Here is a 72089-nt window from a genome sequence, read left to right as displayed (position 1 = left end):
CACTGTCCTGAAACGTTTTCGATAAACCTCTGGCGTGAGGTGGTATCGTGCAATGATGGCTTTCTTAATTGCCTCAAAGTCTGTTTCTTCCTCCTGGGGGAGACTCACAAACGCCTCCAGGGCCTTGCCTCTCAGCCCTGGTGTGAGGTATCTTGCCCACTGCTCACGGGGCACCCCATACTGCCGACAAGTCCTTTCAAACCCCTGTAGGAAAGTGTCTATGTCAGAATCCTTGTCCATAGCGGGGAACTTATCCAGGGGGATTCTGTGGACTCGCTCACCTTCGCGTTCTGCGGGTCCAGCAGACCGGTTCTGCTGCTGAAGTTTAGCCAGCTCCAGCTGGTGTTGCCGTTCAGCACTTTCCCTCTCGGCCTGGTGTCGCCGTTCAGCTCTTCCTTCCTCTGCCTGTCGGTGCAGTAGGATCAGCTTTAGGCGCAGTTCAGGATCAGCCGAGTTCAGTAGCTGTAGATCTGCTTCCAGAGATGGCGTCTCCCTGTTTGGTGGATCATCCAGGACATCGTCTCCACTTGCATTCCGTGGCGGGAGCGATTCCTCCTCTGGCGTGTCGTGAGCTGCATCCGCTGACGTTGAAGCACGGGCTTGCTCTGCCTCATCATGCTCCTCGAGGGCACGAACCAACTGCTCCTTAGTCTGGCCGCTCACCGTCTCGATGCCTTTGTGCTCACACAGGTGGAGTAGCATCTCTTTATTTTTCCTTGCATAGCTGGATGCTTTCTGAGCCATCGTGTTGCAAAAAAAAAAGAAAAAGAAAAAAGGGGGGAAGGGAAAGCAAATACCCAGTGTGTATCTTTGAACAAAAAAAAACGTATATAGATTCTGCACTTAGTAGACTTCTGTAGGCTAGTTGCTTCTAGCAAGCTTCCAGCCTTTAGTACTCAGAATAGCGAGCTAAACTGCGTACTAATGTACCAAACGATGCCACCACTGCCAGCCAATTATGTCAGGAACCGGCCCGCGGCACGCCTGCGTATACGGTTCCCGACTGCGGGTTTGACCAGATTGAGAGGGGAAGCAGCCTTAGTCAAGCTAAAACAAGGCTGGGACCCCTCAGAACACCTCTCACTGCCACCACTAGCGGTTCGCTAGACACTTCCACTCTGCTGTTGAGTCCTCAGCGCGCACTCCGTGTTTTCGTATTTGGGTCAGCTTTGCGCTTAGGCCAAATACGGGAACGCCACGCACCCACACACACACACAGTTGCAATCTTGCACTGTCGTGAAGCAAAGACCCACTAACCGTCGTTCCGAACGATACTGTTAGCCACTCTGCTGTCGCTACTCGCACTGGCGTTGTTCGTACGTTGGGTCAGCTGCGCGCTTAGGCCAACGTATGACAAACGCCCCCACACACAATGCAATTACAATTTCATACGGTAGTGTTGCTCAAGCGTACAATTAGGCATGAACTTATACACGGTTACACTTCAGTCTCTTCTAGGCTATGAGTGTTAGTTTAGTACGGCAGAAGTCAAACTTATTAAATAATAATTTAATATTCCAGAAAAACATAGAACAGTGCAGAACTTAATATATACAAAAAGATTACAAAAAACAAAGTAAAAATAGTTACAAAATTAAAGTTACAAAGATACAACACCAAGCAATTTGCTTACCAAAAATACAGGAATCCAGATAGAAGAACCTTGGACTTTTGTGGACGGACACAATTCTGGTTAGACCAGGAGTTCACTAGCTTGGGCCAGGAGACCGGCTGCCACTACCGTCAGAAGAGAACTGATTTGAGGTAGATGTCCCCTGGTTTTTATAATGAAATATTCGCCTCGAGGCTGTAAGCCTGTGTGGACGGGGGGAAGCTAGGTTTAATTACATCCTCAGTCATAATTGGATCTCCAGAGATCTAACATCCACCTGCGAAAAATGTACAATAGCCCACATACATGAAAAGCTTTCCCTAGTCCAAGTTACAGGTGACAACCCCATTGTTGACAGTACTTCCTAGCTGATCAAAGATAAGGAGGTTGCACCTCCACCAATAATTCAATTTCCACAGGTAGAAAATGGTATCAAAAGGACTTCACCCCTTCCATAATTTCCCGTAGGCTGTCTAATACATTTCAAACATTCAGGTGTCAGCTTCCCCCTGCCCCCAAGACTCTAGCAGGCTTGCCTTGTACAATGGGACAATGGCTGACACCAGACTCAAAAGCCATGCTGACCAGCCTATTCTTCCTCAATTGGCAGCTAATTAGCAGTAGACACAGTTTCCCCTGCTGGACAATGGGGCAGAGGTAATGGACATCTACATACCGAATTACATTAGACTTTAGTTTACTCTGGCCAGGTGACCAATTACACCCAAGCCCAATACACATCTGAGGTTTTACCCAGTAGACAGAAAAATGAAAATATTATCCTTACATCATAAGCACCCCAATATATTCCTGACACCCCCAGTATAGGTTAGGTAGCTGCCCCCCAGGATAGATTAGGTAGCTTTCCCCCAGGATAGGTTAGATTAGGTAGCTGCCCCCAGGATAGGTTAGATTAGGTAGCTGCCCCCAGGATAGGTTAGAGTAGGTAGCTGCCCCCTAGGATAGGTTAGAGTAGGTAGCTGCCCCCCATTATAGATTAGGTAGCTGCCCCCCAGGATAGGTTAGATTAGGTAGCTGCCCCCCAGGATAGGTTAGATTAGGTAGCTGCCCCCCCAGATAGGTTAGGTGGGTAGCTGCCCCCCAGGATAGGTTAGGTAGGTAGCTGCCCCCCCCCCAGGATAGGTTAGGTAGGTAGCTGCCCCCCCCCCCCCAGGACAGGTTAGGTAGGTAGCTGTCCCCCCAGGACAGGTTAGGTAGGTAGCTGCCCCCCCAGGATAGGTTAGGTAGGTAGCTGCCCCCCAGGATAAAGTAGGTAGCTGCCCCCCAGGATAGGTTAGATTAGGTAGCTGCCCCCCCAGGATAGGTAGGTAGCTGCCCCCCAGGATTAGGTAGGTAGGTAGGTAGGTAGGTAGGTCCCCCCCATAATGAAGGGGGGAGCCGCAACTGCGGGGAGAGCAGCCCGACCTCTCCCTCCCTTCCTCTCCCCGCCCCCCCCCCCCCCCCTTCAAATGCAGAGTGCGCGGCGCACGGAAGCGCTGTAGGCAGAACTCACCTCCGTCCCTGCGCCGCTGGTCTCCTCTCCTCCCGCTCTGTATAGATGTTGTTACACACTGCTTCCTGTTTAGCCGGAATCAGCGGCGCTTGGAACACAGGGACGGAGGTGAGTTTCAGCCTACAGCGCTTTCGTGCGCGTCACTCTGCATCTGAAGGGGGGGGGGGGGGGCGGGGAGAGGAAGGGAGGGAGAGGTCGGGCTGCTCTCCCCGCAGCTGCGGCTTCCCCCTTCCTAATAGCGTGCACGGCGCACGGGCCGCACTCAGTCCTGGCCGCACTACAAAAGACATGGCCCCCCCGGGCCCCTCCCCCGCCTCTTCAGGAGCCGGGCCCAGTCGCGCATGCGACCGCTGCGACCTCTATTGCTACGCCCCTGTTGGTGAGGTCCTTGGTCTCTACACCCTGGAACTAGTCTGATGTATAACAGAATGATAACACAAGTTCCCTAGTCTTGGGTGTGAGGTCCGTGGTCTCTACACCCTGGAACTAGTCTGAAGTATAACAGAATGATAACAATAGTAGTAATCTGGCTCAGTGTGAATTCCCAGGTCCTCCTGGTTCAAACACACTGTTGGATCTGACTAAGGTCTGAGTGCTTCCACGTAGTGTTCGCAACGGCAGACAACTTGTGAGTGGCCAGCAGTAACTATATATAGAGCAGAGCTCTCTGGCGCCACCCCTAAGTGATGAACCAATGGTTACCAGCTCTGAGGTCAGCTGACCGGCCTGGTCAGCTGATCCCTCCTTGGCCATCATAAAAATTCTGCCTCTCAGCGCGCGCGCGTATTCATGAACCTATGTGCACTAACAGACTCAGCCACACTAGATGCACGCTGCTGCGTGCAACCCGCCGTGCTGGACGCGGAACCAGCCGCCTTGCTGTCCATACATGCAGCGGCTTTTCCACGTTCTTTCAGATTATCAGAAGCACGCTTCCGCGTGCAAACCGCTGCGCCGGACGCGGAATCAGCCACCTTGCTATCAGCACACGCGGCGGCTTTTCCGCGTTCTCTCACAGAAACCCCCCCCCCCCCCCCCCCGAGGAGTGGACTCCAGAGTCCAGACAGTTCCCACCAGGCTTTCCAGGATGCAAATTATGGAATTTCATTCTTTAATTCCTCTGCGTGCATACGACAGTCTGGCACCCAAGTTCTCTCCTCTATGCCATACCCCTTTCAGTGAACCAAATACTGCACGGAGTTCTGCACAAGCCGTGAGTCCAGAATCTTCTCAATTTCATACATACAGGTTGGTCATCAATCAACACGGGGGGGGGGGGGGGCGGAATCCACGTGCACTGCTGGCTTGAGCAAAGACAAATGAAATGATCTCACACCTCGCATGCTGGTAGGGAGGTCAATGGCATAAGTGACATTATTGATTTTCTTGGTCACTGGAAAAGGACCCACAAATCTGGGACCTAACTTGGGGGACAGTTGCTTTAAGGCCAAATGTCGTGTGGACACCCAGACCAAGTCTCCTGGAAGAAACTCCCATTCTATGGAACGTTTCTTGTCAGCCTGTTTCTTCTGGTTCTGAAAAGCCTTCCTCAGATTTTGTTTAACCATTCCCCAAATCTGCTTCAAAGACCTCTGCCAATTCTCCAGGGCTGGAAACGGAGTAGAAGCCACTGGCAATGGGGTGAACTTAGGTAACCTTCCCGTCACCACCTGAAATGGGGAAAATCCTGAGGAAGAACTCTTCAGATTGTTGTGTGCAAATTCTGCAAACGGCAAGAATTTGACCCAGTCGGCCTGTGCATCGGCCACATAACACCTCAGAAACTGTTCCAGGGACTGATTGGTTCTTTCGGTCTGGCCATTGGTCTGTGGGTGGTAGCCTGATGAAAAAGAAAGCTCCATGTCTAACTGATGGCAGAATGCCCTCCAAAACGTGGAAACAAATTGCTCTCCCCGATCTGACACTATATTTTCCGGAATGCCATGTAGGCGGAAAATATACTGGATGAAGAGATCGGCCAATTCCTGGGCCGAGGGGAGTCCTTTCAGGGGGACAAAATGGGCCATCTTACTGAATCGATCGACTACCACCCAAATGACCGTCATGCCCTCAGACCTGGGGAGTTCGCCCACAAAAACCATGGACAAATGGGTCCATGGCTCACTCGGAACTGGTAAAGGCTGTAACGTTCCAACAGGTGCCTGACGGGAGGGTTTGCTTCTAGCACACACTGCACATTCTCTCACATACTCCTTGCAGTCTGTTGCCAATGACGGCCACGAAGCACATCTCGCAATGAGATCCTGAGTTCTGGTGGCCCCAGGATGCCCAGCATTTTTGTGAGAATGGAACAGCTGCAATATTTGTAGGCGAAAAGGCAATGGTACAAACATGACCCCCTCAGGCTTCCCCTCTGGTACATCTTGTTGGAACGGACCCAACGTGACCGTCCAGTCTTTCCAGGTCTCAGTGGCTGCCAGAACCATTTTCTGAGGGACAATGGTCTCTGGGTCTGAGGGCTGTGCTGTCTCGGGCTCAAAACACCTGGATAAGGCATCAGCCTTGATGTTCTTACTACCAGGGGTATACGTGATTACAAATCTGAATCTTGAGAAAAATAATGACCCCCGGGCCTGTCGGCGGCTAAGTCTCTTAGCGCCCTCAATGTACTCCAAATTTTTGTGGTCAGTGTAAACAGTAATGGTATGTTCTGCTCCTTCTAGCCAATGTCGCCATTCCTCAAAGGCCAATTTGATGGCTAGAAGTTCCCTATTGCCTATATCGTAGTTTTTCTCTGCGGGTGAAAACCTACGGGACAAATAGGCACAAGGATGCAGTTGTCCCTGTAAACCAGAACGCTGAGACAGCACAGCCCCTACCCCTACCTCTGAGGCATTTACCTGCACGATAAAGGGAAAGGTGACGTCAATATGTCTCAGTATGGGTGCAGAACAGAACAGTTTCTTCAGAGTGGAAAAAGCAGCATGGGCCTCAGGGGACCAGTGGTGAGTATCTGCCCCTTTCTTGGTGAGACTGGTGAGAGGCGAAATCACAGTGGAGTACCCCTTTATGAACCTCCTGTAGTAGTTGGCGAACCCCAGGAATCTCTGGAGAGCCTTCAGTCCCACAGGCTGAGGCCACTCCAAAACAGCTGAGACTTTTCCAGGGTCCATAGAGAGGCCAGAGGTCGAAATTATGTACCCCAGAAAGGCGACAGAGGTCACTTCGAAAGTGCACTTCTCAAATTTAGCGTACAGCATATTTTGTCTTATCTTTCGTAACACAAAATTAACATGTTTCCTGTGTTCTGAGAGGTTGGATGAAAAAATTAGTATGTCGTCTAAGTACACCAAGACGAATTTGCCCAATACCTCTCTGAAGACCTCGTTAATCAGCTCCTGGAAGACTGCGGGGCGTTACACAACCCGAAGGGCATCACCAGGTACTCGTAATGCCCATCGGGTGTGTTAAAGGCCGTCTTCCATTCATCACCGTCCCTGATACGCAGAAGGTTGTATGCACCCCTCAAATCCAGCTTCGAGAAAATCTTAGCATTGGTGACCTGAGTAAACAAATCGTCTATCAAGGGCAGAGGATAACGAATTTTTACTGTAATTTTATTTAAGCCCCGATAATCAATGCATGGGCGGAGGCCTCCATCCTTCTTTTTCACAAAAGAAAAACCCGCCCCTGCTGGGGACCGAGAAGGATGAATAAAGCCCTTAGCTAAATTTTCTCGGATGTATTCTTGCATGGCTTATTTCTCTGGCCCAGATAAATTATAGAGATGACCTCTAGGGGGCATACAACAAGGCCTGAGATCAATGGGACAATCAAAAGGACGGTGTGGAGGAAGTTTATCTGCCGATTTGGGGCAAAACACGTCCGCAAATTCTGAATACTGATCTGGCAATCCCTCCATGTGAATCTTGGTTTTACCTAAGGTTACCTTCGCTAGACAATGATGATAGCAATGGGTAGACCAGCTCGTTAGCTGACCTGTAGCCCAATTGATCTGAGGCGAGTGAAGTTGTAACCATGGCATACCAAGAATGATCGTGGAGGTTGTCATTCGCAAAACCAGAAACTTTAAATTCTCTTTATGTAACACCCCCACCGTGACCCCTAACTCTGGGGTCTGAGACAGAGGGGGGTTACTCTGCAGGGGGGAGTCATCCACTGCAGTGACCAGAATCTGTTGTTTCAACGGGGGAATTGGAATCCCCAATTTGTTAGCAAACTCGAAATCCATAAAGTTGGCTGCTGAGCCAGAATCAATGAAGTCCTCAGTGGTCTCAGCCCTATCTTTCCAAGCTACGGTACAAGGGAGAAGCAAACGTTTATCATCTAGAGGTAACGACTGCGCACCTAGGGTATTACCTCCGACTACACCTAGGCAGCATCGTTTCCCGACTTTTTGGGACAATTCTGCACTCTATGACCCCACTCTGCACAGTATAAACAAAGTTGCTCTGTCTCTCTGCGCCTTCGCTCCACCCGAGACAATCTTGACCGACCAATCTGCATTGGTTCTGGTGGAGGCGAAACGGGTGGAGAGGAAACAGATGGGGGTGCAGCGTAGGACACATATCTCACATTGTTCCTACCTCGAGTCTGTCTTTGGTAACGTAGGCGGTGATCAACCCTGACTGCTAATGAAATAGCCTCATCGATAGATTTCGGCTCAGGATGACCCAACATTAGCTCTGAGACAGCGTCTGACAGCCCTGACAAGTGCGAATGAGCCCCATCTAGCTGAAACTGCCCATTTTCTGAACTCAGCTGCGTACACTTCAACCGGATCCCTGCCCTGCCGTAAAGTCTTGAGCTTCTGCTCAGCGGTAGAGGCAATGTCCGGATCGTCATAAATTATAGCCATAACTTTAAAAAATGCCTCCACCGAGGCTAAAGCCTCATTCCCAGGCTGGAGATTATATGCCCAGGTCTAAGAATCTCCTGACAATAGAGTCTTAATAAACGTAATTCTTTGTGCTACGGTTCCTGAAGAATTAGGTCTCAACTCAAAGTACGATAACACTCGATTCCTAAAGTTCTGAAAGTCAGATCTGTGGCCAGAAAACCTTTTGGGCACAGGCATACGTAAGTCTGTCCCTGGAGGAGATGGCACTGTATCCACAGCCGTCTGTAGGACTTGCGCAGACCCAGACAAGGCATTGATCTGGGTCTGATGATTGTCCAGCACTTGGATGAAATTCTCCACCGAGGTGGTGAGTGCATTCAGACGGCTGTTGAGTGCGTCCATTTGGGTTCGGTCTGCTGTTCTGTAACGATCGGTGTCAGCACGCAGAGAGAATCTGATTATTGGTGATCTGCAGTATCACCAAGAATGCAGATATATACCTGATTATGGATGATCTGCACAATCACCAATAATACAGATATAGTACTAACCTCTGGACACCTGTATGTAATCGTGAGTGTTTTGGTGTAACAGTATGACTTTAAGTAATGCACCCAGGGCCGGATTTGTACTTTTCACCGCCCAAGGCCCGCTGTCACTGACCGCTCCCCCAGTGCAGTTTCTAGGCTAAAATGCACCCAGGGCGAGGGTGTAAAAATTGCGCCCCCCCCCCCGAAGCAAGGTATGGGTGCCCACAGTGTAGGTTAGCCAGGTCTAGTTGCACTCAGTATAGATTCCCCCAGAATAGGTACCCCAGTATAGGTAGCCAGCTATAGGTCCCCCCAGTATAAGTAGCCAGGCATAGGTGAGTCAGTATAGTTGCCTCCGGTATAGGTTAGCCAGGTAGGTGCCTCCAGTATAGGTAGCCAGTATAGTTGCCCACAGTATAGGTTAGATAGGCAGGCGTCCCCGGTATAAGTTAGATAGTTAGGTGCCCCCACTACAGGTTAGCTAGGTGGGTGCCTCTAATATAGGTAGCCAGAATAGTTGCCCCCCGCATAGGTTAGATAGGTAGATGCCCCCAGTATAGGTTAGTTAGGTAGGTGCCTCCAATATAGGTAGCCAGTATAGTTGTCACCTGTATAGACTAGCTAGGTAGGTAGGTGCCCCCAATACAGGTTAGATAAGTTAATGCTCCCACTATAGGTTAGATAGGAAGGTGCCCCCCAGTATAGGTTAGGAAGGTGCCCCCCAGTATAGGTTAGATAGGTAGCTGCCCCCCAGTATAGGTTAGATAGGTAGCTGCCCCCCAGTATAGGTTAGATAGGTAGGTGCCCCCCAGTATAGGTTAGATAGGTAGGTGCCCCCCAGTATAGGTTAGATAGGTAGCTGCCCCCCAGTAAAGGTTAGATTAGGTAGCTGCCCCCTCAGTATAGGTTAGATTAGGTAGCTGCCCCCTCAGTATAGGTTAGATTAGGTAGCTGCCACCCAGTATAGGTTAGATTAGGTAGGTGCCCCCCAGGATAGGTTAGATAGGTAGCTTCCCCCAGTATAGGTTAGATAGGTAGCTGCTCCCCAGTATAGGTTAGATAGGTAGCTGCCCCCCAGTATAGGTTAGATAGGTAGGTGCCCCCCAGTATAGGTTAGATAGGTAGGTGCCCCCCAGTATAGGTTAGATAAGGTAGCTGCCCCCTCAGTATAGGTTAGATTAGGTAGCTGCCACCCAGTATAGGTTAGATTAGGTAGGTGCCCCCCAGTATAGGTTAGATTAGGTAGGTGCCCCCCAGTATAGGTTAGATTAGGTAGGTGCCCCCCAGTATAGGTTAGATTAGGTAGCTGCCCCCCAGTATAGGTTAGATAGGTAGGTGCCCCCAGTATAGGTTAGATTAGGTAGGTGCCCCCCAGGATAGGTTAGATAGGTAGGTGCCCCCCAGGATATGTTAGATAGGTAGCTGCCCCAGTATAGGTTAGGTAGGTGCCCCCCATGATGGAGGAGGGAGCCGCAGCCGCGGGGAGGGCAGCCCGACCTCTCCCTCCCTCTCCCCGGGCCGCCCTCCATGCGATCCCCCCTCGGACGGAGTGCAGAGTAATGCGCAGGGAAGCGCTACAGAAGACTACTCACCTCGCTGGCTCCAAGCGCTGCTCTCTCGCCGCCAGTCTCATCTCTGCTTACACGCTGATACACACACACGCTGCTAAACAGGAAGCAGCGTGTGTGTGTATCAGCGTGTAGGCAGAGAGAGGAGACTGGCGGCGACAGAGCAGCGCTTGGAGCCAGCGAGGTGAGTAGTTTTCTGTAGCGCTTCCCTGCGCATTACTCTGCACTCCGTCCGAGGGGGGATCGCATGGAGGGCGGCCCAGGGAGAGGGAGGGAGAGGTCGGGCTGCCCTCCCCGCGGCTGCGGCTCCCCCCTCCATCACAGCGCCCCCCTCCCAGCAGCGCCCCGGGCGGCGGCACGCCCCGCACGGGGGTAGAAACGGCCATGCGCTCCCCAACTAACAACATCCTCACCAATTACCACCCCCTCAGCGCTGCATACACAGGAATCATCTCCCTCATGTGCCATTTATAGTCTGCCCGCATTCCTCCATAGAAACAGAATGCATTGCTTGCCTGAAGGCTAGTGAACCCTCTGTATGGCATTAGTCTCTGAAATGTTACCTCAGAGATTATTTTACAATCCCCGACAGGCGACGATTATTGCATGTTACGGAAAACCTCAGGACTATCCAGACATTGCACTATGGGATTATGTATATACAAATTATACTTACTATCTAAGGTTAAATTTATTTCTGAGAGCTAAAACCAAAGGGATACTGTGCAAGCTATTCCTTTGTTTTTTTTGAAATACTTGTTGTCACATCCCTGGATCCATGTTCCTGGGTGGTCAGGTAATTATTCAGCTTAATTTGTACCTTAGATGAGACAAAACAACCACAAGGATTTATACTTTTCTGGGGCTTCTTTTAGCCCCCTGTAGTCTGTTAGCTCACTTGCTGTCCTCCGGACTCCCTCTGTGTTGCCTCTGTCAGGCCAGTAAATTTGGCGACTCGACTGTGTCACGAGCCACAGTGCATTCACATTCTCGGTTGTGTGCACCATCTGATCGTGCTCCTGTTGCTGGGAGCATTCTGTGCATGGGCAGTTCACAAAGATGGTCATTGCATTCGCGCAGAACACTCCCGGTTATTTAATCGTGATGGGGGTGGGCACGGCTGGGATCGCACATGTGCCATGGCCCTCAACCTGGCTGGATTGCGGACTCCACCACAGGAGAATGGAAGGGACCGCATGGAGGGAACAAATGGACTAAAGGGGGCTGGAAGATGCCCCAGGTAAGCATTAACATTTGTAATAATTTTGTCTCAGCCAGGTATACTTTAAAAGGGGAAAGAGAGAGAAGGGAAGAGAAAGAGAGAGAGTGTTGTTTAGAGTGTGTGTGTTTTACACAACACACAAGTTTAATCAAAGCTTTATCTTAACTTTAAACACTTCAGCCCCAGCAGCAAGACAACTGCAAGACTTCTGATCTGTCTGTCCTGGTGTAAACATTGCATACCACTACTGAGCAACTGTACCTGGCCAGAGACAGACAGCCTGCTGAGTGCTAAGAGTTAATTAGCAGAAGGGAGACAGATATAGGGGCCGGAGGTGACAGAATACCTTACTGTGAATTGCAGGAGAACGGCTCTTATGGCTGAGTGGCTTCAATCAGTGCCCCGCACAAGCAGCTGACCAGAAGTTCGTAAAGAGGGTGGAGGGAGAGCTAAAGACACGCTGTTACCACAGGCTAAGCTGCAAGTACTGTGCTGCTGCAGCTTGCTATTGCCATAAGATATGCTGCGCTCTGTCTCTCTCTGCTTCATCTCTATTCCGGTTCCAAAGTCACAAGACTTCCTGTATTTAAACAGCCGCTGCCTAGCCTGCACACACGCACAGGTTTCACTGTGCGCAGCACAGCAGAGAGCTGTTAATTGAAGGGGGACATTTGTCATGTCATGTGCAGGGCCGGATTTCTGGCAAGGCCACATAGGCCATGGCCTAGGGCACCAGAAGTTTAGGGGTGGCTCAGTGAGTGGCAGTAAAGCTGTTCTATGCAGCCATCCCTATCTACAAGGACAGCGTTAACATTTGAACTCTCTGTCCTGTACTTGTGCTGTCCCTGCAAGACCTGTAAGCTCTATCCTGCAGGTACACATCAGCCTAACTCTCATGGTGACACAATGGTTCCATCATTAACGAGATGGCAAGCATACCACAAAAGTTCAAAACATAACATGTAATCTATACGCATATTACTAAAATAGCTATTGTCTGTGACACCAATGATGGAAAGTAAGGAGAATTCTCGTTGGGGCACACAGAGCTAACAACCATACAGATGATATAGTTGGCCTTGGGCAGTAAAAAGTATAAGTCCGGCCCTGGTCATGTGTGATTGTGTGGACAGCTCTCCTCCCGCAGCGCCCTTTGCATAACCCCGCCCTAGTCCCCAGCCTTGGATGCCTGCCCAGAAATCCGGCCCTGAATGCACCTGCAGAGCAGGTGATTTTAGGCAGTATGGGCAATACCGCTCTAGAGAGTACAGAAACCTCCCAGCAGCCTGAGACTCTCCAAGGAGTGGAGTCAGGTTGAAGGTGAGAAGGACCAGAGAGTGAGTGACACCTGAAGGTGGATGTCACTGACAGATCTGGAGACTATCTCTTAAAGGGAGAGATAGCTCTCGAGATCGGGCAAGCCAGGTCGGCAACACACGGACAGACAAAGTACAAAGACAGAAAGCTGATTCGGTATCCAAGACAGGCAGGGGTTGGCAACGGAATATCAGATATGCGTGGTACCGAATCAGAGAGCAGAGGAATAGTCAGGAAAGCAATAGGTCATAACAAATATCAAACAATGCCTAGTCTTGGGTGTGAGGTCCTTGGTCTCTACACCCTGGAACTAGTCTGATGTATAACAGAATGATAACACAAGTTCCCTAGTCTTGGGTGTGAGGTCCGTGGTCTCTACACCCTGGAACTAGTCTGAAGTATAACAGAATGATAACAATAGTAGTAATCTGGCTCAGTGTGAATTCCCAGGTCCTCCTGGTTCAAACACACTGTTGGATCTGACTAAGGTCTGAGTGCTTCCACGTAGTATTCGCAACGGCAGACAACTTGTGAGTGGCCAGCAGTAACTATATATAGAGCAGCGCTCTCTGGCGCCACCCCTAAGTGATGAACCAATGGTTACCAGCTCTGAGGTCAGCTGACGGGCCTGGTCAGCTGATCCCTCCTTGGCCATCATAAAAATTCTGCCTCTCAGCGCGCGTGGGCGTATTCCTGAACCTATGTGCACTAACAGACTCAGCCACACCAGATGCACGCTGCTGCGTGCAACCTGCCGCGCTGGACGCGGAACCAGCCACCTTGCTATCAGCACACGCGGCGACTTTTCCGGGTACTCTCACATTTCCCTTTGTTAAACTCTATAAAAAAGGATTTGGAAGGATGGGGAGGGAGGGGTTTTTCGTGGTTTGGACGTATAGACAATTAATGAATATCTTACCTAGATTAGTGTTTTATATGTCCATGCTTCCAGTTTGTGTGCCTGCAACTTTTTTCAGATCCCTTAAATCTATTCTTATTAGATTTGTTTGGCAGAATAAGATCTCGAGGTTGGCTTATGGGATTTTGACTCGTCCTAAAGAGAAGGGTGGGTTGGGACTTCCTGATCCAAAAGTGTATTATAGAGCTTGTGTATTGGTTAGACTTTTTGACTGGACATATGGGGGAGGTGTGAAATGTTGGGTTAATATTGAAAAGGAACTAGTAGGTATTGAATTGGCAAAAGCTTTCTGGCTTCCTGGAATTTATAGAGACTTACCAAAATGGACTCCTTTTTGGATAAAAAATGTGTTTAAGGTATGGGATCTAATTAATAAAAATTGTGGTTGGTTTGTGGGGGTGTCTCCATTGTTTCTTCTTGAGGGATTCTCCTTTTTTCCGCCGGGTAGGGAGAAGGGTTTTTTTTGGATTGTGGGGAGTTGAAGGTAAAGTAACTTTGGGGGACATTCTGATTAACAATAATTTAAAATCATTGGATTGGTTGCGTGAGGAATTCGGTCAGTTTCCATTTGACTTTTGGATACATAGACAGTTGGAGCATTTCTTGGTGGAGAAGAAGAGAATTTTTCGATCTAGTATGGATTTATCTGATTTTGAAAAACTTTTTGTGTTGGAGGCCTCTCCTATGCATCTGATATCATTCCTGTATAAAAATGTGTCCTTGTTGAGTGGTGGGGATTTCCCAGAGTATCTGAATAGGTGGGAGGAGGATTCTGGCATCTCTCTGAATAACAGGCAAAAAAGGAAAGTATGTATTTTGGCTCATGCTACTTCTGTCAGTTCTAGAATTAAGGAGGTTAGTTTTAAATTATTGACTAGATGGTATAGGGCGCCGGATAGGTTGGCTGTGTTATATATCCAGGTGTAAGTGATAGATGTTGAAGAGGTTGTGGGGCTAAGGGTACATTGATACATTTGGTGTAGGAGTGTCCAGTGCTCTAATTTCTGGGATGGAGTGTTAGGATGTATTGCGAGATTGTGTGAGGAATGTGGTGATTGGGATCCAGCAAAAATGTTGTTAAATGATACTTCAATCTCCATTAGTAGATATAAGAGATCAATAATTCCTCAACTACTGATAGCTGTTAAAAGCTTAAACCTGTCAAGTGGAAATGCCAGGATCCTCCTACTCTTAAAGATTGGATAGGTAGAGTCAATATGGTGAAGGATCTGGAGAACTAGATTGCTCTTCAGCAGGATAAAGTTGGAGTATTTAATGATAAATGGGAAAAATGGTTTATGTATCAAAACACAGTGGAATATGGGAGTATGGTGGAGATGTAGGGGAGAGGTCTCATGTTAGGTGAAGGATGATTTATATTGGAAGACGGGGATGTGGTGTATTTTGTAGGATGGATATCCTTTTTCTTGTATTATATTCTGGGTGGGATTTGTTGAGGAATATATTGTATAGATTGGGTCGATGAGGAGGAGAGGGAATGTTTGTTTTGTTTCTTTTTTGGGGGTTTACTTTATATGGAAAATTAAAGAAATGGGGGAAAAGATAGTATGATTGTATGGAATTTTGATGTTGCTTTCCTCCAATAAATTATATTAAAAAAACCCTAAAAAACAAGGTAACGATCACGAAGGGGGATGGGCACATGTACATGCCTTTTGTTTTGTTGTTGCAGCTGCAGTGCAGCCAGAAAAATTAGGCAGGCATGTACACGCACCAGAAAAATTATTATAGCGGCTGCTACTAGCAGCGGCCATAAAAATTCAGGAATCCGCCTGGAGTTAGGGATGGTCGGAATGCCAATTTCCGTTTCCGCGGTTGCCAATTACCGATTACGCTTTCCGCTACCAATTTACGCATTCCAATGCGGAATTTCGGCCGGAAATCACGGAAATTCCACCCGACTTTAACATCGATTTTCTCAAAAACTATAAGGTCTTTTTGAAAACTTTGCATCTTGTTTACAAGATTCTGTTTAATAAATCCTGAAAATTTGGTGTGTCTAGGACTTACGGGGGCTTTGCTATTAACCGCTAAAGTCGGCGGATTTTTACTGTAATGTAAAATGCAGAAAATAGGCAGATGCAGATTTTCTGCATTTTACATTACAGTAAAAATCCGCCGACTTTAGCGGTTAATAGCAAAGCCCCCTTAAGTCCTAGAACACTAAATTTTCAGGGTTCTTGTGAACAAGATGCAAAAAAAAAGTTTTCAAAAAGACCTTATAGTTTTTGAGAAAATCGATGTTAAAGGCGGGTGGAATTTCCGCGATTTCCGGCGGAAATTTCCGCGATTTCCCGCGGAAATCCACCTACCGCACTTGCATTACCGATTTACGCATTCCGATGCGGAAATGCAATTTCCAATCGGAATTTCGGAAATTGCATTTCCTGCGGAATCCGAATGAGCATCCCTACCTGGAGTCCTGGACCCTGTTGGTGGTGGCGGAGAAGGCAGTCAAGCGGCCTGCAGGCAGAGATGCTGTGTGGGGACCGACTTAGTCTTGGGACAGGCAGTCACACGGCGTGCAGGCAGAGATGCTGTGTGTGGGGACTGACTTAGTCTTTGGGCAGGCCTGACTGTGCTTTGCAGACCACGTGTTCAGATGGACCCTTGACCCAATGCTGTGTGCCAGAGATGACACCACTTGCCTTTCAACATCACGGTACAGTTTGGGTATCACCTTTTTTGAGAAATAATTGCGGCCTGGTATCTTCCACTGTGGTGTGTGGCTTTGCTTTTATGTGCTGCTTTTCTTCAGGTAGTCATCCCATTGTAGTTTGTGCTTTGTCATCATGTGCCTTCGTAAGGAAGTTGTCCCTACGCAGATCTTGGTCTTTCCACGGCTCAATTTTTGGTGGCAGAGAGTACAGATGGCATTGCTCTCATCTGAGGCAGACACACAAAAAAATGTCCACACCGCTGAGCCCTGGGGTGATGGCACTTTGGTGGTGGCGGCCTACTGAGTGTTAAGTGGGGTGCCAGAATCAGAGCATGAGGAGGAGGAAGATATGTCACGCTTCTGTGCGGAAGCTGAGGAAAATGAGTTTTGTTAAATAGTCAACTATGTCCTGACAATCTTGGGGGTTGATGGCACGCGCCTTCTGAACACTGTACTTTGGTCCAGGGCCGCATGAAATCACGACAGCACGACCTCGAACAGACCTGCCAGGTGGTCTGCCTCTGCCTGTTTTGCCCATATTGGGGGGATAAAGTGAAAAGTATGCACTGACTTGACTAATACAATGTGCAGTCACACAGGTGCAGTGAACAGGCATGTAGTGACTGGTATCAATACAATATGCAGCTGTCACACACACAGGTACCATGAACAGTTGCAGTGACTGGTGGTATATAACACTGCGTGCGCTCACATAGGTGGGTGCACTGAACAGGTAGGTATGCAGTGATTGGTATTACAAATGTGCAGCTGTCACACACACAGGTACCGTGAACAGGTGCAGTGACTGGTATATAACACTGCGTGCGCTCACGTAGGTAGGTGCACTGAACAGGTAGGTATGCAGTGATTGGTATTACATATGTGCAGCTGTCACACATACAGGTACCGTTAACAGGTGCAGTGACTGGTGCTAGATAACACTGCATGCGCTCACGTAGGTAGGTGCACTGAACAGGTAGGTATGCAGTTATTGGTATTACAAATGTGCAGCTGTCACACACACAGGTACCGTGAACAGGTGCAGTGACTGGTGGTATATGACAATGCATGCACTCACGTAGGTAGGTAGGTGCACTGAACAGGTAGGTATGCAGTGATTGGCATTACAAATGTGCAGCTGTCACACACACAGCTACCATGAACAGGTGCAGTGACTGGTGTTATATAACACTGCGTGCGCTCACGTAGGTAGATGCACTGAACAGGTAGGTATGCAGTGATTGGCATTACAAATGTGCAGATGTTTCACACACACAGGTAGTCACTGAATGTGCTGGGCCTGAAAGTGGCACAGTAGGAATTACCAAGGGGCCAAGGGCCAGCTGCGACTGACTGACAGGACTGTATATGCAACACAAGTGTCTGTGGGACACACACACAAAGAAAAAAATAGTTTGCAAGAACAACATTAGCTCTCAAAAGAGCTGTTGAGGGGTGCTTTTTAGCAATAAGCATCAGCAAGGAGCATGCTAACAAGCCTAACAAGAACCTAATTAAGCTTTCCCTATGTCTACAGCAGGTTCTCTCCCTTCTCTAATTACTGCAGCCACATGAGTGAGTGAAAAGGCTGACGCTGCCTGCCTTTTACAAGGAGGGTTGGGGGGCTCCAGGAGGGAGTATAGCCTGTTTGGCTAAGATTTACACCAATCACAAGGTAAGATTTACACCAAACACAAGGTAAGATTTACACCAATCACAAGGTAAGATTTACACCAATCACAAGGTAAGATTTACACCAATCACAAGGTAAGATTTTCACCAATCACAAGGTAAGATTTACGCCAATCACAAGGCAAGATTTACGCCAATCACAAGGCAAGATTTACGCCGATCACAAGGCAAGATTTACGCCGATCACAAGGCAAGATTTACGCCGATCACAAGGTAAGATTTACGCCGATCACAAGGTAAGATTTACGCCGATCACAAGGTAAGATTTACGCCGATCACAAGGTAAGATTTACGCCGATCACAAGGTAAGATTTACGCCGATCACAAGGTAAGATTTACGCCGATCACAAGGTAAGATTTTCACCAGTCACAAGGTAAGATTTACGCCAGTCACAAGGTAAGATTTACGCCAATCACAAGGCAAGATTTACGCCAATCACAAGGTAAGATTTACACCAATCACAAGGTAAGATTTTCGCCAGTCACAAGGTAAGATTTACGCCAGTCAATCACAAGGTAAGATTTTCGCCAGTCACAAGGTAAGATTTACGCCAGTCACAAGGTAAGATTTACGCCAGTCACAAGGCAAGATTTACGCCAATCACAAGGCAAGATTTACGCCAATCACAAGGCAAGATTTACGCCGAACACAAGGCAAGATTTACGCCGAACACAAGGCAAGATTTACGCCGAACACAAGGCAAGATTTACGCCGAACACAAGGCAAGATTTACGCCGAACACAAGGCAAGATTTACGCCGAACACAAGGCAAGATTTACGCCGAACACAAGGCAAGATTTACGCCGAACACAAGGCAAGATTTACGCCGATCACAAGGTAAGATTTACGCCGATCACAAGGTAAGATTTACGCCGATCACAAGGTAAGATTTACGCCGATCACTAGGTAAGATTTACGCCGATCACAAGGTAAGATTTACGCCAAACACAAGGTAAGATTTACGCCGATCACTAGGTAAGATTTACGCCGATCACAAGGTAAGATTTACGCCAAACACAAGGTAAGATTTACCCCAATCACAAGGCAAGATTTACGCCAATCACAAGGCAAGATTTACGCCAATCACAAGGTAAGATTTACGCCAATCACAAGGTAAGATTTAGGCCAATCACAAGGTAAGATTTAGGCCAATCACAAGACTCAGAATTTGGAATTCGGAAATCGGTTTACCGTCACTATTATGCATATCAGTAATCTGCATTTTCGGAAATCGGATTTTCAACTAAATCGGAAATCGTCATTTACAACCATCCGTACCCTTTTTCAGTGAACACGCTTCCAGAGCATGTGGCATTTTTCCTACATTTGCTGCTGGGTTAAAGTCAATAGGAGCGCAAGAAAATTACAAACCAAACATTTTGTTATGGGATTTTCTGGACATTTTCCTTTCTTATTAACGAATCGTCAAAAAAAAAGTGCAGTGACTCCGTAAATACAACAACCAAATTGTTTTTCTCGATAGTGCTCCTTTAAACTATAACACAAACGAAGGAGAGAAAACTGCCCTAGGGCACAATGAGAAGTGATTACATTCAGTCCTGTGCCATGCTTTACAAAGGAAGAAGCCACACAGAGCAATCCATTTCAAAACTGAAGTGACATAAGTACGCCCGAGGTCTAATACTGCTTCTGTTTAATCCCAGAATGCTTCCATTTATAATAATGTGGAATACGGTAATCCTCATATCAGTGAGTAGAAGATGGATATTCTGCACACACTAATCATGGAGATGTAACACTCAGTCAGCAGCCTGCAGCGCAAGAATCGTGCATAATCCTCACTGAGCCATAAAGTCGATCTATGTACTTACAGCTTAGTGGCCAGGAGGTGAGCCCTCAGCATATCGCCATCTTGTTCTCACTTCTTCGGAGGATTCCCACATCCAGTATCCTATGCAGGACTGGTTCTAGACTTTTTGCTGAAAACCTGTGAGGACCCCCCCCCCCCCGCTATCAGAGCCAAATGTAAAAGTAGTGATACTTCAGTGAAAACACAGTGAATAGCTAAACAATTGTATCTATCCTCCTACACTTAAAAAATGGCTTTTATATATCCCATAGTTTTAGGGCCCATTCACACTAGGGCAATTAGTGGGCGATTCCCGCTAATCGCCTATGCGCTAGGGCTTTTTAAAGCGATAGTGCTATTCTAACCTATGCCAGTGATCTCACTGCCGTGATTGACGCTGATCGCGGGCGTTTTGCAATTAGCGCCAATCGCAACACACGGGTTACCTGCAGCATTTTGCCATGATTCTGGAGCAATTGCGGTACAGTGCTTATAAAGCACTGACCGCGATCGCTCTGAATCGCAGAAGTGTGAGCAGTGATTTTACGGCACTAATCACGGTAAAATCATCTGTGTGAATAGGCCCTAATGGTATGTTATGTTTAAAAAATTAAGAAAGCAGGTTTATTGTTATGTCTCAGCTGAATGTAACAGTTTGTCTCTGTTCAAATATATGAACTATTGACCTTTTTTATCTATCCTCTCCTGGCAGAGAACTGGGCCTCCTAACAAAGTATCACTGCATATTTATGTGTATGATATGCACTGTACATGCACATGTCTGTGTGGCTGATATTGTGGTAAAACTTCTCCCACAGTGTAATATCAGGGCCTTGGCCATGACAGTTTTTCTTTTATTTCTCACCTTGCAAAGCCTTGATTTCTTCTTTTTCCCCTCTACTACTGTCTTTTGGTAGAGTTCCTCTTTACATGTATGCAGCTGTTCTATACTTTGACAGTACAGTTATTCTTTAAAAGGTGCATCAGCTTGGATGGTAAACTTTCTGTCCATTCTCCATGCCAAGTTTCTGCAGGGAGTGTAAATATGTTAAAGCCCTTTTCAAACATGTCTATAACTGTTTTAAACCTGGAGGAGGAAAGGTATTCCAATCCACCTCCTACATACGGAGACATGCTTGCCTGTAGGGGTTGATATGAGTAAGTCCCAGGATTCCCCACTGTTCACTATTTGCATGTCATTATTTAACTGTAACTGCCACTTAAGAGCTTCTGTTCGGTCCTTGTTTACATTTTTGGCATTCCTCTCATGTAATGGCCTTGTAACACAATATCACCGAAACCACAAATGATGCTGACATTTTACATTTGTTCAGCTGGCCAATAATTAATCCAACAGGAATAAAGTACAGAGGCGCTGAAAACACACAGCACTCCGCTTGATTGGCCCGGCAGAGCTTTGTAGAGAGAATCGAATGGAATGCGCAAAGGAAACTAACACCGAACTGGAATGACTAAGTTATAAGGGGATGAAAAGATTAGGAAACACTAAAGAAGAGTACTTCACAATCACCGATCGTGAATAGACAGGCCTTCTGTAACACCAAGAATTCATTCATACGAGATGCAGGGAGAAGAGTGCAGTTTCGACCACACAGATCTGCCACATAATTAGCAAATTATTATTACTGTTGCGTATTTACCATATTTTTCTGAATATAAGACACTCCGGACTAAAAGAAGCACCTAGGTTAAGAGGACAAAAACCAGGGAAACAAAATATACTAAAGCTGGTGTGTCCATGGTCCAGGGTAATCTTGTAGATGTTCTCCCCCAAATTATTGTGTCCCTTTGTACCTCTTGTGTCCCCGTGTGTCCTCATGTGCCCCCCTTGTGTCCTCTGCCCCCCTTATGTCTTCCGCCGCTCCACCCATGTCCTCTTCCACTCCCCCTGAACAGATGAAAGCACCGGCAGTGCATCCCTCACCTTATCCATCAGAGCCCGTGGCGATCGGAGACCTCTCCTCTCCCTCACTGCTCCCCTAGTGCTGTCTTCTGCTGATCGCGTCATTACATGCGACCCACACAGTGTCAATGAATCACTCAGCATTAATGAAGAGAAAAGGAAATTATTTACCATGCTGGCAGGCTTCAGACACGGGAAAAGATGTTACAGGTACAGTACATTAACTGTTAGGATGCCAAATGATTGTTTCCTTTATTCATTATATATAGAATTTCATCACACATTCCCTTTCGTTTTTTGACACGATTTTTATTTCCGATTCCCTGCGATTAACTGCAGCTGCATCCCTTGCAGGGTCTATTGTTATGTCCCTGCACCTGTGGCTTCTTCCAGTCATCAGAAGTCTATCAGGTCCAACACCAAAGTTCCAATGTCCCCTCCGTTTGATCGCGACCCGCAGCTGGATGGTGCTCCTCTCTGCAACACGCACCTCTTGTGATCGCGCTCCCATTGCTGGGAGCGTTCCGCGCTTGCGCAGTTTACACAGACTTGAACGTGAAATGCTCCCAGCTATGGGAGTGTGATTACACAGGGCGTGTGGTGCGCAGGGCCGGATTTTTGGAAACGTCACAAAGGCCCAGGCCTTGAGCGGCAGCTGGCTGAGGGCGGCTGAACATGGAAGAGGGTTTGCAGCAAATGGAATAGAGAGGTTGCAAATAAGGAGTAACAGATAGAAATAGGGAGCTGCAGCCGAAGGGATCTGTATACTGTATATTAAAAGGGGGCTGCTGTACATAAATGTTAGACATGGAGGAGGGTTCTGCACAGGGAATAGGAGAGGGGTGCTGTACATGAAAGGGAAGCTGCAAGAAAGTTAGCCTAGGGGCACAAAAAGTATAAAGCCGGCCTTGGTGGCCCGCCCGCACATGTGCAGAAAGACCATGACCCAACCTTGGCTTGCGATCTTACAGAGGGAACAGCAGTGACCTGGAGAACAGTGGAACTTCAGCCTGGCTGGGAATGCATAGACTTCTAGAGGCTGGAAGAAGCCCAGGTGAGTAAAACTTTTCTGTCTTAGGTTCGCTTCAGGTATCCTTTAAGAAACTGTTTTTTTGCACTGTTTGTTCTTGGCATGCAAGACAAAAAATCAGAGTGAATGATGAATCATAAGGGAGAATACAAGGTGAGAAAATCTTCCCCCGTGTCATTTCATTATTGATTTCCAGCACATCAGGTCGTGCTGTCTCATAACAATGTGCAATATGAATATAAACAAGACTCTGAACAGCCGAGTCCCGAGGAAACATCTCACTCTGCTTCTGCAGCCCGGACTGCTCAGCTGCTTATTATGTTCCAATTCCTCGGGGATGACTCACCTGACTGGCGCCGGTAGGTAGCAGAGTGTTCAGGGAGTCCTGCAGAGATGGAAGCCGTACAAGCAACACATTTTATATTTTAAATCAGTTTTCAAAAATAGAATCAGCTGGATAGGGACAGTACGATAACCGGTGGCCAGCAGAGGTTGTGCATGGCCACCCCAGGGCCTCTTGACCTCAGCTGCACTGATGCATAATTGCTCACATCTACACAGTAGCATGGAAACAAGCAGTCTTGGCTTTTCCGTCAAACCCTAGTGGTGGCTCCTTGCTACTGCACAGGTTCATGCCATCATGCACCTGTGGAAGGTGGAAGTTACCCTTTACGGAGGTAAATATCTAACTTTTGCTTTATTTAATCTCAGAGGCTGGGGTGTGACTACAGGGGAGCGGCCCCTGCAACCAGGGGACCCCAGAGCTGTAAAGAGGGCCCAACTGCTACTTTACTCCATCCAATATAGGCAGGGACGGATCTAGAGGGGGGCAGGCGGGTCTCTTGCCCCAGGCGCAGTTTGTTGAATTCTTAAAAAGGCGCCAAAATTAGGCGCCAAAACCTGACCTTTAGGCGCCAAAACCTGACCTTGCCCTAGGCGCAACTTGGTCTAGATCCGTCACTGAATATAGGAGTCCATCCTTCAAAGCAGGTATTTTTGTGGCTACACTTGTTATGGGTGTGAAGATTATGATAGGCACAGGGGCGTAACTAGGAGGGAGCAGCGCCTGCAGTTGCAGGTGGGGCCTGGAGGTGTGGGAGGGGTCCAATTACTAACCTTCCCTTTCTCTGATACTCCAGATCAGGTGTTTTGTGGCTACACGTTATTATGGGTGTGAACATCCTGATGGCCACAATTGTTTTATGATGCCTGCTGGGACAGGAAGAAGAAAGAGGCTGCGGGGGATCGCAGGAGGTGGGTTGTAACTCCGCTATGCCTGCTCTCCCTCGTCGCATATGGGGGCACCTACCTAGCTAACCTATATTGGGGGCAACTACCTATCTAACCTATACTGGAGGCAGTGGCGTAGCTATGAAGCTGTGGGCCTCGGTGCAAGTTTTACATTGGGGCCCTCCAAGCACTATATACATAGGAACACACCAAAACCTGCCAAGGACAACCACAGTGTTAGAAGTGCATGAAGGGGATGGGAAACCATGTATTAATGATCACTACTATTTAAAGCATCTATAGATGTGAATATTATCAGCACAGGACCAATAAAGAGCGAATACTGTGGTTGAGGGAGGGCCCCTCTGCATCAAGGGCCCCGAAACGTCTGCAACCTCTGCACCCCCTACTGCTACGCTACTGGGAGGCACCTAACTAGCTAACCTATACTGGAGGCACCTACCTAGATAACCTATATTGGGGGAACCTACCTATCTAACCTATACTGGGGGCACCTACCTAGCTAACCTATACTGGGGCACCTACCTATCTATGTTGAAGAAAAAGTCTGTACAGCGCTCACTCCTCACAGTCATACATAAGTTTCATAGACCATAGAATTCCCACTGTCTGCAACTGCCTCCAGTCTCTAGTAGAAATGAATACTCTCACCGGCGTTTAGGGGCTGATTTGTCACAGATCAGCTGAATACGTATTTTTGATGAATTCCAAATGTTTCCGCTTCCCTCTAGCACCACGATCTTGGCTCCACTTTTCCTCAAAAAGACATACAATAGAACATAGTGTGAAACTGTAACTTTTAAAGCTCCCAGTTCTCTTGCATGCCACAGTGAGTGCACCTCCACACCATAAGTGCTCCCCACTGTGTGCGTCTGTGCTATAGCCTCCACCGAACTGTATGGAAAAAATGCCTGCTCGCCAGATCGCTATGCTGTCCTGTTACAGATCAGCAAACACTCATATGGATATCACTCCTCTAATTGTTCAATCAGCAGGATTCCACATTAGTAGCGATTCGCCTTGAAGTGTACCTCAGAAAAAACGACAGTATACATAGCGTGAACCTGTCACACTTTACAATTCTTAATTATTCTCCTTGTGCAAAAGTAAGTGCACCCCCTCCTCTGTGTACACCCCTCACACTCAGTGTCCTTACTTCGGTTTTCCCCAAACCAAAAAGTACCCCTATCCGCTCACCAGATAAGCTGCTGACCTATCATGGATCAGCAACCAGCGCTTGGGTGTCACTGAAGGGGTTTCAGCCAGGTCTTTGTCACACTGTGCCTGCAGGACTCTCCAAAGATAGCCAGCAGTGCAGAAAGTTGGGACTCTCGGCAGAGTATTAGCTCTCCCAGTTCCTTGAGCTTTTCCTCGGGGTAGGGAAAATGTTCCATCGAGGTCATGTTTCACTTCAACATATTACCCAGTATCAAGATCGTGTAGAATTACTCTCAATCACGTGACATTTTCCCTGGAGGTTTAGCAAAAGCGCAGATGCTCCTCCTGAGTTCCACAGTTACACCTACCTATCTAACCTATACTGGAGGCACGTACCTAGCTAACCTATACTGGGGGCAACGATACTGGCTACCTATATTAGAGGCACCTACCTATCTAACCTATACTGGGGCACCTACCTATCTAACCTATACTGGAGGCATGTACCTAGCTAACCTATACTGGGGGCAACGATACTGGCTACCTATATTAGAGGCACCTACCTATCTAACCTATACTGGAGGCACCTACCTAGCTAACCTATACTGGAGGCACCTACCTAGCTAACCTATACTGGGGGCACCTACCTATCTAACCTATACTGGAGGCAACTACCTAGCTAACCTATATTGGGGGCCCCTACCTATCTAATCTATACTGGGGGCACCTACCTAGCTAACCTATACTGGGGGCAACTATACTGGCTACCTATACTGGGGGCACCTGTGCCTGGCTACCTATACTTAGGGGGGACCTATAGCTGGCTACCTATACTGGGAGGAACTATACCTTACTAACGTATACTGCGGGCACCTATTCCTGGCTCCATGAGGGTAGGCAATTCTTACACCCTTGCCCTGGGTGCAATTTAGCTTAGAAACTGCCCTTCCCCATGTTGTGAGGGTTACCAAGGGCAGGCAAGGGAAGGTTTGTAAACATTGGGGGACCCCATAACTTGTCATTACGCCTCTGCTCGGCTCACATGTTTTCTTTGAAGACACACAGAAGCTTGAGCTTGCAACACTAATGTAACACTAATGTAACACTAATGTAACAGTAATGTAACACTGGCACACAGAGCTGTATAACACAATCCCAGGATGAGTTTACGCTGTGCTCAGATATGGAGTCAGTCCAACAGAGCAATAGCAGGTGGCTACTAATGAGCAAGACCCCATTATACCTCATCAGTAGCTTTGTCTGAATTTTAATTGAACATGCAAACTATTAATGTTGGGCCGGCTGCTGCTTTCATGCTTAATTGGGAGAATTCGGCAACCACGGTGAACTAATGGTGTTAAACAGATCCATCTTTTCCTTAAAGGAAAATTCCTCATCCTTTATAAAATGGCCATGAACACAGATGGACACTACAGGAACTGTTTGTTTACACTCTTCCGTGTGTATCATTCATGTATTGTAGCCCCTCTCTTTCATAAACAGCTCCCTTGGGCATCATTTTCCCCTTTTTCATGTGTTGATCCCCATTTTCAGCCTCCTCTTTCATATGTATCAACCCTTCTTTCATGTTCAGGTGCCCCATTGGTCTACAGCTGCCCAAGGCACAGGCCTTTGTGGCTTTTCCAGAAATCCCTCTGTTACTTCAGCTTACATTTGTGAATGAGCCTGGAGAAGGAGTTGCACATTTATGCAATTGTTTTTGTTTTTTACCATATGCAGGGCCAATTCTAGACTTTTGCTGCCTGAGGCAAACTTGTGAGTATGCACCCCCCCCCCCCCCCTCCCCATTTTGAATGATGGCACAGCAACCGACAGTTTGCCCTGTGCATTATAGCCGCGGTGAGACCAAACAAAAACACCCTCAGGGTGGATAGTTGGTATAGGTGCCCCTGTATAGGAAGCTAAGTATATGTGCCCCCCATATTATAGGGAGCCTGGTATAGGTGCCCCCGTTAGGTAGCCTGGTATAGGTGCCCCAGTATAGGTAGCCTGGTATAGGTGCCCCAGTATAGGTAGCCTGGTATAGGTGCCCCCCGTATAGGTAGCCTGGTATAGGTGCCCCAGTATAGGTAGCCTGGTATAGGTGCCCCTAGTATAGATAGCCAGGTATAGGTGCCCCAGTATAGGAAGCCTGGTACAGGTGCCCCAGTATAGGTAGCCTGATATAGGTTCCCCCTAGTATAGGTAGCCTGGTATAGGCGCCCCAGTATAGGTAGACTGGTATAGGTAACCAGCGCCAGCGCTGGAGACATAGAAGGCTGGCGGCACATGGAGCTCCATTTTACATTGGGGGAAGAGCGTGGCAGGCAGCCAGGTACGGGCATCTTTAGCAGGCCAGGGTTCTTTCACTGTTGTTCAACTTTGAAGACTGTCAAAGTGCCCTCAATGTCACGGTGATAAGATAACAGGAGGGAACCCTCACATTCCTGCACCCTCACATTCCTAACAGGAGGGAACCCTCACATTCCTGCTCATGGGTTATACTGCTTACACTTTCCTCATCTGTGTGGCGGTAATGATTTTATTATCAGTGTTATGCTTGTTGTTAGCACGTCTGCTTCCCAGCGCCCCATAGGTGAGCGAGAACACATTGCAGAGCAGGTGCTGCCGGCATCACACTTCTCTCTAACACAACCTGACATTTCTCTGTCAGTCTCCAGCAAGCATGTGTCACATTACATAAGAAAAGCAGAAAAGTATAGGTTCACACAGTATAGGCAGCCAGGTATAGGTGCCCCCAGTATAGCTAGCCAGGTATAGGTGTTCCCAGTAAAGAAAGCCAGGTATAGGTAACCCCAGTAGAGATAGCCAGTTGTAGTTGCCCGTAGTATAGGTTAGCCAGGTAGGTGTCCCCAGTACATGTAGCCAGCCAGCTCCTTTACCTCCTGTAGTCGGGCAGCCCCCTCCACCACCACCACAGTCTGCTGATGGCTGATCTCCCTCGCCACATGCCTGGTGCGGCATGCTGCAGACCTCATCGGTGACCCGCAGACAGTCTAACACGAGAGCGGTTCCCCTGGTAATGGTGCGTATACAAGAGGTAAGTACTTCCTGTATACGTGCCACTAGTAGGAGGTGCTGCTCTTCTGTCTGACTGTCTGTGGGTAGCCCCTGAGGTCTCTGCTGCTTACCGCACCGGGAGTACAGTGAGGGGGTTCAGCCATCAGGGGACTGTGGTGGTGGTGGTGGAGGAGGGGGCCGCTCAACTCCAGGAAGGAAAGGAGCGGTGGCCAGGGAGAGGGGCAGGCGAGATGCCGACCCCTTGTGCGTCATGCGGCACCATGGAAGCTCCGCCCCTGCACATATGCCTACAGCTGCCATCTTGACCTGAATGCGTACAAACAAACCCATCCTTACCTAACCTGGGCAAATATGAAATCTAAATACCATGCAAATTACAGGACTGCACACTGACAATGTATTTACATGCTACCTTTACATGCACTTTCCCAGGCTACTCCCAGCCACCTGTGAACATTCCGTGTGTCTAATAATGCAACAAATGTGACCTTCCTGCTGCTTTCATTCCTTAATAATTACGCATTACTTAGTTATAATTAGGAGTCGTGCAGCATATGATTAAATTTACATGACTGTCATTTTATTTTGTGAAAGCCAATACCGAATCCATTTATAGATGTACTGGGAAGGATGGGAACCCTTTTGAATTCTCACTAATTTTGCAAAAAACATGCTGTAAAATAAGTCCTGAGAGTAGATGGGAACGTTGTTGTTCATTTACTAATTGTGGGAACAAGCAGACAATTCACTCATCTCACCTAATAGTGAGCATGTTGGGTTCTAAAACTAGATACAAAACATGTTGTTAAGATAGAGAGGAATATAGTTTACAAAATATAGTTTATAAAAACTGCAGCGTTTTACATAAGCCAGTTCACCACAACCAGGACCGGATTTACATCACAGGAGTCTAAAGGCTCATACACACGCCGTACTAAAGGCAACGACGGGTCCGTCGTCACCTCCCGCTGGGCGGGTTTTCAGCAGACGGCACAGCGTGTGTACAGTCTGTCGGCGGACTGATAAGGCTGTTTCTGAACGATCCGCCTGGCGGATCGTTCAGAAACAGCCTTATCAGTCCGCCGACAGACTGTACACACGCTGAACTGTCTGCTGAAAACCCACCCAGCGGGAGGTGACGACGGACCCGTCGTTGCCTTTAGTACGGCGTGTGTATGAGCCTTTAGGCACAGATGTCCTGGCACCCTTGACTTTGCCATCCATCAACCTACAAAGCCCCGCCAAACTGCACTACAAGTGAGCTGGCTATCACTTCTTCCCTTGTCTGTCATAACTAGCCATAGGTATTAGGTAACCAGAGGTACCCTCAATATTAAGTAGCTAGAGGTGCCCCCAACTGAAGGGAGATCTCATCAGTGAAATACAGAGAGCTGGGTCATTTACACTCTGCTCTGGACTCTGCATAGGGAAGGCGGGAGGAGGCACCAGGGGAGGGGAGTGAGCCGCCTTTCCATCATCAGGCGCCTGTAGGCACGTGCCTACAGTGTCTTATGGAAAATCTGGCTCTGGCCACAACAAGGTGTTCTCAGCCAGACTGGCGGATATGCTGCTCCACAACTCAGCACTCCAGATCAGGTGTTTTTTGTGGCTACACATGTTATGGGTGTGAAGATCCTGATGGCCACACTTGCTTTAGGACCCCTGTGAGATGGGCCCCTAGGTTTTGATTTCACCAAGAAGAGGCCAAGGAAGGGTTGTGAACATTGAGGGGCCTCATAAAAGTTTTGCTGGGGGGCCCCATGATTTGTTGATTTGTAGTTACGCAATCCAAAGTAAGAAATGACTGGATCTCTACCAAGACTTTAGTAAAAATTGCAAATTTTATTCAAGTATCATAACCACTAAAACACACAATGTTTTGGCCTCTGGGCCTTTGTCAAGGCCGAAATGTTGAGTGTTTTAGAGGTTATGGTACTTGAATAAAAGTTGCAATTTTTGCTCAAGTCCATGTAGAGACCCAGTCATTTCTTACTTTGGATTGCTGCTATTACACAGCTTTGGTGGATCGGGGTGAGGCTGGTAGACTCCCTGGTGAATAAATGTTGCAGTGAGAGCAGCAAGACCACTCTTTTCTTTGATTTGTAGTTAAGCCCTTAGGGCCCCAGGTCTCTCCCTGAATTGTGCTCCACCGGGGCCCTTGCAAAGTTTTCATAGAAACTCACCTGTCCTAGCACGCTACTCCATTAGTCCCTGTACTCGGTCTTCAATCATCGACGATTGGCTACAACCATTGAACTCTTTGTAATGGCCAATCCATTACTACTCGCATTGGGCACCCAAATGACCAGCTGGGCGCCTGATTACCGAAAGTAAACACAGGCAAGATGCCTGCCAATCACGGAGTAGAATGGACCTGATCCATGCTTTTCCCCCCAGGGCGGTTATAGACTCTTTGCCGCCTGAGGCAAACTTGTGAGTATGCCGCCCCCCCCCCCCCCCCCCCCCCATAGGTAGTATCATTGCTGCCAGTATAGGTAGCCTGGAGGGAGTAGCAGCCAGGATGGGGGTGCAGTGGGCACAGTGGTGGGGAAGGAAATAATTATAGTAGCCTCCATATTCTTCTCATTTAAATTTTACCACATTTACCATTTTTTTCCTGGATTTGCACTGAGCAACAATTACTGATACTAATACATATTTGCAAGCGTTGCCATCCACACCTTTTGAATGCTGTTGGATCCAGATCTTGATACAGCATAGGATTGGCTGCAGAGATTGCATTCCATTTCAGTTGTGTCTGGCCATGGCGTGAATGTTGGTGGTCATACCATTGAAGAGAGCAGGGTATAGATGGCCCTCATGCTTTCTGTGTTTATATTTAGAGGAATTCTGCAGACAAGGTTTTTTGTTTTCTGTCTGGAGAATTATCACTCTGCAGATTATCTGCTTGACATGAAATGCATCTCTCCTTGAAAATACACATCACAGATTGCAAAGAGCAGCCATACTCAAAATACTTTCATGTTTTGTGGCCTGGAAATTAGGTCTTAGACTGAGTGTCTAGATGTTGCTTGTCCTCAGGGGATCTTCCATTCCCCATACCCGATCCTCTTAGCTTCCGAGGCTCCCAAAAGTTCCATCGGTTTATGGTGGCGCCGGCTGCGACCACATCTCCTGATTTGGCAAGCAAACTGAAGCTGTGGCCTGGTGATGAGGGATCATTTGCAATCCTCAACGCTGTAGAGTGCAGTCTGGAGTTGTAGAGGTCAAGTGCGGAGATGAGTTCCCCATGATCCTCTCCACTGATCTGACGACCCTATGATCTGACTTATTTAACATCTCCCATTGTGTTAAAGGACTTCCGAGGTGACGAACATGATCTATTTTACTCACATGGGGCTTCTTTTAGCCCCCAGCAGCCGTCTCAGTCCCTTGCCGCAGCTCCAGTTCCCCTCGTTGTGCCCTCTGGCCGCACATAATGATCGCGATCCATTGGCGCTGTTGGCTCTTCTGCACCTGCCTGCGTGTCCACGACGCAGGCACAGTATGCACCAGATGTTGTGGACACATGCCCATGCAGGCACAGAAGAGCTGACCCTGGCAGCAGGTTGCCATCATGGCAGGCAGCCAGCGGGGACACCAAGGACCACTGGAGCTGCAGCGAGGGACTGAGGTGGCTGCTGGAGGCTGGAAGAAGCCCCATGTGAGTAAACAGATTTTTAACCTACCTTGCCTTGGAAGTCCTTAAAGTAGGCTGACCAGGCGTCCTCTTTTGCCCGGACAGGTCCACTTTTTCAGACCTGTCCGGGCCGTCCTGCTGGGATTTTGAATTGTCCGGTGAGAGAGCCGAACAGGAGCTGAACACCAGCGGCAGAAGAGCCGCTTGCAGAGAAAGAGCTGAACTGGAGTCAGAAGAGCCGCTTGCAGAGACAAAGAGCCGAACACGAGTCAGAAGAGCCGCTTGCAGAGACACTGTCTCTGCAAGCGGCTCTTCTGACTCATGTTCGGCTCCCCAAACGGCTCTTTGGCAATCAATCCCTGCTGCACTGCTCTGCTCCGCCCAGGGGTGGACTGTAGAATTCGCTGACCCGGAGGAGGAGAAGGATGGAGGACAGAGGAGGTCGGGTCGGGGCCAGACACAGCCAGCCAGTGAGGAGATGCGGAGATAGCGTGGTGCATCTATCATTTGAAATGCCAGAGACTGCCAGAAGAGTCCAGTCCTGCCTCTGTGTCTGCAGCGTGCTCCTAGAGTGCCAAGTGTCTCCTCAGCTCAGTCCCAGCATCCTGGCTCTTGAAGCTCCGATGGGACAGGGACACTGGCCGTGCAGACACCACAGACACTCTAATTGGTAAGCCCACACCTCTTCTCTCCATTTGTCTTCTGTGCATTGAACAGGCAAGCCCTGCTAGCACAGCCCACATCTGTCTCCTGTAACCCTTTCATTGCTGGTATTAGCTGAATGAATCAGCTTGTTGCAGCACTGGTACATTGCATTTAAAGGAAACATCAAGGCTTTTTATAAAAAACAAACAGATCTTATCTGGGGCTTCCTCCTGCCCCTTGCAGCCTATGTGTCCCTCTACTCCCAGACGTTATTCTGGGGTCCCCTCCGTAGCATTTGGCGACCTGGAGTGGCCGGGAACATTATGCGCAGGCGGCATGGCTGTGCCTGTGTGCAGTTGCAGAACTGGCCAACCTCACCAGGTCCCCGGCTGCTATGGAGGGGACCCCAGGATAACTCCTGGGAGCAGGGCTGGGGTGAGGGACACATAGGCTGCCAAGAGCAGGAAGAAACCCCAGATAAGATCTGTCACGCTGGTGCTGTGTGGCCTGTGGGAGCAATTCTCATTGCATTAGTGGGGAAATCTGCTGCCAATCTTATAGCATTTGTTGGGAAATCTGCTGCCAATCTTATTGCATTTGTGGGGAAATCTGCTGCCAATCTTATTGCATTTGTAGGGAAATCTGCTGCCAATCTTATAGCATTTGTGGGGAAATCTGCTTCCAATCTTATAGCATTTGTGGGGAAATCTGCTGCCAATCTTATAGCATTTGTGGGGAAATCTGTTGCCAATCTTATTGCATTTGTGGGGAAATCTGTTGCCAATCGGAATCCATTTGTGGGGAAATCTGTTGCCAATCTCATTGCATTTTGTGGGGAAATCTTCTGCGAATCTGATTGCATTTTGTGGTCAGTCGGCCTTCCACCATGTGGTCTGGAAAAAAAACTGCCCTCCATGCCCGCGAAGTTGGACAGCACACTGCTAAGGTCTTGTATATTTGGCCCCACCCATGACCACGCCCACATGCTGTTGTGATCGTCCTCTTTTTTGGAAATCAAAATATGGTCACCCTACCTTAAAGATACCTACGTAGATAGAAGCCTCTAGATGGTCCACAGGGTTCCTGATCCATCTTGGAGCCAACAGCTGCTCTGCAGGGTCCAAACTTATCAGACAAGAGCTTGTCGGATATGTTCTCATGACTGCACTACACTTTGGGCTTGATTCACAAAAGAGTGCTAACTGTTAGCACGGCTGTTTTCGCGTGAATTTTCGCGGGAATATCGTGATATCGATTTCGCGGGAAAATTCGCGTTTGCGCGCAAAAACTTTATCGTTTTGCGCGAAAGTTCGCGATCGCGCGCAATGCGAAAATTCACGCGAAAACGGCCGTGCTAACAGTTAGCACTCTTTTGTGAATCAAGCCCTTTGTGTACAAGCGTGGCCATACTGTGCACGGGGCCCGTTGCAGGGACCCGGAGCAAACTGGAGCATGAGGGCCCTCTGACCCCGCCACTGTTCCCCGGGGCCCTGCACATTCCGTGCACTCCCCCCTTCCCTATGACCTGGCATGTGTTTACACATAACGCACAGGGTCATAGAGAAGGAGGGAGACTGCGTGCGTGGAATGTGCAGCTGCTGCCTGCTTGCCGGAACAGATAGGTAATTAGAGCTGCAATTACACTTGCAGGGGCCCAGGGAGCAGTGCCACTGATCGCAGCAGCAGGGTCGGTGGCACCGGGGCCCCTGCGGAGGTTGGGGCAATTGCCCCTTTTGCCTCTATGGCAGCGCCGTCCCTGACTGTGCATGTGTGAGTACAGCTGCACCTACGTAGCAGAAGCCTCCAGGATTCACACCTCTCACATAGTGTTGGGCGAACAACTAGATGTTCGGGTTCGCGAACGTTCGCCGAACATCGCCGCGATGTTCGGGTGTTCGCGCCGAACTCCGAACATAATGGAAGTCAATGGGGACCCGAACTTTCGTGCTTTGTAAAGCTTCCTTACATGCTACATACCCCAAATTTGCAGGGTATGTGCACCTTGGGAGTGGGTACAAGAGGAAAAAAAATATTTGAAAAAGAGCTTATAGTTTTTGAGAAAATTGATTGTAAAGTTTCAAAGGAAAAACTGTCTTTTAAATGTGGAAAATGTCATGTTTCTTTGCACAGGTAACATGCTTTTTGTCGCCATGCAGTCACAAATGTAATACAGAGAAGAGGTTCCAGGAAAAGGGACCGGAAACGCTAACCCAGCAGCAGCAGCAGCACACGTGAGGGAACAGGAGGAGCCGCAGGAGGAGAAGGCCACGCTTTTTGAGACACAACATCCCAGGCCTTGCATGAGGACAAATAGCGTGCGGATATAGCAATGCTTTTTGCCGCCATGCAGTCATAAATGTAATAAAGATGAGAGGTTCAATAAACAGGGACCGGAAACGCTAACCCAGCAGCAGCAGCACACGTGAGGGAACAGGAGGAGCCGCAGGAGGAGAAGGCCACGCTTTTTGAGACACAACATCCCAGGCCTTGCATGAGGACAAATAGCGTGCGGATATAGCAATGCTTTTTGCCGCCATGCAGTCATAAATGTAATAAAGATGAGAGGTTCAATAAACAGGGACCGGAAACGCTAACCCAGCAGCAGCAGCAGCACACGTGAGGGAACAGGAGGAGCCGCAGGAGGAGAGGGCCACGCTTTTTGAGACACAACATCCCAGGCCTTGCATGAGGACAAATAGCGTGCGGATATAGCAATGCTTTTTGCCGCCATGCAGTCATAAATGTAATAAAGATGAGAGGTTCAATAAACAGGGACCGGAAACGCTAACCCAGCAGCAGCAGCAGCACACGTGAGGGAACAGGAGGAGCCGCAGGAGGAGAAGGCCACGCTTTTTGAGACACAACATCCCAGGCCTTGCATGAGGACAAATAGCGTGCGGATATAGCAATGCTTTTTGCCGCCATGCAGTCATAAATGTAATAAAGATGAGAGGTTCAATAAACAGGGACCGGAAACGCTAACCCATCACAGATGGTCATTGTTCATGTTACTTGGTTGGGGTCCAGGAGTGTTGCGTAGTCGTTTCCAATCCAGGATTGATTCATTTTAATTTGAGTCAGACGGTCTGCATTTTCTGTGGAGAGGCGGATACGCCGATCTGTGACGATGCCTCCGGCAGCACTGAAACAGCGTTCCGACATAACGCTGGCTGCCGGGCAAGCCAGCACCTCTATTGCGTACATTGCCAGTTCGTGCCAGGTGTCTAGCTTCGATACCCAATAGTTGAAGGGTGCAGATGGATTGTTCAACACAGCTACGCCATCTGACATGTAGTCCTTGACCATCTTCTCCAGGCGATCGGTGTTGGAGGTGGATCTGCACGCTTGCTGTTCTGTGGGCTGCTGCTGCATGGGTGTCATAAAATTTTCCCACTCCAAGGACACTGCCGATACCATTCCCTTTTGGGCACTAGCTGCGGCTTGTGTTGTTTGCTGCCCTCCTGGTCGTCCTGGGTTTGCGGAAGTCAGTCTGTCGGCATACAACTGGCTAGAGGAGGGGGAGGATGTCAATATCCTCTCTAAAGTCTCCACAAGGGCCTGCTGGTAGTTTTCCATTTTGACCTGTCTGACTCTTTCTTCAAGCAGTTTTGGAACATTGTGTTTGTACCGTGGATCCAGAAGGGTATAAACCCAGTATTTGGTGTTGTCCAGAATGCGCACAATGCGTGGGTCGCGTTCAATGCAGTCTAGCATGAATTGAGCCATGTGTGCCAGAGTACTGCCAGAATCCTCATCATCCTCTTGTGAGCGTTGTGATAGTTGTTGTGATGCATCATAGTCGTCACCTTCTTCCTGGTCTGCTTCTGCTGACCATTCGCGCTAAATTGTGGAAGTCCAACGTGCACCGCTCTGGCCCTCGTCAGTGGTGGCAGGAAATTCCTGCTCCAACTCCAGCTGTTCCTCCTCCTCTTCTTCGTCATAGCTGCTGGGGCCAGCGTTTCCTGAGGCGGATGGCCTGATGTTGGTACCATCACGCTGATCGTTTTCTTCCTCAGATTCCCCCAGTTGCATCATGACAGCTGTTTCCTTGATTTTCAACATCAACCTCTTCAGTAAACACAGCAGTGGTATGGTAATGCTGACTGAAGAGTTGTCACTGCTCACAAGCAACGTGGATTGCTCAAAATTTTGAAGGACTTGGCAGAGGTCCAACATGTTGGCCCAATCGGATCCACAGAAGCTTGGCAGCTGTCCGGATGCGCCTCGGTACTGCGCCGTCATGTACTGGACCACTGCACTCTTCTGCTCGCAAAAGCGGGCTAGCATGTGCAGCGTAGAATTCCAGCGCGTAGGGACATCACACAGCAAGCGATGGTGGGGGAGATTGAAGCGCTCCTGCATCTTGGCGAGTGCCCCCGAAGCAGTACTGGAATTTCTGCAATGTTTGGCCACTCGTCGCACCTTCAACAGAAGATCGGCCACTTTAAGACAAAAACATGGAGCGCTCCATAGTGCATTACCATAAAAACTTATTTTATTCCGCAAGGTAAAAGTTGTACTTACAAGATGTCTGTTAAAAACTCGCTTATCAGCGGCAAGCCCCTCCGCTTAGTTCCCCGGTGGCTATGACACTCGCACTGTGGCCAGCAGCGCGGTCCGATGGTTTCCGTAGCTCGTCTCTAGGGGGGGTGGGCGTGGCTTACTCCGGACATGCTTGTAGCGTCATTACGCGTTTCGGTGCTCTGCGCCTTCGTCAGATGACGCTACAAGCTAGATCACGCCTCTTATCTGGCTGTGTGCCCCTGTAGTCATGGCAACTCCCAGAGGGCGAATGGGAGGCGCGCAGTGGTCAGAAGTGGGACGGACAGTCGGTTCCTAGGCAACCCTCCGCCGGCTAATAACATGTAGTATCGAAGCCGCTCAGACAGCACCCTAGGGGGGGCTAGATCAAATCCATGGTCAAGCATCACCCCCCATAGGGAGCAGAGATTTAGAACCCATACCACCTTCCCACGTAAAGATAACATCAGCCACAATAAATTGAGAGATCGATCATATGAGTTCCATTCACGTAAAACAGACACCACAAAATATTCTCATCAATACAGAGACAAAGAGAGAGGGTTAAGGGAAGGCGCCATCCCCAAACAGGTCTGTGCTACAAACACAAATCCCCAATCGCCCGAGAACCCCAAAAAAACCACCAGTGAAATCCCACAATGGACCATAGATCTATTAACCCCTGAGGAATTAAAGGGATATGAAGTAACAGAAGGGGGATTATCCTTGAGAGCCACCAGTCCAGAGGGAGGGCAAAGGGATCCCAAACTAGATCATTTTTTAGGGGTGACAACCACCCAGACGCCTGGGACTCAAAGAAAAAGGGGGTTAGAAGACGTCGAAGGGGTAACAGAGGAGGGCGAGCGATCAAAGAAAGAAAAGAAAAACGACAAAGAATGAGTGCAGATAGCTCCACTATAAAAATTTTCAACCTGTCCTCACATAACCTAAGCTTCAGCGAAAAATGCCTATTGGAGAAAGGGTTAAACTTTGCTCCCACCGTTAGATCTAATGAATTTCAACTTTATAAGGACCTACACAGGTTCATTAGAACACTCACATTAAAAAGGTTTTTTGCTATAAAAGAATCCAAAAATCACGACAAGGGCCTGGAAGAGACTGGAGCATACCAGTTTTCCGAAACCCCAGAATTTGATTGCCAGCTTGACATAGAAACTGTTGAGATTGAAGGGGAAATGGAGACCGACTGGTTACAATATATTCCTGAGGGAAATATACAACACACAAACTTCAAACCCAAATCAGTGTTTTATCCAACCCACTCAAAAGGCCAATACATTAACACATATTACCAAATAGTACTGGAACAGTTCAAACAACTATGCAAAGAACCCTCCAAGAAATACCATAACTTAAGTAAAAATGAAAGGACATCCCTAAAAAACTTTATTGACAACAAACAAATTGTCATTCGACAAGCTGATAAAGGAGGGGGCATTGTATTGATGAATCATGTGAGCTACAGGGAGGAAGGTCTGAGAATGCTGTCAGATAGAACCACCTACCAGATCCTCAAAAATGACCCCACATCAGAGTACATCATAGAACTGCGTAATTTAGTGGATAATGCCTTTTAGAGTGGGATAGTGGATGAACAAGAGAAAAGGTTCCTGGTGCCGGCCCACCCCTCCATCCCATATTTTTATCACATCCCGAAAATACATAAAAATCCAGTATCACCACCGGGGAGACCGATTGTTGCAGGGATGGAGGGGTTGGTTGCCAACATCTCAGCCTACATAGATTACTTCTTACAGCCCATTGTATTACAAACAGAGGCTTACACGCGTGACTCATTGCATGTCATGGAGCTATTGCAAAAATACAGCTGGGATAAAGAATACCTTTGGGTGTCACTTGATGTAGCCTCCTTATATACGTGTATACCGCATGAAAAGGGGCTCGAAGCCATCCAGTACTTTCTATTACGGGATGGCTCTGTCCCCATAATTCAGGCACAATTCATTCATGATTTGCTCGAATTTGCTCTCACACACAATTATTTCAGTTTTATGGAGCAACTTTACCTACAAACGTGTGGTACGTCTATGGGAGCTGGGTTCGCACCCAGTTTCGCCAACCTCTATATGGCGTACTGGGAGAGTCAACACATATGGTCCTCCAACCCTTTCTCCAGGAATCTGGTCTGTTATACGAGATTTATAGATGACATTCTGATAATTTGGGAAGGAGGTCCTGAGTTGTTAGCTGAATTTGTTGAATATTGTAATAAGAACACCTTTGGTTTAAGTTTCACACATGTGGTCTCCAATGAAAGTTTGGTATTTTTAGATTTGGAACTGTTTTCTGATGCCAATGGGGTTATTTGTTCTAGGACACATTTTAAGCCTACATCTGGCAATTCGTACCTTCATGCATCCAGCTGCCACAACCGCAAATGGATCCATAATATTCCCAGGAGCCAGTATTGCAGGCTGAGGCGTAATTGTACATCTGATAAGGATTATGTACAGCAAGGAGAAATACTATCCAGAAAATTTATCGAAAAGGGTTACCAAAAAGATCATGTTCAGACTGTCTTTGACGAATTTAAAGTAAGGCCAGTAGTAAATAAGGAAAATAATGAACCGAGTATCCCTAGAAACACCAAATCAGAAATCTCGTTTATTACACCATACACAGAGGAGTCCAGGAAAATTAAAAATATCATATTACAAAACTGGCCAATCCTAAGGCAAGATCCGTTGCTAAAAAACTCTCTACCAGACCAACCTGGAATTATTTTCAGGAAAGCCAAGTCGATTAAGAACTGTATCGCTCCCAGCAATATTAGAAATAATACAGTAAAAAATAATAATATGTTTCCCACCATTGTTGGTAATTTCAGATGTAATGTCAAAAGATGTGGCTGCTGCCCCTTTATGAGACACAGAACAAAAGAAGTAATGGATGGTAATCAACAAGCCACCAAAATTAAAGAATTCATCAACTGTGGGAGCGATTATGTAGTATACCTCCTCTCCTGCAACTGCCCTAAAGTATATGTCGGTAGGACCACTAGACCGCTTCGCCAAAGGTTTGGTGAACATAAACGAAATATCCTTGAGGGGATTGAAAAACACAGTGTCCCAAGACACTTTAAGGAACACCACTGTAGCGAAACTGACAGTCTCACGATTATGGGATTGGAAATGATCTCTAAAAAATTACACCAGGGAGAAAGGTATAGGAAACTTTGTGAAAGAGAAACGTTTTGGATATTTAAGATGGATTCATTAACCCCAAAAGGCCTAAATGAGGCACTAGAGATTTCGACATATTTATAAGTATAAGTATAGTACCCATGTACTAAGCCTCAAAGTACTAACCAATATTTGTTTTCATTCCTTTCTTTTTCTCCCCATATAGCTTTTTTAACTGTCTTGCACAATAGTCGCCCATAACACTTGAGGGTGGTGAGTACCTTATAGATATAAAATAGTAGGCATAAGCATGGTAGCATTCATGTAAATTTATTAGGCATTTAGAACATAAGGGAAAGTAGAATGACGTTTTTTCCTGTTCCCAGTGTTGGTCTACAATACAAAAATCCACCCCATTCCAGTCCTTCCTCCCATTCCCCCCCCCCCTTCCCAACTCCTCCTTCCCATTCCCACACAGCCCACTGCCTTTCATTCTCCGATCATTTCTTTCTTTGTGCTGCAGTAGGGTCTGAAAGAACCCAAGGTTGGTTAGCAAAGGCAGCTGGTCATTTTGTATATGAAATTCATTATGCGCACATATGATGTTTAAGATTGTGCTTTAGCCGCATTATGAACATAAACTGCTTGCAGGAAAGATGTATTTGACCCATTGTGCTACAGTAGGGACTGAAAGAATCAAAGGTGGTTCACAAAGGCGACTGTTCAGTCTGTATTTGAAATTTTATTATGTTGGTTTTATTTTTATACATATAACGCTTAAGATTGATTTTTATGTTTCTGCCGCATTATGAGCATGAATTGATTGCAAAATGTATGGAACAACCAATGTTGCTATGATCACGAGATGAGATATAATAACAAAGATGTACATACATGTACTAGCATGCATGTGGATACTGCGAAGATATGTAGGAAGCGTATTGCATTTTGCATTTTTCATTGCATGCTTTTTAGATGGATATGTTGTTTAGTGCTTTAGTTTGTTTAGATATTTATTTGTGCACGGAGGCCAGCAGAGCGGCTTCGATACTACATGTTATTAGCCGGCGGAGGGTTGCCTAGGAACCGACTGTCCGTCCCACTTCTGACCACTGCGCGCCTCCCATTCGCCCTCTGGGAGTTGCCATGACTACAGGGGCACACAGCCAGATAAGAGGCGTGATCTAGCTTGTAGCGTCATCTGACGAAGGCGCAGAGCGCCGAAACGCGTAATGACGCTACAAGCACGTCCGGAGTAAGCCACGCCCACCCCCCCTAGAGACGAGCTACGGAAACCATCGGACCGCGCTGCTGGCCACAGTGCGAGTGTCATAGCCACCGGGGAACTAAGCGGAGGGGCTTGCCGCTGATAAGCGAGTTTTTAACAGACATCTTGTAAGTACAACTTTTACCTTGCGGAATAAAATAAGTTTTTATGGTAATGCACTATGGAGCGCTCCATGTTTTTGTCTTAAAGTTGCACACACCCCTGAGAGCGGAGCTGAGCCGTACATTGGAACATAAAGACAGCCAGGACTTGTGGAACTGTTTTGAGACCAGGATTCGAGCGCAGGGGTTTTTGTTGGATTGCTTAGAAGATCGGCCACGCCTGGGTATGTCCTCAGGAACCGCTGAACTACTAGGTTCATCACGTGCGCCAGGCAAGGGATGTGTGTCAGCTTAGCCAACCTTAAAGCGCGAATGAGATTACTCCCATTATCACACACAACCATGCCCGGTTTCAGGTCCAGCGGTGCCAGCCACAAATCCGTCTGTTCCTTTATTCCCCTCCAAATTTCCTCCCCTGTGTGCTGCTTATCCCCAAGGCAGATCAGCTTCAGCAACGCTTGCTGACGCATGCCAACAGCTGTGCTGCACTGCTTCCACGATCCTACTGCTGTTGGGTTAGCGTTTCCGGATGAGGTACAGCTTTGAGATGCGTTGGAGGAGAAGGAGTCAGAGAGGTAGGTGCTGCTGTTGTTATCCAGTGGGAGGGACGGCGGTGCAGCTGTTTGCGGCGTGGGCAACACCCGCGCCGTAGCAGGTGAGGAATCGCTGCCAGGCTCCACAAGGTTCACCCAGTGCGCGGTAAGGGAGATGTATCGACCCTGGCCGAACGCACTCGTCCAGGTGTCAGTGGTGAGGTGAACCTTGCAGGCAACGGCATTCTTCAAACTTCGGGTTATTTTGCTGACCACGTGCACATGCAACTCAGGCACTGCAGAGCGCGCAAAGTGGTAGCGGCTGGGAACCACGTAACGTGGGATGGCCACTGACATCATGCCCTTGAAGCTGTTTGTCTCCACCACTCGATATGGCAGCATTTCGCAGGCCAGAAGCTTGGCTATGCTGGCTGTTACTGCCACGGCCCGGGGGTCATTTGCTGGCAATTTCCTCTTGCGCTCAAACATCTCCGACACAGACAACTGAACCGTAGCGCTGCACACGGAAGGGCTGTTGGTTGTTGTGTTTGATGAACACTGGGAGACCTCAAGAGCACTACTCCGGAAAGTGACAGTGTCAGCGTCGTCTGATGTTTGTGAATGTTGTGAACCACGCAATGGCTGGGCTACTGCTGCTGCTGAGGCGGGTCTGGTGGTGAGTCTGGTGAACCCAAGGGAGGCAGTGTTGCTGGTACCCTGTCCTGCCGCGTTTGCCCACAGAGTGGGATGTTTGGATAGCATGTGGCGGCTCATGCTGGTGGTGGAGAGGTTGTTAATACTTTTCCCCCTGCTCAGGCGGGTCTTGCACACCTTGCAAATCGCCATGGTAACATCCTCAGTGCAGTCTTCAAAGAAAGCCCAGAGTTTGGAGCACCTGCCTTGCTGGCGATTTCTGTTTGCTCCTGTTTTGCCTCTCACTTGAACTTCCACGCTTGTGGTGCCTGAAATTGCGCGCCGCCTACCTTGTGGCACAAGGCGAACTCGTGCAGCAGTGGGTTCTTCAACAGACTCATCTGTGCTGCTGCTACGACGGCGATGTTCTCGTTCACAAACAAAATCTGGGTCTCTGTCCACATTGTCCATACCCTCCTCTTCCATCTCCTGAAACTCGTCATATGTCATTGTGGGGGGCTGCCGCCGTGGAGTAGAGCTCCCCAGAACAACCTCTGCGCAGCTCATTCCAACGTCGTCTTCCAGATCTTGTCAGCCAACCTCCTGCAATTGCAACCCCTCCTGCCCAACTTGCTCTGGGATTTGGGTTTCCGAGTCCTCCTCGGACTCGCCTTGTATTTCAGTGTGCGGTGCATTTCCCACAGTTAATGGTTGTGAATCCGGGCACAACATTTCTGGCTGTTCCTCCATTGACCTTTAAAAGGTGGAAGTTTGTTGGGCTGGGAATAGCTCCTGCGAATACCCCATTGTATCCTGAGGTAATTCATCGGACTGGTTATCTGGCAGTTGTGTGCGTGGTGTCGCTGCCGGTTGTGTCAGCTTTGTGCCCACTGGCTCCTTGTAACTGGCTGAGGACTCGGACCTCGTGCGTGATGTGCTGGTGCTGCTTAACCCACTGCTGGACGCTTGAGAGGTCATCCAAGTAATTGTCTGGTCCTGTTCTTTTGGATTTGTGAGGGTTGTTGTCCTGGACAACATGGGCGGTATTGAGTGGGTTTTCTTGGGTGCTCCCCTGTGGCCTGTACGTGAACCGTCAGGGGAAACACCTCTTCCCTTGCCCCTCCCTCTTTCACCGGATTTCTTCCTCATTTCACTTATCCTTAAAGTACACGCTGACTGGCAGCAGTACAGTGGCAGTACAGAAATGCTATACAGTGGCGGGTGAGCGGTGTACCACTATTCCCAGCAGCGACACAGAGTACAATGCTATACAGTGGCGGGTGAGCGGTGTACCACTATTCCCAGCAGCGACACAGAGCACAATGCTATACAGTGGCGGGTGAGCGGTGTACTACTATTCCCAGCAGACACAGAGTGGCAGTAAACAGAATGCTATATAGTGTGGCTGAGCGAGGTACACAGAGTGGCAGTAAACAGAATGCTATATAGTGTGGCTGAGCGAGCGGTGTACTACTGTTCCCAGCAGACACAGAACAGTAAACAGAATGCTATATAGTGTGGCTGAGCGGTGTACCACTATTCCCAGCAGCGACACAGAGCACAATGCTATACAGTGGCGGGTGAGCGGTGTACCACTATTCCCAGCAGCGACACAGAGCACAATGCTATACAGTGGCGGGTGAGCGGTGTACTACTATTCCCAGCAGACACAGAGTGGCAGTAAACAGAATGCTATATAGTGTGGCTGAGCGAGGTACACAGAGTGGCAGTAAACAGAATGCTATATAGTGTGGCTGAGCGAGCGGTGTACTTCTATTCCCAGCAGACACAGAACAGTAAACAGAATGCTATATAGTGTGGCTGAGCGGTGTACCACTATTCCCAGCAGCGACACAGAGCACAATGCTATACAGTGGCGGGTGAGCGGTGTACCACTATTCCCAGCAGCGACACAGAGCACAATGCTATACAGTGGCGGGTGAGCGGTGTACTACTATTCCCAGCAGACACAGAGTGGCAGTAAACAGAATGCTATATAGTGTGGCTGAGCGAGGTACACAGAGTGGCAGTAAACAGAATGCTATATAGTGTGGCTGAGCGAGCGGTGTACTACTATTCCCAGCAGACACAGAACAGTAAACAGAATGCTATATAGTGTGGCTGAGCGGTGTACCACTATTCCCAGCAGCGACACAGAGCACAATGCTATACAGTGGCGGGTGAGCGGTTTACCACTATTCCCAGCAGCGACACAGAGCACAATGCTATACAGTGGCGGGTGAGCGGTGTACCACTATTCCCAGCAGCGACACAGAGCACAATGCTATACAGTGGCGGGTGAGTGGTGTACTACTATTCCCAGCAGACACAGAGTGGCAGTAAACAGAATGCTATATAGTGTGGCTGAGCGAGGTACACAGAGTGGCAGTAAACAGAATGCTATATAGTGTGGCTGAGCGAGCGGTGTACTACTATTCCCAGCAGACACAGAACAGTAAACAGAATGCTATATAGTGTGGCTGAGCGAGGTACACAGAGTGGCAGTAAACAGAATGCTATATAGTGTGGCTGAGCGAGCGGTGTACTACTATTCCCAGCAGACACAGAACAGTAAACAGAATGCTATATAGTGTGGCTGAGCGAGGTACACAGAGTGGCAGTAAACAGAATGCTATATAGTGTGGCTGAGCGAGCGGTGTACTACTATTCCCAGCAGACACAGAACAGTAAACAGAATGCTATATAGTGTGGCTGAGCGAGGTACACAGAGTGGCAGTAAACAGAATGCTATATAGTGTGGCTGAGCGAGCGGTGTACTACTATTCCCAGCAGACACAGAACAGTAAACAGAATGCTATATAGTGTGGCTGAGCGAGGTACACAGAGTGGCAGTAAACAGAATGCTGAGCGAGCGGTGTACTACTATTCCCAGCAGCGACACAATGACTGGGGGGACCCTGGCTAGCGTGGCTGGAGCGCGAACTACCCTGCCTGCCTACCCAAAGCTAAACCCACAGACAAATGGCGGAAATATGATGTGGTTCGGGTATTTATTTACCCGAACCACGTGACAGTTCGGCCAATCAGAGCGCGTTCGGGTCCGAACCACGTGACCCGTTCGGCCAATCACAGCGCTAGCCGAACGTTCGGGGAACGTTCGGCCATGCGCTCTTAGTTCGGCCATGTGGCCGAACGGTTTGGCCGAACACCATCAGGTGTTCGGCCGAACTCGAACATCACCCGAACAGGGTGATGTTCTGCAGAACCCGAACAGTGGCGAACACTGTTCGCCCAACACTACTCTCACACAGTGCTTGGAAAGTTGGTTTTAGTGGTTTATCATGTGATTATTATCAGTGTTGCGAATATTTGCCAAAATTATTTTCGCATTGTTAACGAAAACACACAAAAAGTTATTTTTACTGCAAAAACGGAAAAAATATTTTTGTGAAAATTAATGCGAAACGAATATCAGCATTTTCGCTCATCACTGATTATTATACATGCAGTGTTAGGGAGAAGGAGGGGAGGTTCAGTGTGAATTTCCACCAGGGCCACCACTGCTTTTGATTCAGACTTCTTGCACAGTTGTGCGCTGCGTGGCCCCGCGTTACTCTTCTGTGACGCTTCCCTGCTGCAAGGGCCATGCAAGTCTATGAAGCCATGCACGTCTATGGACCTATGCAAGTCTATGGAGCCAGGCAAGTCTATGGAGCCAGGCAAGTCTATGGAGCCATGCAAGTCTATGGAGCCATGCAAGTCTATGGAGCCATGCAAGTCTATGGAGCCAGGCAAGTCTATGGAGCCATGCAAGTCTATGGAGCCATGCAAGTCTATGGAGCCATGCAAGTCTATTGAGCCATGCAAGTCTATGGAGCCAGGCAAGTCTATGGAGCCAGGCAAGTCTATGGAGCCAGGCAAGTCTATGGAGCCAGGCAAGTCTATGGAGCCAGGCAAGTCTATGAAGCCATGCAAGTCTATGAAGCCATGCAAATCTATGGAGCCATGCAAGTCTATTAACTGAGCAACCGGCCTCAATAAAAACAATACATTTAAAACACATCTGTTCAATGACAACTGAAGGTATAGGGAGGCTGCCATATTTATTTCCTTTTAATCAATACCAGTTGCCTGGTAGCCCTGCTGATCTTATCAGCTCTAGCAATGCCAGGAACACCTGATCTGCTGCATGCTTGTTCAGGGCCTATGGCTAAAAGTATTAGAGGCAGAGGATCAGCAGGACTGCCAGGCAACTAGTATTGCTTAAAAGTAAATAAATATGGCAGCCTCCGTATCCCTCTCACTTCAGGTGTCCTTTAAAAACTAGGGAATTTCTTTATCTGACAGACGGATTAATCTCTTTTTTATTCCACTGTGTACCGTTCTTTCTTAAGGGAAAAATGTATATGTTATTGTGAAACAAAGGACAGACACTGACAATGAAGCCCCTCTTTGTTCAGAACGGATCAGCAGCGTGTTAGCCCGGCTTCCAGGGAACTGCAGGTAAAATCCAGGAGTTAGAACTGCAATTACAAAGTGTTGGATGTCTTGCCAGATTTCCGTTCTGGGAATTCCTACAGGCCGGGGAGTTTTACCTTCATAGCGACTTGCATGCAGTGCTTGTTCTACTCCGGCTGCTACACTGGGGTAAGCATTTCATTTACTAAGCTCTGCCTGAGCTGGAGAACAATACAGAACCCTGGCAAACCTGGACCAGGTGTGTTTCCAACTGTCCTCCATAAAAGAGCACCAGGGCCGTCTCTAGACTTTTTTCTACCTGAGGCAAACTTGAGGATGCATCAGACATAGACTGATGTATATCCCTAGTTATATAAGAGGCAGCGGATGCATCCAATGAATTAATGGAGATCAGCTGACCATAACAGAAATCCATTAGCCTATAACATTAGCGACCCAATCATTAACCTTAAGTGATAGAGAAATGTGAAGAGTTACAAACTGCAAGAAGTTGTTTCACTTAGACAGCCATCTATATAATTAACCACATGTCAGGGCTCCGATTTTTATAGCAGCACTTGTCCCCTGTAGTGGACCCGAGCATTAGAGGAAACAGCACCAGTGGACTCAAATGGTGGTGGCAGCAGTGTACCAGATGGATGGTAGCAGCAGTAGACTTGATGGGTGGTGGCAGCAGTCAGTGGACCAGACAGGTGGCGGCAGCAGTGGACCAGATGGATAGCAGGCAGCAGCAGACTAGATGGGTGGTGGCAGCAGTGGACCAGACAGGTGCGGGAGCAGTGGACCAGATGGATGGCAGAAGCAGTAGACTAGATGGGTGGTGGCAGCAGTGGACCAGACGGGTGGCGGCAGCAGTAGACCAGATGGGTGGTGGCAGCAGTAGACCAGTTGGGTGGTGGCAGCAGCAGACCAGTTAGGTGGTGGCAGCAGTGATCAGACCGGTGGTGGCAGCAGTGTACCAGATGGGTGGTGGCAGCAGTAGACCGGACGGGTGGCAGCAGCAGAGGACCAGATGGGTGGTGGCAGCAGTGGGCCAGACGGGTGGCAGCAGCAGTGCACCAGACGGGTGGTGGCAGCAGTGGACCAGATGGGTGGCGGCAGCAGTGAACTGATGGGTGATGGCAGCAGTGGACCAGATGGGTGACGGCAGCAGTGGACCAGATGTGTGACGGCAGCAGTGGACCAGACGGGTGGCGGCAGCAGTAGACCAGTTGGGTGGCAGCACACATGTACCAGATGGGTGGCGACAACAGTAGACCAGATGGGTAGATGCAGCATTGGGCTAAATGGGTGGCAGCAGCAGCAGACCAGTTGGGTGGTGGCAGCAGTGAACAGACAGGTGGTGGCAGCAGTGTACCAGACGGGTGGCGGCAGCAGTAGACCGGACAGGTGGCGGCAGCAGTGGACCAGATGGGTGGTGGCAGCAGTGGACTTGATGCACAACAGTGCATATGTGAATGAGATGACGGACACTGCAATGGACCACTGCATATCCTGAGCACAGTGTGAATCCAGCCCAAGAAGAGGTTGGTAACATGTGATATTATATTAATATGATGTGGATATATCTAGTGTTTTCAGTACTTTCAGTCTAGAGTTTATTTATGAAAGCCAGTGTTGTTATTGCTATTGAGTGTTATAAAACAACACCTATGAGTGGTGAAGTGCTAGCAAACAGAGCCGGGACAAGGTCCTCCAGCACCCAAGGCTGAGACACCAAAGTGCGCCCCTCTATCCCTGCCACCCCACCTTATACACACTGATTGCTATTAGACTAAGAGGCGCCACAGGGCCCACAACCTCCCCAACACCTTAATATCTAGTTATCTAGCTTGCAGTCACTGCCATGTATCCCCTTTTCTTATTTCTTTCTGCTTCAAACACAATTAGGAATGACAGCTGAATGAATTCTGCGCCCCCTCCTACACTGCGCCCTGAGGCTGGAGCCTCTCCAGCCTATGCCTCGGCCCGGCCCTGCTAGCAAACACCTACATGGAGATGCTCCATTACCCTGCATACTTTCACAGCAATCACAGTGATCTCTCCCCATTGCGGGGTTTGTAAACAGATCATAATACTCGCTTCAACCTCCCACCGATGCTTTTATTATGTCTTAGACCTTTAGATAGACTTCACTACCTGAGCCTTTTATCTTTTTCTCAGTAAAGACCTTTCTGATGTATTTGTAATGGATAAGGTGGTTAGTTCTATCCCACTCCCAGGCTCATTTTCTTACATTGAATCTTAAAGTGGACCTAAACACTTGCACAGGACAGAAGGAAAACAGAGAAATGTACCCTGTATGCTTGAGGAGATGCGTACAGGGAATGCAGTACACTAAAGGAGACGCGGTCACATTAGCAAATATTATTATAGTATGTATTCTTGTCATTAAAGCGGGATTGTCACCATAAAAATCAAATTTTAACAGCAACTGGTCTGAGTGTATTAAGTGATAAAGATGCTAATCCTGCATTCAAAACTTTCAGAACTTTTTTTGCTGTTATGGTTTGGAGTTATCACATACTATAGGAGCACTGGCCCTTTAATAGTCAGTGCCAAACAGTTCCATGCTGGAGGTTCTTTTTATCTATAATATATTCCTCCTCTTCCATTTATTTCCCTGACTAGCTCCCTATCTGAAACACGATCCTCTGCTCACTTGTGTTTACAAGCAAGGTTGAGGTGACTCAGTGATTGGAGGAGAAGAAAAAAAGTTAAGGGCAGAAATGACATCAGTATTTAGCCTCAAACTGTGGGCAAAAGACATGGTTCCCACCAGGAACAGAATTCTCTTCATTTACTATATAAAATTCACTGAAATCAAAGCGCGGACAGTTGTGAAGAAACGCGGAAAAGCCGCCGTCTCTCAAGGTGAGGCGGCTGTTTCCGCGTCCAGCATGGCGTCACAACGCTGAAAAACTGCCGCATGCCACATAGGCAGAGCGGCGGAATCCGCATTGGGAGCGGCGGAATCCGCATTGGGAGCGGCGGAATCCGCATTGGAACTGGATACATTGCAAGACAGTACTGGTGTGGCTGGGACTGATAGTCCACCAAGATTCAGAGTGACACGCGCGCGCGCACAGAGGCAGAGCTTATATAACAGCCAGAAGTGAGTCAGCTGACCAGGCTGGTCAGCTGACATTTTCCACAACTCTCATTGGTCCAGCAATTAGGGAGGGGCCTGGAGAGTGTTCTGGTATATATACTGCTGGCTGTTCAGTTGCTGGTTGTCTGTCGTTGCAAACACATACGTGGGAGCACTCAGACCCGTAGTCAGATCCTTTAGTGTGCCGGGACCAGCTGGAGCTGTAATCCTACACGTAGCTAGTTTCTGTTGATAGTTTAAAGTACTAGTTTGATTGTGATTATCTGTTATGACTCTTTGCCTGCCTGACCATCCTCTTGTATTCTGATCTTGTACCTTGCCATTCTGATACTCTGTTGCCGAACCCCGGCTCGTCCTAAGACTCTGCTTCTGCCTCTTGATCTTGTACCTCGATATTTCTGATACCCTGTTGCCGAACCCTGCCTGTACCTAGACTCTGCCTCTGCCTTCTGAATGTGTACTTTATCTGTCCGTGTGTTACGACCTGGCTTGTCTGACCTCGAGAACCGACCTCACGATTGGAGGCGGTCCCCCGTCCTGTTAGCGACACTTCCTCCTGAGTGTCACTTTCAGACTAACCTTCCTACTCGCAGCCTGACTCCTCCCGCCTTGGAGAGTTCAGGTCTTCGGAAAGAAGCCGTGCAGTACTCCTCACTGCACTGAGGCTCAGTCCTCTAAGTGTTACTGTTACACCAATCACTACACTCTACTCAGGTGGACAGAGGTTAGCTGGTATATCGGATTATCGGTGATACTGCAGATCACTTATAATCTGGTACACATCTGTATTCCCAGTGATACTGCAGATCACCGGTAATCAGATCCTCTTTGTGCTCCACCGTTCGTTACAGAACGACAGACCAAAAAACAGATGGACGCACGCGCTGACCCTCTGAATGCGCTTGCCACTTCGGTGGATAACATCCATCAAGCACTGGGCCAGCACAAAGCATTAATTGATGCCCTATCAGGCTCTGTGCAGACCCTCCAGACGTCAGTTGATTCGGTGCGATCCCCTCCTAGTGATGACATACGAATGTCCGTACCTGATACATTTTCCGGCCACAAGTCTGACTTTCGGAATTTTAAGAGTAGAGTGTTATCATATTTCGAGTTGAGACCCCGATCCTCGGGAACTGAGACCCAACGGGTCACATTTATTAAGACCTTGTTAACTGGTGACTCTCAGACCTGGGCGTACAATTTGCCTGCCGGTGACTTAGCCCTTACCTCGGTAGAGGAATTTTTTAAAGCCATGGCAGTAATTTACGACGACCCTGACCTTGCTGCGACCTCTGAGCGGAAGCTTAAGCTTTTACGGCAAGGCAGGGGTCCAGTCGAGGATTACGCGGCCGAATTTCGGAGGTGGTCAGTTACGGCCAGGTTTGGCACTTATGCCCTGTTAGATTACTTCCTGTCTGGGTTGTCAGATGAGGTCTCTGACCTAATGTTAAGCCAACCCGAACCCAAGACAGTCGACGAGGCCATCTCATCGGCCATTCGAATCGACCGTAGGCTACGCCATCAGAGACAAACTAGGGGCAGTCACCGTTTTAGGTCGACCTCTTACGCAGTGCCTCCGCTGCACCCCTAGTAACCCCGTCTCCTTCTGTCTCATCGCCTCCGGTCTTGCCTCCACCTGAGCCGATGCAGATCGGTCGGTCTAAGCTGACCCAAGTGGAGAGAAGACGGAGAATGTCGGAACAACTATGCTTATACTGTGGTGAAGGGGGGCATAGGGTACGTGACTGTCCCATTAAGCCAAATAAAAATAAGCCGGGAAACGCTACCGCCTAGGAGTGATAAGGGGTGACACCCTAGGCACCCAGCTCACACCCCTGAAAGAAAAACGATTGCTCCTCCCCTGTACGATTACATGGGGGGACAAATCTGAAGCCACGGAGGCCTTTATTGATTCAGGCTCCGCGGCTAATTTCATGAGATCCGAATTTGCAGAGAAGTTGGACATTCCTCTCACCTCAGTAAAACCACCTATCCAGGTTACTGCTGTGGACGACTCCCCGTTACAAAGGGACCGTCCGCTGTCTCAGACACCAGAGGTGGAAGTCATTACTGGGGTACTGCATAGGGAGAGTTTACGTTTTTTTGTGTTACATATGACCACCTCCACCATTGTCCTAGGTATGCCCTGGCTGCAGCTTCATTCGCCACAGATTAATTGGGCTACAGGACAATTAACCAGTTGGTCAGACTTCTGTTTCCAACAGTGCCTAGGGAAAGTGATCTTAGGTCAGACCAAGGTTCATGTGGAGGGTGTTCCCGAGCAATACTCCGAATTCTCGGATGTATTCTGTCCCAAGGCTGCTGATAGGTTACCTCCTCATCGCCCTTTCGATTGCCCCATCGATCTCCGTGCCGGTTGTATGCCCCCTAGAGGTCACCTGTATAATTTGTCTGGACCAGAGAAAGTGGCTATGCAGGAGTACATCCGTGACAATCTGGCCAAGGGGTTCATTCGCCCCTCCCGGTCGCCTGCGGTGGCCGGTTTCTTTTTTGTTAAGAAAAAAGACGGAGGTCTTCGACCTTGCATCGATTATCGGGGCCTAAATAAAATCACAGTGAAGAATCGTTATCCGTTGCCATTAATAGATGATTTATTCACGCAGGTCACAGACGCTAAGATCTTTTCAAAATTAGACCTGAGGGGTGCATACAACCTGATCCGCATTAGAAAGGGTGATGAATGGAAGACGGCCTTCAACACACCCGACGGGCATTACGAGTACTTAGTGATGCCCTTCGGGTTGTGCAATGCACCAGCCGTCTTCCAGGAATTAATCAACGAGGTATTCAGGGAGGTGTTGGGTAGATTTGTGCTTGTATACCTTGACGATATACTGATCTACTCCAACAACCTCTCCGAGCACAGGGTCCATGTCAAATTTGTGCTAAACAAACTGAGACAAAATCTGTTGTACGCCAAGTTGGAAAAGTGTATTTTTGAGGTTACATCTGTCGCCTTTCTGGGGTACATAATCTCCACCTCGGGCCTGTCTATGGACCCTGCCAAGGTATCCGCTGTTCTGGAGTGGCCTCAGCCGGTGGGGTTAAAGGCTTTGCAACGTTTTTTGGGCTTTGCAAACTATTATAGAAGGTTCATAAAGGGGTACTCCACAGTTATTGCACCTCTCACCAGTCTCACAAAGAAAGGGGCAGATACTACTCACTGGTCTCCTGAGGCCCTACAGGCATTTTCGACTTTGAAGGAGCTGTTCTGCACAGCACCCATACTAAGACACGTAGACACTTCCTTAGCTTTTATTGTTGAGGTAGACGCCTCAGAAGTCGGGGTGGGGGCTGTGCTGTCTCAACGTTCAGGCTTACAGGGTAGATTGCACCCGTGTGCCTATTTTTCTCTGAGATTCTCTCCAGCAGAGAGAAACTACGATATAGGCAACAGGGAGCTCTTATCCATTAAACTAGCCTTTGAAGAATGGCGTCATTGGTTAGAAGGAGCAGAGCATACAATCACGGTTTATACCGACCACAAGAATCTGGAATACATCGAGGGGGCTAAGAGGTTAAGCCCTCGTCAGGCTCGATGGTCCCTGTTTTTTTCAAGGTTCACATTCGTGATTACGTACACCCCTGGCAGTAAGAATACTAAGGCAGATGCGCTATCCAGGTGCTTTGAGCCAGAGACAGCACAGTCCTCCGTCCCTGAGACGATTGTTCTGCGAAAATTGGTGCTGGCTGCAACGGATACTTGGGAAGACTGGAAGGAGACGTTGAGCCCCTTCCAGCAGGACATCCCGGAAGGGAAGCCTGAAGGGATCATGTTCATTCCCTTGCCCTTTTGTCTCCAGATCCTAGAAATGTTCCACGCACATAAAAATGCTGGACATCCCGGCGTCGCCAGAACACAAGATCTTGTAGCCAGGTGTGCCTGGTGGCCCTCCCTGTCAGTTGATTGCAGGGAATTTGTTAGGGAGTGTGCAATATGTGCTAAGAGTAAACCCTCCCGGCTGGCACCTGTTGGTACCTTACAGCCTTTGCCCGCCCCGAGTGAGCTATGGACCCATTTGTCCATGGATTTCGTGGGTGAACTCCCCAGGTCTGAAGGCATGTCGGTCATTTGGGTGGTAGTCGACCGCTTCAGCAAGATGGCCCATTTTGTGCCCTTGAAAGGACTCCCCTCGGCCCAGGAATTGGCCGACCTATTCATCATCCACATTTTTCGGCTGCATGGAATTCCGGAAAACATAGTGTCTGATAGGGGAGTCCAATTTATCTCCAAATTCTGGAGGGCATTTTGCCACCAAATGGGCATGAAGCTGTCTTTCTCGTCAGGCTACCACCCACAGACCAATGGGCAGACTGAACGGATTAATCAGTCTTTGGAGCAGTTCTTAAGATGTTATGTTGCGGAGGCACAGAATGACTGGATAAAATTTCTGGCCTTCGCAGAGTTCGCCCAGAACAATTTGAAAAATTCGTCGTCTGGTTTTTCTCCGTTCCAGATTGTTACTGGAAGGTCGCCCAAATTTTCCCCCTTGCCAGTTGCCTCTTCTCCGTTTCCAACCCTGGAAGCCTGGCAGAGGGCATTTAAAGGCATCTGGGGGACGGTGAAGAGTAATCTGGAAAGAGCATTCCAGAGTCAAAAGGGTCAGGCTGACAAGAGACACTCGTTGGAGTGGAAGTTCCAGCCAGGAGACTTGGTCTGGGTGTCCACACGTCACTTGACCCTGAGACAGCCCTCAGATAAATTGGGCCCCAGGTTTGTGGGTCCATTTTCGGTAGCTAAGAAGATCAATAACGTTACTTATTCCATTGATCTTCCCACCAGCATGCGTGGGGTAAGGTCCTTCCACGTATCCCTCCTTAAGCCAGCAGTCCATGTGGGTCCCACTCCTCCTCCTCCTGTGTTGGTAGATGACCAATCTGAGTACGAGGTAGAAAGGATTTTAGATTCACGCATTGTACAAAACTCGGTACAATATCTCGTACATTGGAAAGGGTACGGCATTGAGGAGAGACAATGGGTACCGGGGAATCGCATGCATGCGGACGAAATAAGGAAGGAGTTTCACGCCTTACATCCCGAGAAACCTGGTAGGAGTTGTCCGGAGTCCACTCCTCGGGAGGGGGGTACTGTGAAGAAACGCGGAAAAGCCGCCGTCTCTCAAGGTGAGGCGGCTGTTTCCGCGTCCAGCATGGCGTCACAACGCGGAAAAACCGCCGCAAGCCGCATAGGCAGAGCGGCGGAATCCGCATTGGGAGCGGCGGAATCCGCATTGGAACTGGATACATTGCAAGACAGTACTGGTGTGGCTGGGACTGATAGTCCACCAAGATTCAGAGTGACACGCGCGCGCGCACAGAGGCAGAGCTTATATAACAGCCAGAAGTGAGTCAGCTGACCAGGCTGGTCAGCTGACAATTTCCACAACTCTCATTGGTCCAGCAATTAGGGAGGGGCCTGGAGAGTGTTCTGGTATATATACTGCTGGCCAGTGGCGGCTCCAGGAATTTTTTTTAGGGGGTGCTATGCAGGTGCTGGACCAATTTCCGGGGGAGCTGACGACCTGCGGCGCGCGAAGCGCGCCACGGCAAAAAATGGGTGTGGCTACAACCTGCGGCGCGCTAAGCGCGCCGCGGCGAGAAAATGGGCGTGGTCATGACCGGATGAGGGCGGGGCTAACTGTAATTTAAAGTGAACCCAGGGTGAGAGTGATATGGTGGCTGCCATATTTATTTCCTTTTAAACAATTCTAGTTGCCTGGCAGCCCTGCTGATCTATTTGGCTGTAGTAGTGAACTGAATTACACCAGAAACAAGCATGCAGCTAATCTTGTCAGTTCTGACAATATTGTCAGAAACCCCTGACCTGCTGCATTTGTTCAGGGTCTATGGTTGAAAGAATTAGAGGCAGAGGACCAACACGGCAGCCAGGCAGCTGGTATTACTTAAAAGGAGATAAATATGGCAGCCTCAATATTATTCTCACCTCGTATTCCCTTTAAAAGCGCAACGCAAAGACAGAGGGCCCAAGTTTTGGTGACCCTTTTCCCAGAAAATTCACATAATTGTGCAGGTTTTCTCAAGAAAATACACGTAATGTGAGCAGATTTTAACAAAAAACACGTCCAATGACCCCAATATGCACAATCGTTATCAGATATGGCTCCAATATGCACAATCGGTAGCAGATATGGCCCCAATATGCACAATCGGTAGCAGATATGGTCCCAATCGGTAGCAGATATGGTCCCAATATGCACAATCGGTAGCAGATATGGTCCCAATATGCACAATCGGTAGCAGATAGGGTCCCAATATGCACAATCGGTAGCAGATAGGGTCCCAATATGCACAATCGGTAGCAGATATGGTCCCAATATGCACAATCGGTAGCAGATATGGTCCCAATATGCACAATCGGTAGCAGATATGGTCCCAATATGCACAATCGGTAGCAGATATGGTCCCAATATGCACAATCGGTAGCAGATATGGTCCCAATATGCACAATCGGTAGCAGATATGGTCCCAATATGCACAATCGGTAGCAGATATGGTCCCAATATGCACAATCCGTAGCAGATATGGTCCCAATATGCACAATCGGTAGCAGATATGGTCCCAATATGCACAATCCGTAGCAGATATGACTCCAATATGCACAATCGGTAGCAGAAATGACCCCAATATGCACAATCGGTAGCAGAAATGACCCCAATATGCACAATCGGTAGCAGAAATGACCCCAATATGCACAATCGGTAGCAGAAATGACCCCAATATGCACAATCGGTAGCAGAAATGACCCCAATATGCACAATCGGTAGCAGAAATGACCCCAATATGCACAATCGGTAGCAGAAATGACCCCAATATGCACAATCCATAGCAGATATGACCCCAATATGCACAATCCGTAGCAGATATGACCCCAATATGCACAATCCGTAGCAGATATGACCCCAATATGCACAATCCGTAGCAGATATGACCCCAATATGCACAATCCATAGCAGATATGACCCCAATATGCACAATCAGCATCACCTGAAAAAGAAAAACCCATTTACTCACCTACAGCCAGAAGACCTCCTGTCCCGACCTCCTGTCCCGACCTCCTTGTGGCGCGCAGCGCCCGCGCGCCCACGATCCTCTTCCTTCCCGACGTCACGATGAGACTTCCTGCCTGCATGCAGAGAGCAGGGCTACGGGAAAATGGCCGCCCGAAGCCATGCACTGCAGACTCGAAGTCTGCAGAATAGGGCTCCGGGCGGCCATCTTACCGTAGCCCTGCCTGCTGCTCCGTGCTGCCGCTGTGTGAACTGACTTGGCGTCTTTTAGACGCCTGAAGTCAGTTCACTCCAGGGGGTGCTTGGACAATTCTAGGGGGTGCTGGAGCACCCCCATGCACCCCCCTGGCGCCGCCCCTGCTGCTGGCTGTTCAGTTGCTGGTTGTCTGTCGTTGCAAACACATACGTGGGAGCACTCAGACCCGTAGTCAGATCCTTTAGTGTGCCGGGACCAGCTGGAGCTGTAATCCTACACTTAGCTAGTTTCTGTTGATAGTTTAAAGTACTAGTTTGATTGTGATTATCTGTTATGACTCTTTGCCTGCCTGACCATCCTCTTGTATTCTGATCTTGTACCTTCCCATTCTGATACTCTGTTGCCGAACCCCGGCTCGTCCTAAGACTCTGCTTCTGCCTCTTGATCTTGTACCTCGATATTTCTGATACCCTGTTGCCGAACCCTGCCTGTACCTAGACTCCGCCTCTGCCTTCTGAATGTGTACTTTATCTGTCCGTGTGTTACGACCTGGCTTGTCTGACCTCGAGAACCGACCTCACGATTGGAGGCGGTCCCCCGTCCTGTTAGTGACACTTCCTCCTGAGTGTCACTTTCAGACTAACCTTCCTACTCGCAGCCTGACTCCTCCCGCCTTGGAGAGTTCAGGTCTTCGGAAGGAAGCCGTGCAGTACTCCTCACTGCACTGAGGCTCAGTCCTCTAAGTGTTACTGTTACACCAATCACTACACTCTACTGTAGTACAGAGGTTAGCTGGTATATCGGATTATCGGTGATACTGCAGATCACTTATAATCTGGTATACATCTGTATTCCCAGTGATACTGCAGATCAGCGGTAATCAGATCCTCTCTGTGCTCCACCGTTCGTTACAACAGTACAATACATGTGTTATGTAAGTAGATCAAGTATTTATCTACGGTACTTATATATGTGTTTTTTTTTCCCTGGCATAGTATGGCTAATCCTACTGCTTTAACCAGTTGCTGAGCAGTTTATCCTGATGAAGTATCCAGTGGGATCTCAGCTCTATCCTGATTGGCTAATGACCAGCTGTGAGCAAGCTGAGAAGTTATAGATGGCTTTGCTCTTACTAGAAGCTTTGTCGGTTCAGTCAGACAGACAGCAAGTCATTTACTTTCACTGCAGAGAGTAGTGGAAGCTTCCTTCTCTCTGGTTAATCAGGAAATGTAATCATTGCCGGCTGGGAGACGCTCTGCCTGTGTCTTCATTCTACTCTATACTCCCTGCCTCTGCTGAATATACACATCGCCCTGGTAACAGCTGAGTCACAAAAAAGGAGGGGAAAGTGAAGACAAATGCAGAGAGATTCTTGCCGGCAATGATAGCATTTGCCTATGACAAGACATAAACAAGCCTGTACTGCTCTCTGCAGTGAAAATAAACACTTTTACACACAGGGAATGCTTGGGAATGCTTTTAAATGTTCCTTTATGTAGAGTAGTTACTGACATTTTAGATGAGGGAGTATAAGGAGATGAAATACATAAGATGCACAAAAAAGAAGTGAAATCTCTATACTGCTCCCCTCGATACTACACACAATCAGATTAGCAGTAAGCAATTGTTCCTTTTTTTGCAATTGTTCACAGTTTTATTTAGCCATAAGCTAACCATATGATACCCACAGACGTAGCAACAAGCATCTGAAAAAGATGCGGTGAGCCGGTGACCAATGATGTGAAGGGACGGGTTGTTTTCAGTGGATTTAGCTTTCTACTTATGGTAAATATTTAGTAGTTAACTACAGCAAAGAGCCCAGTATCGGACTCCGGCGGGGATCGCCTGGTGCCGGATACATGTGCTTGCCGGTTGGGCAACTTGCCAATACATGTGCTTGCCGGTTGAGCAGTTGCTCAACCGGCAAGCACATGTATCCGGCACCTGTGTAAAAAAGCACAAGCCTCCCCCCCCCCCCTTCTCCCAGCATAAAATACTTCAGCGCTTCCAGCACCATTTTCTAGCCTTCCTGTAGCTCCTGGTGGCTTTTTGGCATCTTCCGTGTATGGCTCCTGGCCTGTCACCTGACTTGCCTCCGGTCACCTGACGCGCAGGGAGCCGTGCATGGATACTGGAAAGGCGCCAGGAGCTACAGAAAGGCTGTAAGACAGCGCTGGGGGAGGTGAGTATTTTATTCCCTGCAATCCCCCCCCCCCCCCCCAAAAAAAACACAAAACACAGTCCATTACCCCCTCAAGCATGCCGGTTAGTTGAGATTTCCGGTTGCCTAAGTTCTGGATAACAGGGACTTTGCTGTATTTGCATTCACTGCACAGCTGTTTTATAGGCTGGGAACTGTGTTTACTCCCTGAATTTCTCAGGCAATGCATATCTTTATATCGCCGTCCTTTAAGATGAACAAAGGCACTTAAAAGGCTGCATGACATTAATGAGAGGCCTGTGTTTGCTGTATGATGGCCATAGGTTAAAAGCCCATGAAAGAGGTCTTCAGTGAACACCTGCTTCTTTCATTTACTGTATCCACAGCTAACGAGTGAGCAACGGGCGGCACCTGAGGCGGGAATACTTCCAGCACACACAGCACACGAGAAATCCGCACAACAAGCCCCCGAGCCCACCGTTTCTTCATCTCTGATGGATTTTCATGACAGGACATGATCTGGAGAATGTTTTGGTGTGAAAGTGGAAGGTTGTAAAACACAGATAACTCAGATACCACAAAATGCTATTTTTTTCCCGTATCTACAGATATAGACATGCTGGTCATTAAATTTACACTTTGTTCATACTGGTAAAGGGCACACATTTTAAAATAGGGCCGCAAAAAAAATGGTGCAGGATGAGGCCGATAACGAAATCTTGCTACTAAGATTGTTTAACGTTTTAGAAATGTCCTAAAAGTCCGTTTACCTCTGGAAGACTGTAAGCTTACACCCCCCTAGTAACCAGGCTATTTTTTTATAATTCAGGCCACTGTAGCTCAACCTCCCTGGCGGTAAGCCCGTGGTGAGCACGGGCTATGCCACGTAGGGGGATTTCTCAGGCCCTACTGGTCCGATTTGCATAATTTTTTTTTTGCAACACGCAGCTAGCACTTTGCTAGCTGAGTGTGCACTCTGATCGCCGCCACTCTGCGCCGAATGTCCGCCGCTCGCCGCGCCACACCACCCCCCCCCAGACCCCGTGCGCTGCCTGGCCAATCAGTGCCAGGCAGCGCTGAGGGATAGATTGGGACTCCCAATGACGCCATGGTGACGGGGGAAGCCCTCCAGGAAATCCCGTTCTTTGAACAAGATTTCCTGATCGGAGATCGCCGGAGGCGATCGAAGAGGTTGGGGGGATGCCGCTGGGAAGCGGCTATCATGTAGCGAGCCCTGAGCTCGCTACATGATTTTAAAAAAGCCCACCAAAAAAGCTTTCTGTTGGTGGGCTTTGGTCGCTGCTGTTTTTTAAAAATAAGTGTACATATTTTTTTATTTCCACCCCCCCTCCCCCCCCCCCCGCCGCCAGCCAATGACAGCGATTGGCTGTCATAGGTAACAGCCTATGGGCTTGATTCACAAAGCTGTGATAACTGTTATCAAGTCTGTGAAAAAGTGCGATTTTGTGAATTTTTTCAAAGGCAAATTTTCACGCGTTAACGTTCGCGAACGCGGATAATCGTTTTCACGCAAAATTTTGCGCGAAGCACTTTTCACAGCGTGATAACAGTTATCACTGCTTTGTGAATCAAGCCCTATGAGAGCCGATCGCTCTTGTGCCTTCCCAGGGGACAGCCGAGTGACACGGCTGTCCCCAGTACAGCGCTGCCATAGATCGCAGCGCTGTACTCAGGGCCGGATTTCTGGCAAGGCCACCTAGGCCATGGCCTAGGGAACCAGATATTTAGGGGCGGCTCAGTGAGGGGCAGTAAAGCTGTTCTATGGAGCCATCCCTATCTACAAGGACAGCTTTAACCTTTGAACTCTCTGTCCTGTACTTTTGTCATCCCTGCAAGACCTGTAAGCTCTGTCCTGCAGGTACACATCAGCCTAACTCTCATGGTGACACAATGGGTACATCATTAAAGAGATGGCAAACATAACATAAAAGTTCTTAAGGAAAACATAACTTATCTATACGCATATTACTAAAATAGCTATTGTCTGTGACATCCAATGATGGAGAGTAAGGAGAATTCTCATTGGGACACACAGAGATAACAACCATACAGACGGTATAGTTGGCCTTGGGCAGTAAAGAATACAAATCCGGCCCTGGCTGTACTGGGAATGTACAACAAACGCAGTACAATGTAAATAGACAACAGATTTGATCGCCACTGGGAGACTGATGTGCTCAATCTCCGCCCCCAGGACTTAACGCCAATTGGTGTTACGGGTCCTAAGGGAGCTGCCGCATTCACGCCTATCATCGTGAAGCGGTCGCTTAGCAGTTAAAAAAAAAGAAACCTTAGTAATAAGATGTCATTTCCGGGATCTACTGTATCATACATTACCTGTTCCCGGTGATCGCATATCCTCCACTTCCTGGTTAGTTTGCAGGAGTCCTGCAGCCAGCCAATCACCATGCGAGGTCTGAAGCCACATGGTGATTGGCTGACTGCAGGACAGCTGCAAATTAACTAGGGAGTTATGGAGACGTGATCACCCAGGACCAGGTAATGTATCCCTTCACTCCTACCTCTCACACTGATCCCACCCTCTTCCTATGCCTAACTCAAAGACCCCCAGGTGCCTAACCCTAATTACTCCACCCCCGCTGCCTAACCCTAAAACTTCTTAAAGCGGAATATAACCCTGCATTTCAACTTTGCTCTAAAATATTATTTACAGCATATTATATGCAAAAAGCATTTTTTTTTTACTAGACCATCATTGGAAGGGTTAAACACTGAGGTTTAAAGGTCCTGGAGAGATATGCAGAAGTTCAGATAGATACATTCTATTTAGTTACATGTATCTATTGATAAACAGTTACACACTCTTTGGCTGTCGTCCAAGCTCCTTCTCAGTGAGAGAGATGAGTCACATTCAACACTTAGATACATTATGTAAACAAAATGTATCTATTTCAGCTTCGGATGCGTCTGCAGAAATCTAAAGGAACTTTAAAGCCCTGTGTAACCCTTCCAATGCTGGTCTAGTAAAAAAAAATGCTGGTTGCATATAATATACTGTAAATAATGTTTTAGAGCAAAGTTGAAATGCAGGGTTATATTCCGCTTTAAGTGCCTAATCCTAATTTCTCCACCACCGCTGCCTAACCCCCCTGTCTAAAGGCTCATACACACATCAGACTATAGTCTTTGGAAAAGGAAAGATCACAGACCAATCTTACCCCCTTCCATGTAGTATGAGAGCCATACCTTCACAGTCTTTTCTATGGAGCTGGACTCCCCATCAGAAAAAAATCTTTGCAAGATGCTGCACACACAGATGCTGTACAGACACAAAATATCAGTATCTGCAAAAGATCTGTTCCTGCCAAAGATCCGTTCCTGCAAATTGCATTCATAGTCTATGAGATCTGCAGATCATCATACACACCTTGTTTAACTGACATTCATCTGCAAATCAGACAATCATCTGCAGATCTGAAAATCCATCCTGGTGGATCTGATCTGCAGATGCATGTCTGTTAAACAAGGTGTGTATGATGATCTGCAGATATCCTAGAGTATGAATGCATTTTGCAGGAACGAATCTTTTGCAGATACCAGTGGCGTAGTTTAGGAGCTGTGGGCCCCGATGCAAGTTTTACATGGGGCCCCCCCAAGCAATCTCCATACATAACAATTGATACGTCGCGCCAAAACTTGCCAAAGGCAACTACAGTGTCAGAGGTGCAAGAAGGGAATAGTGAGCAGTTTGTTAATGATTACCACTATTCAAAGTATCTATAGAAGTGATTATTATGAGCACAGGACCAATAGAGAGGTAATACTGCAATTCAGGGAGGGTCCTGCAGGGTCCTTCTGGCCCAAGGGCCCCGATGCGGTCGCTACCTCTGCACCCCCTATTGCTACGCCCCTGGCAGATACTGATCTTTTGAATGTCTACAGCATCTGTGTGTGCAGCATCTTGCAAAGATTTCTGTCTGATGTGGAGTCCAGCTCCATAGAAAAGACTGTGTAGAGTATGGCTCTCATACTACATGCAAGGGGGTAAAATTGGTCTGTGATCTTTCATTTTCCAAAGACTATGGTCTGATGTGTGTATGAGCCTTTAGTTCACCTACTCATAGCCGCCATAGGCAGCAATAGTAAAAGCCATGCTTAGAGGGAAGGAGGTTAAATTGTGGTGCCCAATAATTAACCTCCTTGCCGCTAATTGGGGCTTTTACTATTTGCCGCCTATGGCAGCGCCATTTTTATAGGCACTCACACTGCACTATTTTATCTGCTTCGTGGTAAAGGTGCCAATCGGTATACACAGCTGTTCGGAGCAGTGTGACCCCATTCATTGAATTATGAAGAGTGCCAATTTAATGAGGGGGGAGGTGCAGCAGCACGGAAGAGGAGGTGCAGACTGGTGTGCACAATGTTAAGGCTCGTTTCACACTGCAACGCAAAACTGACATTTTTTGGGGGGTCTGTTTTGTCTGATCGCAAAAACCTGACAGTCAGCAAATCCTATGTTACCAATAAGACTCATTTACACCTGTCAGTCTCTACCTATACAGGGGCACCTTATTCCTGACTACCTATGCTGGGGAACCTATTCCAGGCTACCTATACAGGGGCACCTATTCCTGGCTACCTATGCTGGGGCACCAATTCCAGGCTACCTAAACTAGGGTACCTATTCCTGGCTACCTATACTGTGGGGACCTCTCCCTGGCTATCTACACTGAGGCACCTATTCCTGGCTACCTACACTGGGGCACCTATTCCTGGCTACCTATACTGGGGCACCTATTCCTGGCTACCTATATTGGGTACCTATTCCTGGCTACCTATACTGGGGCACCTATTCCTGGCTACCTATACTGGAACACCTATTCCTGGCTACCTATACTGGGGCACCTATTCCTGGCTACCTATGCTGGGGCACCTATACCAGGCTACCTATACTGGGGCACCTATTCCTGGCTACCTATACTGGGGCACCTATTCCTGGCTACCTATATTGGGTACCTATTCCTGGCTACCTATACTGGGGCACCTATTCCTGGCTACCTATACTGGAACACCTATTCCTGGCTACCTATACTGGGGCACCTATTCCTGGCTACCTATACTGGGGCACCTATTCCTGGCTACCTATGCTGGGGCACCTATTCCAGGCTACCTATACTGGGGCACCTATTCCTGGCTACCTATACTGGGGCACCTATTCCTGGCTACCTATGCTGGGGCACCAATTCCAGGCTACCTAAACTAGGGTACCTATTCCTGGCTACCTATACTGTGGGGACCTCTCCCTGGCTATCTACACTGAGGCACCTATTCCAGGCTACCTACACTGGGGCACCTATTCCTGGCTACCTATACTGGGGTACCTATTCCTGGCTACCTATACTGGGGCACCTATTCCTGGCTACCTATACTGGAACACCTATTCCTGGCTACCTATACTGGGGCACCTATTCCTGGCTACCTATACTGGGGCACCTATTCCTGGCTACCTATACTGGGGCACCTATTCCTGGCTACCTATACTGGGGCACCTATTCCTGGCTACCTATACTGGAACACCTATTCCTGGCTACCTATACTGGGGCACCTATTCCTGGCTACCTATACTGGAACACCTATTCCTGGCTACCTATACTGGGGCACCTATCCCTGGCTACCTATACCTGGGCACCTATTTCTGGTTACCTATACTGGGACACCTATTCCTTGCTACCTATACTGGAGGCACTTATGCCCGGCTACTTTTACTGGGGTACCTATTCCTGGCTACCTATATTGGGGCACCTATTTCTAGCTACCTATACTGGGGCACCTATTTCTAGCTACCTATACTGGGGCACCTATTCCTGGCTACCTATACTGGGACACCTATTTCTAGCTACCTATACTGAGGGCACCTATTCCTGGCTACCTATACTGGGGCACCTATTTCTAGCTACCTATACTGAGGGCACCTATTCCTTGCTACCTTTACCGGGGGCACCTTTTCCTGGCTACCTATACTGGTGCACCAATTCCTGGCTACCTATACTGGCTGGTGAACCTATTTCTTGCTACCTATACTGAGGGCACCTATCCCTGGCTACCTATACTGGGACACCTATTCTTGGTTACCATAAGGGGAGTGGGTGAGGGAGTAGCGCACATCTGGCTACCATATTGCGGTGAGAGGGAAGCATTATTTACTTTCGGTGGGTCCAGGTCCAAATTCTGCATCGGGGGCTCGGGGTCTGTGATGCTATAGTGAAAAATGGCTGAATGGATCTGTTTTCTTTCGCTTGTAAATAGCAACATATTGCTGCACAACCGGGAACGCATTTAAACCTTGCGAGGTGCTGCCTGGAATGCTAATGCCCCTTGTTTACAAACTGGCAGATCGGTGATGTTCTGCTGCTCACAGTCAGAGTTCCAGTGTTTTCTTACCTCTGAGAATGTCATATTCTTCACAGGGAGGTGGCCGCACTATTTAGCCTCTAGATTAGATGTGTTCACATTGAGTAATTGGATCCTGCATGTAGCACCTTCATGGCTGAATAATTCATGATACACAGAGAATTCTGCTTCTTGCTTTTCAGTATCACAGCTATTAGGTCAAATAAACAGCAACAGCCATAAAATCAAAGTAAGGATAGTTCGGATTACATTGTATCGCTTTTTATTATTATTATTATTTGCTATAAGCAGTAACCAGGGCCAGGTTTACCATAAGGCACTGTAGGCACCTGCCTAAAGGCGTCTGATGATGGAAATGCAGCTCACTTCCCTTCCCGGAGTGCCTCCCTCCTGATGAGAGTGTAAATGAGAGGTTACTCAACTTGCTCTCGGCAATCCACTGAGGAGATTTCCCTTAATCCAGGGGCACCTCTAGCTACTTAAAGAGGATCCGAGGTGAACTTTTACTCATTGCATAATTGTGTTCCTTTCCTATTGCTTATAGGGCATTCCTCAAGCCAAATACTTTTTTGTTTTTGTTTTAATACTCGAATTCCCTATAAACTAAACAAACCACGCCCACAGGTTTTCAGAAAGCCTTGGCAGTAGCAAGGGCTCATGGGAGCTCAGTCTGGGCAGGGGGAGGAGGAGGTGTTACTAGCCATTGATTTCAGAGGCAGAGGGGAGGAGGGAGGAGGGGGATTAGGTCTGAGTGCTGATGGTGCAGATAAGCCTGCCTCTGTGTAATGTTTATAAACAACATGGCTGCTGTCATTGTATCACAGGAAGAAATAATCATATTCTATTAAAGCTGTTTGCAGCTAGATTTGCTGTATAAACTAATCTAAACTTTAGATAAGATATATAGACAAGTTACTAGTTATAGTTCGTTTTTCATCTCGGATCCACTTTAATACTGAGATTCCTCTAGCTACCTAATACTAAGGGTCACCTCTAACTACTTAATATTGAGGGTACTTCTGGCTACCTAATACTTGGAGGCAACTGTACTGTAGCTACCTATGATGGGTAAGGAAAGCAATATACAAAAAAAAGAATGGATATATGCACAGGGCTGAAGGGTACAACCTGAGTGCTACTCCCCAGTAATGATCACAGTAGCTCTATTTCAAGGACAAGCGGTTGCGCACAACAGGTAAAACATAGCCTTTATTCCAAGACGATTAAAATTCCATATACATCACCATCAAGGAGAGAGGTACAGGCAGAGAGAGAAAGGTCAACAGCCGTTTCGCGCCTATGTGCTGTGGCGCATCGTCAGGACGGGTAAGGGAAGCAAGGGAGAAGTAACAGGTGGGACAGCCAGCACACTTGTGGTGCGGTACGGTTGGGGATTGTAGGTTTATGGAGTGGTAAGTGCCAGGACATCTGTGCCTATAGGCTTCTGTGATGTAAATCCGGGCTTGGCAGTACCTGTAATTAACAAAAGGTAAAACATTGCACACACACTAGAATGATCTCGGCCGAGGCCTTCTTTGCCATACATCTAGTGTGAGTAGAGCTGCCACGGACTAGCGTTCTGCCTCTCCTGAGTATATTGTTCTGCTCCTTGCCATGCCCACCAGAAGCTGCTCTGTCATGTGCCATACCATTGTCCCTCCCCTTCTATAACAACAGAACTCCGCATGAGGCTGTGTCCTTGTGTCGCATTATTATTATTGTTGATTTATATAGCGCCATCAACTTATGTGTCCCTGTAAAATACAATACATATAACTCTACAATATAAACAATACAACACAGTCAACAATACAAGATAAAGGTTGATTAAATCTGATGCAATCAGTCACGTTACTACAATTAATGCGGCCCATCCGCAATACTTTGATGGGTCCCTGACAATGGTCACATCCCTTCTCTTGCCTCCACTTAGTACCCTTCAGGGCCTTGATGCCCATCTCACAAGGGTCATAAAACAAGTCATGATCTTCACACCCATAACAAGTGTAGCCACAAAAACACCTGATCTGAAGTATAGTCCCCCGTATCAGAGGAAGGGAAGGTTGGTTATCGGGCCCCCCCACAGCTCTGGGCCCTTCTGTGACCGCAGGGGCTGCTTCCCTCTAGTTACGTCCCTGGATGCAATGAATAAATCGACTAAAGATTTTTACACATGGGTGGAAGATATGCGCGCATAATACACAGCACTGAGAGACCGAAGGGGAAAGGGAGCCTTGGCCTAAAGGCCTTACAGTCTAAAGGGTTAAAGTGAACCTAAAGCCAAGTTAAAAAAATGAGAGTAACTCACCTGGGGCTTCCCTCAGCCCCCCGCAGCCGATCGGTGCCCTCGCTAGGAGGCCGCAATAACAGCATAGGGGGCGATATACAGGCTGGGAACGTGAAGAATCAATCGCGTGCCAATGCCTGTCGGCCTGTGACAGCCAAACCGGAAGTGTTCGCCGGCGGGTCCTGGACCATCGGAGCAGGGCTGCGAGGGCACCGATCGGCTGCAGGGGGCTGAGGGAAGCCCCAGGTGAGTTCATCTCATTTTTATAACTTGGCTTTAGGTTCACTTTAAGGGATAGGACAGTAAGAGAAGCTGTGTATGAGATGGTAAAATGGTGGTCAGTGGCAAAAGTGTCCTAGGTAGGAGAGTATGCTTGCTTGAAGAGGTATGTTTTCAGGTTGCGCCTAAAATGGGTAAGTTTGGGTGAGTGGCAGATGTGTTGAAGGAGGGAGTTCCAGAGGGAGAGAGAAGAGAGAGAAGTCTCGTTAGTGGAATTAAGAAGAGGTGACCAGAGAGGAAGATAGGAGAACATCTGTATCCGTATATAGCACTTGGTCCCAAACTGTCTGCAGATGGCAATCACTGTGTGTGTTTACACAAAGGACTCCATGCATTTTTTCTTGAGTTCTTGAAAAGTTACTTAGCCTCAGGTCTCTCATTAGTCCACATAGGGCTCCATAATTTGCAGTTTTTACTAATGAAGGGCTCAGTTTTCTCTGCACGGTGTGCATTTTATAAGTGGGAGGAGCCACAGGTGGGACATCACGCTGCAGCAGGTGTTGTAACATGTTAGTGTCAGCCCAGCCTAACATAATAAATAATGCCTTACTCAAGACTTTCCCCCTTAAGGCCATTTTCACATGAGATGCTGTAAATTCAGGTGTCTGACCAGGTTGTAACTAATAATTATCTTATGTTTTGTACATATGCTACATACAGTAACTATCACCCAAAAAGATCCTTCAGGCAACTGACCAGTAATGACTATTGTACAGCACCCAGCCTGATGCTATCAGTATGCATGTTTACTGAGGCCAGGGCTGGCGCTTCCACGGGGGCAAACTGGGCAATTGCAAGAAGAGAAAGAGGCGCCCAAGGGGCCTGATTCACAAAGCGGTGCTAACAGTTAGCACGCTAGTGAAAACAACAACAACAACAACAACAAATAACATTTGTAAAGCACTTTTCTCCCGTGGGACTCAAAGCGCATAAGCATGGCTCAGACCATCGTGGTACAGAGGAAGAAATTTTATAAGTCTGGAAATGCCAGGCTAAACAGGTAGCTTTTCAGTCTGGATTTGAATAGCTCCAGGGATGGTGCTGTCTTTACTGGGTGTGGTAGGGAGTTCCAGAGAGTAGGGGCAGCATGGCAGAAGGCTCTATCTCCAGATTTTTTGAGGTGCACTCTGGGAGTGACCAAGTTTACAGAACTTGCTGATCTGAGGTTGTGAGAGGTGTGGTGCAGCTTTAGCAAGTCCTTCATGTATCCAGGGCCCAGACTGTGCAGGGATTTGAATGTCAGCAGTCCAATCTTGAAGAGTATTCTCCATTCTACTGGTAGCCAGTGCAGTGAGCGAAGGATCGGTGTAATGTGACAGTGGCGAGGCTGGTTTGTTAGCAATCTGGCAGCAGAATTCTGCACTAATTGCAGGCGACGCAGGTCCTTTTTGGGGAGGCCAACATAAAGGGCATTGCAGTAGTCCAGTCGTGATGTGATGAAGGCGTGGACTAGGGTTTGAAGATCCTCTGGGGGAATCAGATGTTTAATCTTTGCAATGTTCTTCAGATGAAAGAAGGAGGATTTAACTACAGATGAAATTTGGTTTCTGAAACTCAATTCCCCATCGATTAGTACGCCAAGGCTGCGCACAAGGTTGGAGCTGTTTATGTCTGAATTCCCAATCCTGATTGGTGTTGCTTTAGGATAGAGCTGTTTTGATGGCGGGCACTGGCCTTGGACAAACAGGACCTCAGTTTTGTCAGCATTCAGTTTCAACCAGTTATCATTCATCCATGCCTGTAGCTCAGCTAAGCAAGAGTTTATTTTTGGGGTAGGGTCTGTTCCGCCAGGTTTGAAGGACAGGTATAGCTGTGTGTCATCGGCGTAGCAGTGGTACGTCAGGCCATGTCGTTGGATAAGTGTGCCGAGTGGCAACATGTAGATTGCAAACAGCAAATGGGGTAGGATTGATCCTTGTGGCACTCCGAATTGTAGAGGTGCAGGTTTGGACATTATAGGTCCTAAGGATACTCTCTGTGTTCTGTCAGTCAGGAATGATCTGAACCACTGGAGGACTGATCCACTGATGCCACAGTACTCCTGCAGTCTGTTAAGCAGGATTTCATGGTCAACTGTATCAAAAGCCGCTGAGAGATCCAACAGGATTAGGATGGAGCATTCCCCTCTGTCCCTTGCCATGAGCAGATCGTTGCAGACTTGGATGAGGGCTGTTTCACAGCTGTGGTGTTTCTTAAAGCCAGGATGTTGTTTACTGACAGCCTGGTTTCAAGTTGCAGATAGACAGCCTTTTCAATAACTTTACCTAAGAAGGGGAGGTTGGAGACAGGTCTGTAGCTGCTCATAGCATCTGGATGCATGGAAGGTTTTTTAAGAAGGGGCTTGATGATTCCTTCTTTTAGAGAGGTAGGAAACCTCCCTGCTTGCAGAGAGCAATTTACTATTTTGTGAAATGCTGGACCAAGCAGGTCAGGGCATTTCAGCATATGTTTAGTTGGTCCAGGGTCCAGGTCGCAGGTTGTCTGGCGGAGGCGACGGAGGATGTCTGAGATCTCTTCCTCACTAATACTTTTGAAGTCAGTCCAGGGTGTTAGGTTGTTTTTGCAGCTATTTCCAGGAGTTGCATGAGTCTTGGGTGCTGTGGATTGAATGAGAGACCGAATAGAGGATACTTTGTCAGCAAAGTAGCAAGCAAATTTCTCACATAGCTCCTTTGAGGGAGTTATAGTAGGTTTTAGACAGGATGGATTACATAGTCTATCAACTGTGCGGAATAGTTGGGCTGGCCTGTTGGTGGCCTTTGCGATCTCCTGTGATAGGTAGAAGGATTTTTTCTTGGTGATCGCACTTAGGTAGTTTTCCAGGTGAGAGACAAGGGTGTGTTTATCTTTTGAATTCTGGGATTTTCGCCACTTCCTTTCTAGTCTGCGCACTTCTTTCTTCATGTCCTTTAGTGAGCTGTCAAACCACCGTGCATGGTGAAGTGGTGTAGACCGTTTAATGCGAACTGGAGCGAGGGCGTCATAGGCAGATGACACTGCGTGGTTGTACATCAGGGCCATGGAGTCTGGGTCTGCGCAATGATTGGTTAATGCGTCGAAGTTGAGGGTATTCTGAACGTGCTGGGGTGAGACATCTTTCAGTGAACGGTATTTTATGAGTTCTTTCCCTCTGTGTTTTATCGCTGGTGCTGTCAGAGAGAAGTGGATGGTGTGATGGTCTGACCATACCACTGGGTTTATATCCATGTGTGATATTAAAAGTCCGGAATGAAATATAAGATCCAGGGTGTGCCCTTTCTTGTGGGTGGGGAGGTTGACAGCCTGAGAGAGACCCAGTTCACTCATTATGAGAAGTAGTTCACTTCCTAGGTGGGAGTCGTGATCATCCACCCATGCATTGAAGTCTCCCAGGATGATCCATCCAGGGTGTTCCACTGTTAGGCAGGATAAGAGTTCAGATATTTCCTTAAGAAAGGCTGGACCATTTTTTGGGGGGCGGTATATGAGCAATATGTTGATGTTTACTTCTGCTGACAGTTGGGCTGCTAGACATTCAAAGGTTTCAGTGGGGCCTATGGGCAGGGGCCTTAT

Source organism: Hyperolius riggenbachi, chromosome 1 (assembly GCF_040937935.1).
Source record: "Hyperolius riggenbachi isolate aHypRig1 chromosome 1, aHypRig1.pri, whole genome shotgun sequence".
Taxonomy (NCBI): Eukaryota; Metazoa; Chordata; class Amphibia; order Anura; family Hyperoliidae; genus Hyperolius; species Hyperolius riggenbachi.
Note: the sequence above shows the minus strand (reverse complement) of the source record.